Here is a 72,089-nt window from a genome sequence, read left to right on the forward strand (position 1 = left end):
TTGTCCCCCGTATTTCGGGAACCAGCGCCGGACCTTGAGCCTGGTGCTGGTTTCATTAAATCAAGGGGACCCCTATTTGTCGGGGACCCTGATTTTATGTCACCAGCACCGGCTCAATGAGCCCGGGGCTGGTTATGCTCGGGCGGGGGACCCCGCGCTCGTTTTTTTTTATTTTAACTGTTTTTTTTTTGTTTTTTTTATACGAGAAACCTGCACAGAACATTGCGATCTGTGCAGGGTTCTGGCTAATTCGCCCATCAGAACCTGGTCTTATTTTTGGGCGAATTATAGACACACTTTATACAAATCGCATACCATTAAATATGCGATTTGTATACTTTTCCATGTGAAAACATCTGGATGCGATGTGCTGCGAAAAGCAGCCATCGCATTTCCAGTGTGTCCAACTTGTTGGCAAAAATCGCACTTTTTTCACATTTTCGGAGCTCATTAAATATGCGAAAATGAAAAAAATTTGCAAAAGTCTATTTATCTCACCCCATAGACTGTCACCCTAAATGTCCAAACTTGGTCCTGCCTGCCCTGCATCATCCAGCGGGTTGTTTAGGAAATCTCAGTTGTTTCCTGGCAGCCTCAGTTGCAGAAGAAAATGAATGAGAATCTGCTGCAGAATCACTTTCCGCTACAGATGACAATTTTTTCACCAGCAGTTCTTTGCCTTTCTGCAGGCTTGCATCCACCGGAAAGAGTGACACCATGTAGGCTTTAAATTGAGGATAGAGCATGGTGGCCAAAATGTACTCTGATTTCAACTCTCTGACTACACTCGAATCCAGGCAAAGTGAACAAAGGGCTCCATCCGCAAGTCCCACATGCTAAGCGGACTCACTCCATCTTAGCTCCTCCTTTACTTTCTCCAGCTGCTTCTGAAAAAGCCTGATGAGGGTAATGACCTGACTCATGCTGGCAGTGTCTGAACTGACTTCACATGTGGCAAGTCATGTTCGATTCAGGAGCATACTCCCTCCTTTGCCTATGTCATAGGTGGATGTATACTATTGATTGACCTTTTGCTGCTCCTCCATCCTCTGAAGCATATAAAGGGTTGAGTTCCACTGTGTTACAACCTCTTGATTCAGCTGATGGTGGGGCAGGCTCAAGAGTTTTTGCTGGTGCTCCAGTCTTTGGCAAGAAGTCGCCAAATGCCGAAAGTGGCCTGCAATTTTTTAGACCACCGAAAGTGTCTCTTGCATGACCCTGTTGTGTTTTTTTAGAAAATTCTCACCACCAAATTTATGGTGTGTGAAAAACATGGTACGTGCTGTATTTCACCAAGGCTTAATGCCTTAACAATATTGGTGGCATTGTCTGATATCACAAATCCATGGGAGAGTCTAAGTAAGCCATTGGGCGATGATTTCATTCAGTTTCGCTAAGAGGTTCTTACTGGTGTGGCTCTTACGGAAACCGGTGATAAACATTGTAGCCTGCCTTGGAACGAGCTGGCGCTTTCGAGATGCTGCTACTGGTGATGATGCTATTGTTGCTGCGTAAGATGATTCATCTACCCAGTGGGCTATGACCGTTATATAGTCCCTAGTCTCCCTTGTTACACTTGTCCACATGTCCGTGACTGAGTGGACAATGGGTAAAACCACTTTTTTTAGGACATTGAGAACACTTTTTCACACGTCTGTACATTCTCAGTATCACCTACCTAGTGAAGTGAAACCAACATTTGGTCCTGGGGACACAATACCTCCATCTACTGTCTAAATCCCATTCCACTAATGGCGGGTACTGGATGCACATCTAACATCAACATAGCTGTCAAGGCCCCAGTTATCTGATTTTCCATAGGATGGACGCTGTTGTACTTCATCTTCATCGCAAATGACTGTTGGACATTCAATTGCTTAGTATTGGTGTTCCTAATTCTTCTCCTCTGGCAAGATGAATGACTCTCAGCAGCAGCAGCAGGCGTAGCAATGCAGGATCCTCCAGATAAATCCCAGATAGGAGAGGAGTAATCAGTCATGTTGGTGACATGACGGGGGGGGGGGGATTTGTCATTCGCACAAGACTGAAATGATTTTCGGACCCCTTATTTGTCCATTATACTTTGTGACTATCACTTCTAGGAACAGGGGTGTGCTACCTTTGGACACAGCAGGATATGAACAGAATACAAGAAAAGAGAAAGAAGTGTATTTTTGCCAGTGCACCTCTAACAAACAAACAATAAAATATAACCTTTATTGATTCATTTTAAAAGGCTGCGAAAATTTAAAAAACATAAATCGACATACATGGTTGGGATAACACACATAAAACAAAGGTGGCAGGCAGGAATTGCTCTGTGTATTTATCTTTATTAGAAATGTGTTAGTGTTTTACACAGTGTGTAGATACCCGGGTCTGTGCGGTAGGTTGGGATTTAAGTATGATCCAATCTTTACCTGCTTTACAGATCCTCTTATTGGGTGTCTATAGAGACTGGGTTGTCATGCCCCGAATGTCTCTTTATGTCACAGATAACTTCCAAAAATATATCAAGTGTGATTTGTTTTTTCATGGATGCTGCAACCATATATGGTAGGGTGCAGGCTGGTGAATGGACAAAGGTATCTCTGATAGATATTATGTGGGGTGTCACTCTGTCCAATGCCAGAGGTACCTCAACCCCTGGAGTTAGCCCAAATAGAGGCTTCCTCAGGGCCCTGAACTGCGAAGCGCGTGCCGGCTAGCGGTGTGCAGGCAGTTGTGATTGCTCTTTTCTTTATTTTCTATATACTGTATTTTGATTATGTGTTCTAGCAGTGACATGTCACTGAAGCCCTTATAAGGGCTCTAACTTCATGGTGTGCTCCCACGGACTTACTCGGTGCTGAGATAGCCTTTAATTGGGCTGACTCCAGGGGTTGAGGTCCCTCTGGCATTATACAGAGTGACACCCCGCACAATATCTGTTGGAGATATCTTAGTTTATTACACCAATCTGCAGACTTCCATATATGGTTGCAGCATTCGTGACAAACTGAGTCGGTGCCGAGATAGCCTCTATTTGGGCTAACTCCAGAGGTGCACTGACAAAAATACACTTCTTTCTCTGTTCTTGTATTATGTTGGTGACATGGCCTGCAGTACTAATTCCAAATTTCGATCGAGGAGGAAATTAATGAGAGAGTTGCTGGTGTGGTTTTCAGGTGCTTGGATACAACAGGACCAACGGATTTAGGTGTCACTGGACTGCTTACAGTCCTAGCCACAGTTTCTTAACTAAACCCTAGGGTGCCAACGTCCTTTCCCCTGCTTATTTAAGATTAACATAAGCTTCATATGGCAATACAATTGTTGTCCGAATTTGGATAAAAATGATTCCAGACCGAAGAAGTGGATTTATTGGTCTTCTGCCCAGGCATGACAATGGGCGTTTTCATCCAATGGACAACAACTGTCTCCCACTCCCCCCTGGAGCCTGATTTACACTAACCACATCACCATCAGAATCCTTCTCATCAAATTCCTCCTCAGCGCCAGATACACCAAAATCCACATCATCCTGGTGTACCTCAACAACCACATCTTCAATTTCAATATAATCAGAAACTGAAAATGGACCGTGGGTGCTACTTCCAGCACTTGCACAGGGCATTCAAATGGTGGAAGAAGCCAGTGTTGGGAAGGTCAGGCATCTCAACCACAGACACATTTGGACTCTCCTTGGAGATTTGTAATACGATCTTAAAAGAATGCACAGTTCTTTGCTTTACTTTTGCTAGCATAACTTTTTCATTTTTTTAGAGGGAGAATCGCCCATTATAGCACTTTTTTAAATCAAAATTTTTGCAGTGAATTTGCATATTTAATGAGCTGCGTATTCCGGGCAAAAAGATGCGTAGGGGTCTCCCATATTTCTGAAACCAGCCCCGGACTCTTGGATCGGTCTTGGTTTAAAAAATCTGGGGGACAAAAAATCTGGGGGTCCCCCGTATTTTGAAACCAGCACTGGGCTTCAACAGCCCGCTGTGTCACGCCACAACCGGGGGGGCAGCTCCTGTCCTCCACATAAAAAAAATAGGCCCAATATCATGACAGCATGATGATCACCTGTCCGACACCAGTTGGCCACAGGGTTGGCCATAAATCATAAGTATTACATTTGCTTTCCTATGTTACACATTTATGCAATTTTTGTACTTTTATATACTTAAGGAGACATTGGGGCTTACAGTGCATGGGTACTACATGCCTACATGGCATTGGCCTTACCCACATCACTTCTCATGATAGGCCCTTGAACATTTCCAGCTCCAGCACTGATATCAGAGACCCTCCCCAAAAATGACTGGGCATGCTTGTGTTTTTTCTGTCACACCCAGAGAACTGCAGGTTTCTGCCCCTAAATGCCATCTCCTGTCTGTCAAACTGTGGCTACATTGTGCTTATAATCATACACATTTTCAGTTGCTACAGTAATTCTCCTCGTGCATGCACAATGCGAATGATACGCATGCAAAGTTGTTCAATAAGGCACGATATGCAAATTTGCTAATTATCGATCCATGCTAAATAGGGCCCTATATTCATACTGCACTTGCCATTTATGTTTATACTTTTTACCATTTTTCTTATTGTGCATATGGTTACCAATCATTGTTTACATTTGGTAACAGGTCAAATGTCACTTTGTTTTTGATGTGCTGACATCATACACTACATAGCACCGCTGAACGGAGGAAGTTCCGCAACTAGCATGGGATACATATGTGGTGATTCAGGGGGATATAAGTTAAGCTTTTTTTGTATTGCCCATTGAATTCCGTATGACAGTGCAAACATTAAAACATAAGATGATGGAAATAATCGTATCCCTGACTGATTATTAATGCTCTGAGTGCCGCCCCTTCTCCATTGATTTGTTTGTTACATTGTGAAGGTATTGTGCCAAACCATATATTAGTGTATGTATAATTTCATATTTTTGTGTGTGTGTCCATGCGCGTATTAGCTTTTTTTTTTTTAAAGAATGTTTGTGTGAGGAAGAAAAGTTTCCATAGATACAAGAAGCTACAAGTATTATCCCTAGCTGACACTTACGGTAGACCAGCTGCTCCTTCAGGGAGGGATGGAAGACAAAATGCTGGAGCCTAACATAATTAGGAACAGATAATTTAAAAAAAATATATCTGCAATTATTGTTCCTGTGAACCTGGCATAGGTTGTGTGGGGAATTTATTTGTTATTCCCAATATGTATAAATGACCACATTTTTCTCTGACTGCTGCAATTGCAGCACAAAATAGATTGACTAAAATAGTACACTAAAACATGTACAAGAAAGAGTCCCAATGATAATTCTGGCTATTGGTATAGCTTGTTATGCCAGGATTATAGAGAATAAAATAAGATAAGTCGGCAGAAGTACTGCTGGAATAGTTAGAAGCTGATGCAGAGTTGGCCGCAGTTACCCCCCAAATTGCTTATAGTTCAGCATCATTAGCATATGCTACTATACAAAAGTATAAGGCCGAAAAATGCAATAATCCACGGTGCTCTTGCAAACAAATCAGAAGTGCTTTGCTTATACTGACAAACATCATAATCCACTATTTGCACCAGAAAAATACATCTACATATAATGGGTTGGGATCGATAATCGTTAGGTCGACACTGCTAGGTCGACATGGGCAAAGTCGACATGGTTCTAGGTCGGCATGGGGCAAGGTCAACAGGTCAATAGGTCGACACAAGCATTAGGTCGACAGTGTCTAGGTCAACAGTCAAAAGGTCAACAGTCAAAAGGTCAACATGGGGTTTTTCACTGTTTTTCGACCCGGATGTCGACACATTTTCCGGTGAACCGCGTTCCCTCGCAATGCTTTGGGCACAGTGCCTCACTGCGCTCAGCACATTATTTTATTCTCCCACCATGCCTTAGTGGATGGTAGGGCATGAAATACCGCCTGTCGGCATATGTCGGCTCAAAAAACAAGGAAAACCCCATATCGACCTTTTGACTGTCGACCTAGACACTTTCGACCTAATGACCTGTTGACCTAAACCCATGTCGACCTAACGATTGTCGACCAACTTGCTGTAGACCCAATGACCGTATCCCCATATAATATGGCTTTCTCTGGTTTAGAGCATATGAATCTGTGACCCAGTCTGTATGTTTCCTCATTTGAGTTCACATTTGAGTACAGATGCCTTCACCAAAGTCGGCCTGTCTTCCTCTGCTTGCTTCAATCGATAGGCTGGCATAAGTAAGTAAAAGGAGTATATTTATTCGTGGGAGTTTTTTTTTGGAGATGTTTCCCATAGAAACCAATCAGATACCACGTTATAGATTATGTTGCACCTTCTAGAAGATAATAGTTGTTAACTATCTGATTGGTTGCTATGGGCAAAATGTTTACCTGCACTTTAGAAAATATACCACTGAGATTTATGCAAAGCTGCACTTTTCTGAACAAGCACAGAGCAATTATAAAGGGTTTGGTAATACAGTTGACAAATGTAACGCCAACATTGGATGTGTTGATATGTTAATGTTATCGACATCGACCATGTTGACATTAAACATGCCAAAACAGATTGTATGTTGAAATTCACGCTAACAGCTGAAATAGGTCCCTCATGTTCCTAGAAACCTTCTGCTGTCAGAATGCCGACATACTGTAATGACTGCATACAACCAGAAACACTGTGCTAACTGGTAAACTGGTCACTCTGCACTAGCCCCTTCATTTCTATCATCTGAAACTAGACATTGATTATTATGTGGTCCCATTTCAAATCCCCCCAACCCCGACCTCAAAAACACATTTTTTTTTTTTACTTTGATAGTTTGCCTTAGCATTATTTAGTTCCATCTATGTACTCAGGTCAGGCTTTCTTGGTGAACAGCCAAGCTATCTTGAGAATATTTTGGGATGGGAGTGTTTTAATGTCAGTCATTTTTAAGTAGAGGTATGCATGTCCAGAAAACTGTAGCTACTGCAACTGATGCCCCTCTCTGAAAGTATAACTTTAGTAAGATCCACTATGAGGTGCCCATAACTTATTGTGCCATACCCTGACCTTAAATTAAACTAGCTTAAACTAAAATAATTGACACAGACACAAATAACCACACGGACCCAAAATAAAGACACGGACAACCAAGTGTTATTGTTTGGTGACCATGTTAACTAGATTAACTAAATTTGGTGTCTGAAATTTAAACTAGATTTCCCTAACTTTAAACTAAATTTGGGGGATGCCAGAAAAACAAGCTACGAAATGCTAGCCCAGTTAACTTGATCACAAAAATTCACAGACTCCAAGAGGGGATCACCATCGCCTCCTACCTGCATAACATGCATCATGCGAGACTCACCACCCTTTAACTTGACTGAGCAAATAGACGCTCCCGCACAGGAACGCCCCTTGTCCACCCACATGGGAAGGACACACCTGCTGTCCTACGAAAAGTGGGTGCCCCTCAATGAACGCTTGCTGGTAGCGACTTCCCACCACAACAAGGTTACAAACTGCAGCCGCCATCCCAAACTAAGAAACCCCCCCCCCCCCCGGGAAAGTGGCCTTAAACCCATAACTGGATAACATCCTCCAGAAAAATGCAAATACCTGCTGGGGACAAGTACCCAATCATCCCCCTAGTACTACCAAGAACCAACAAGGGGTGTTTTACCACCAAACCCCCCATGGCCCGAACAAATAACCCAACAGCAGAATTGACTTTCTTACGAACTTTCTCAATTGCGGAGACACGCACTCCCCCACCAGTGGAAACGGGTATGATCTCAGACCATACTGCTCGGACCTCTGGCCAGTGAGCATGCAATGCCACCAAATCAGACTTCATACTCAGGATAAGGTCTATGCCCTTAACCCGGCCCATGTCATTCCCGCCCAGGTGAATGTCCAGCCAGGTATGACCACCGTCGCTCATGCCGGAACAGTACCTGCATGAAATCCACCCAACAAAGACCCCTGACTCCTATCCACCTAACTACCCTGTCGCCTATGTAATCATGTGACTGCCCAGCCATTGGTTGCCTTCCCATCCAAAAAATATAAGAATGGCCGATAAGCCATATTTGTCCAGACAATTCCATAGCAATTGAAAAATACTACCATCAGTATATGCACAACAAAACAACATTAACCACTATAACAACCCATGTGATGGAGAAAACTCAAAAAACCTTCCGTGGACTGTAGGTTTGCCAAATGAATTAAGGCCCCCTCAGAGGAAAAAGTAAAAGCTACCTTCACACCCTCAATTTCTGAACGCTGTCCTTCAAAAACCGAAAGTAAACATAGTTTTAGTGTTGGCGCAACAGGCGCAACATATGACTTATAAGCAGACGACGTCCACCATTTAAGCACCTGGATCGCCACGCAAGAAGACCCAGATGCTGCAGCCTGTGTAGCAGACTCAATCCGAAAGGAATGGGTCCCGTAATCCCCGGGCTGCAAGCTCAAAGACTCTAAGCAACGACATAACACCGCTGCAAATTGAAACTTTATGAGGGGCCCACCATCAGCATGCACCAGCAGCTGACTGCCTCCCCTTGGAGGTACGTCTGTGCCAACCTTACCAGGCAAACCTCCGCCTCGGTCTGTGCCGTCATGGACACCCAATCCCCACCTGATCTGTCTTAGAGCGCACAAGTTTGCAGAGCAACCCATCATCCCGCAAGAGAACGTTGCTAAATTTTTTTTTTTTAATTTAAAATTCTTTATTTGGTTTTGTATATAAAAAAGACAAAAAATACAGTAAAAAGACATAAATAATATCACAAACATACACATACAATTCATAATACATACATTGACATAACTAACGTACATTTAGACAATAACAATTACAGGTCATTAATCAATTACAATACACTGTTCCACGGCGCATAATCCCCCCGACATTCTTTATAGATACAGACCACTTTTTATCATTAGTTAATTAAATGTTCTTATTTCCCACTCCCTTTTTTTTTTTTTTTCCTTTTTTTTTTTTTTAATTAGGCATTGATCCATGCAACACTTTATTATCAAGTCGATTTCTAACCCTATATATACCAAATTTAATAGTATACTTTTTCAAGTGCATTTACTTATAAAGAAAACTTTATTTATATATTTAAATTTATACCAGGTTTTATAATGTACTTTCCAAGTGCATTTTACTTGTGAAGAGGACTTTATTTATATATTTAAATTTTATATTTTTTTAGTGTTTTAGTTGTGTATACATTCATTTCTATTAATTTATTTTAATTTATTAATCTGTGCCTTTATTGTGTGAGAGCTTTCTTAAGCCTTTATCATATAGGATTTTTTTTTTTTTTTTTGTGTAACTATATTATTAGTGAGCATATATTATTTTCCCATTTCACACTTCCTCCCCCCTCCCACTTTCTTTACCCCTTTTCTTATGTTGAATGAATCAATGCCCATCATATTGCTGTTCTTCTTCTTCGTCATTTATTTTATGCAGTCTGGAGTTCCGCCATCTATCCCATTTATCATGGAACCTAGTCATCGTGTTTCTTGTATAATGCATATAGTTCTCGTGCCTAATCACCTCTCTCACCAGGGCTCTCCATTTTACTATATCTGGTTGATTTGTTGCGAACCAAGTGCGCGCAATGATCACTTTTGCCAGAGTCGTCAAAGTAATAATATACTGATATAATTGTGTTACATTGCTTCCCCCTAACTCCAGTCCGAAAAGGCATACCCTGGGGCCACACTGTACTATATTTGGGACAGTTAGTCTAATATCATTCCATACCTCCTCCCAGAACTTATGTACTTTAGAGCATTCCCATATCAGGTGCCAGAACCCTGCTCCTTCCATGGTGCATTTTGGGCATCTAGTATCATCCCTTATACCTGCCCTATGCAGCATCATTGGGGTACGATATACCCTATGGAGGACATAAAAATGTATTTGCTGGTATCTAATGCTACATGTGGCATGTTTAATTGACCCCAGTATGCTTTTCCAATTTTCTGTTGACAGATGACCTATATCCATTTCCCATTTATTTTTTAATCTTTCCAATATCTCGGAGTGTTGGTTTGAATTAATATTAGCATATAATTTTGAAACCTGCGATCTCCTGTTCATAGTTTGTAACATTTTCTTAATGGGAGATGTATAGATCTCTAGAGTGTAACCTCCAAATTGCTTATATATGGCATGTCGCAGCTGAAGGTATCTAAAAAATTGTTTATTTGGTATATTAAATTCAATACTTAATTGACTAAATGGCTTGAATTGATCATTGTCATACAATTGTCCCATTTCCACTATACCACTTTTTTTCCATATATTATCTACTGATATTTTTACAAGCTCTTTATATTTCCCATTAAACCATATGGGGCATTGGGCTTCCATTCCCGTCCATTCCCACATCTCATGCACCTGTCTCCAGATCATTACCAGCTGTCGAAACAGTGGATGAATCCCTTTTAAGGGGCATCCAGACAGCAGGAAGTGAACTGGGGATTCCCACTGACCCAGCTGTTCTTCAAAGAGGGCCTGGGTGGTTTGATCTAATTTATTATTAACCCACCCCTGAGCGTATGTTAATTGTGAGGCCATATAATAATTCCTAAAATTTGGCATAGATAATCCTCCTTTTTCTTTTGGTTTATAGAGGGTTCTAATTGCGACACGAGCTTGTTTATCTTTCCAGATAAATGAAAGTATGGTTTTTTCTATATTTGTGAAAACTGCCTTGGGGATATACATAGGTGAGTTTTGACAGACATAAGTATTTTGGCTGCACTGCCATCTTAATCATGTTTATATGCCCAGTAACTGTAATTGGGAGTTTTTTCCATATATGTGCTTTTTCCTTAAACCAAGCTGTAATTGGCTCTAAATTTAACTGAGTAAACATATGCATTTTTGGGGTTATCCAAATGCCCAAATACTTAAATTTAAGGGTCCATTTCAACTGGTACGAGTCGAGGTACTCCTCAGGTATCTTCCCTGATATTGGGAGCATGCTCGACTTGTCCCAGTTAATGCGTAACCCTGATGCTCTCCCAAAGCCTTTTACTTGATCTAACATTGTTTGGAGAGACTTCCCTGGTTCTTGTAAGAAAATTAACATATCATCGGCATAAAGTGCTATAACATCTACCCTTTCGCCTATCGAGATTCCCCTAATGTCTGGGTCTGACCTTATTTTGCATGCCAATGGCTCAATTGCCATGGCAAACAAGGCGGGGGATAGCGGGCATCCCTGCCGAGTTCCTCTCCTAAGTTCAAAGGATTCCGAGACATATCCATTTACCGACATCCTTGCATGTGGGGATGTATACAACATCTGGACATATTTAACGAATCGGGGTCCAAATCCCAGTTTCCGTAGAACTGCCCATAGGTAGTCCCAGTCTACCGTATCGAAGGCCTTGGCTGCGTCCAGAGACACAACCAAGGCCTCCGTCTCCCCGTTCTGCTCCCCTTGTAGGTGACAGTACAGACGACGCAGATTTTGGGTAGTAGTTCTACCAGACAGCAGGAAGTGAACTGGGGATTCCCACTGACCCAGCTGTTCTTCAAAGAGGGCCTGGGTGGTTTGATCTAATTTATTATTAACCCACCCCTGAGCGTATGTTAATTGTGAGGCCATATAATAATTCCTAAAATTTGGCATAGATAATCCTCCTTTTTCTTTTGGTTTATAGAGGGTTCTAATTGCGACACGAGCTTGTTTATCTTTCCAGATAAATGAAAGTATGGTTTTTTCTATATTTGTGAAAACTGCCTTGGGGATATACATAGGTGAGTTTTGACAGACATAAGTATTTTGGCTGCACTGCCATCTTAATCATGTTTATATGCCCAGTAACTGTAATTGGGAGTTTTTTCCATATATGTGCTTTTTCCTTAAACCAAGCTGTAATTGGCTCTAAATTTAACTGAGTAAACATATGCATTTTTGGGGTTATCCAAATGCCCAAATACTTAAATTTAAGGGTCCATTTCAACTGGTACGAGTCGAGGTACTCCTCAGGTATCTTCCCTGATATTGGGAGCATGCTCGACTTGTCCCAGTTAATGCGTAACCCTGATGCTCTCCCAAAGCCTTTTACTTGATCTAACATTGTTTGGAGAGACTTCCCTGGTTCTTGTAAGAAAATTAACATATCATCGGCATAAAGTGCTATAACATCTACCCTTTCGCCTATCGAGATTCCCCTAATGTCTGGGTCTGACCTTATTTTGCATGCCAATGGCTCAATTGCCATGGCAAACAAGGCGGGGGATAGCGGGCATCCCTGCCGAGTTCCTCTCCTAAGTTCAAAGGATTCCGAGACATATCCATTTACCGACATCCTTGCATGTGGGGATGTATACAACATCTGGACATATTTAACGAATCGGGGTCCAAATCCCAGTTTCCGTAGAACTGCCCATAGGTAGTCCCAGTCTACCGTATCGAAGGCCTTGGCTGCGTCCAGAGACACAACCAAGGCCTCCGTCTCCCCGTTCTGCTCCCCTTGTAGGTGACAGTACAGACGACGCAGATTTTGGGTAGTAGTTCTACCTGGCATAAAACCAGCCTGATCCAAATGTATTATGGACTCGATTACCTTATTTAATCGTATAGCTATTATCTTGGTCAGTATCTTTGCATCTGTGTTTAATAGCGATATTGGCCTATATGAATCTGGAGAGGAGGGGTCCTTTTCCTTCTTCAATATCAGAATAATAACTGCTTCCAGCATTGTGGGGGGCAGGGAGCCCCATTCTAGCAGTGAGTTAAATAGATCTGTCAAATATGGGACAAAAAAATCTGCATACTTTTTATATATTTCTGTGGGAATACCATCCCTCCCCGGTGCTTTCGCAGCGGGAAGGGAGGAGATGGCCTCCGCCACTTCCTCTTTAGTATATGGAGCTTCCAGCATATCCGCATCTTCTATCGTTAAAGAAGGCATTGTGATGTACTTTAGATATTCCTGAAGTTCCACATATGTACATTTCTCTCCAGATCCATATAGGTCAGCATAGTACTTGCGGAATACTTCTACTATCTCTTTCCCTGTGTAGCATATGTTACCCTGCTGATTTTTAATGCTAGAGATTACATTACAGTTTTTTTCATCTTTAGCAAGATAGGCTAGTTGACTGCCCCCTATTTCCGATTGGTAATATTGACTATGTCTGCTAAATTGCATTTTCCTCTTGGATTTATTAAACAGGTATTCCACCCACTCCTCTTTTGCATCTATCATTTCTGTCTTATTGCCTAGTGTTCTAAAATTAATATAGATAGCTTCTAATTGCTGGAATTTAGTTTCTAGATCTTTCTCTTTTTTTCTACTGTTTCTCTTAATTTCTGATATTTTTTTAATACAGGATCCTCTTAACACAGCTTTCAGAGTATCATGGCGTATCCCTAGGTTATAATGCATCTTATTGTCTTCCATAAAGTTTTCCCATTCTGACTGCATTTCTTTATTTTTGTCTATTACCTCTAACTAATATGGATTTAATTTCCATGTTGTTTTACCCCGCTCCTGATTCAGATCAATAGTAAGGCATATAGGGGAATGATCCGATATTCCTTTAGATAGATGTTCTACTTTAATTATGGCCGGGGCAAGGGAGGGAGATATCAGAAATAGGTCTATTCTGGAGAAGGTATTATGCGTCGGGGAATAGCATGTGAACTGGAGGACATCTGGATTCCAGACCCTCCATATGTCTACTAGGCCCATTTCTTGTGTTAATTTCGAAAATGCGGTCATTTGGATTTTATCTGGAGGTTTCATTTGACTTCTATTGGCTTTCCACCTATCAAGTTCATTACTCATTATATTGTTATAATCACCCATGCATATCACTGGCGTATCGGGGGATCCTGCGATAAATGACATTATCTGCCTCATTACCTCATTATTATAGGGAGGGGGAATATAAATTGCCAAAATGTATAGAGGTTTAAAATTTATGATAGCTTTTAAGAAAACAAATCTACCCTGGGGATCGATGACACTAGTTTCTATTTGGCATTTTATGGATTTTCTTATCAGCACCGTTACACCTCGAGCATTATTAGTAAATGTAGAATGGAGTGATGTACCCACCCATGATTTATTTAGGGTCTTAATTTTATCCCCGTGTAAGTGTGTTTCTAGGAGGCACACAACATCTGCTTTATATTTCCTGAGCTGAGACATCACTAGATTCCTTTTTATTTTATTGTTCAATCCCCTGACGTACCAGCTCAGGAAACCTATCCCTTTTAACTGCTCAGCCATTTACTAGACACATAATACCTCCCTCCAGACATGGACTGATTTATCCCATTTGTGTCGGTCGCATTATGCGCCGCATTAACAATTTCTTTCAGTTGACCTGTTTTACACAAAAACATTTTTACATACAAATACAATACATATAACAACCCCTCCCCCATCCCTAACCCACCCTGTATAACCTCAACCCTTAAGGTATACCTATCTCCCATTACACTACACATATACCAAACTGTACTTTCCCTCAAGAGTAAAGGAACCTACTAGTTCCCATGGCTATATTAGCACATGGAGGCTCCCACATTTGTATCCATGTCTACCCTAGTATATATATTCTTCTCTATTATTTCCTTTCTTTTCCCTTCTTTCTATCGGCAAAAAAAAAAAAAAAAATTTATAAATTATTAAAAGAAATGAGGGAGGGGAAAGTTCTCAACTTTGAGCTATATTGAATTATATTTTGGCATACAATAATAACCATACTTTCTGGATGCATAATATTTCCTCCCGTACAGTATCACATCACATATACAGAAAGGGACAAAAAAAAAAAAAAAAAAAAAAAACAATAAATAATCTTGCCCCTTTTCTTTTTCCTTTCTTTCTATAGAGAGCACATATAGATTTTTAAAAGGATTAATGAGGGGGAAATTCTCCACTTTAAGCTGTATTAACTTGCATTTTAGGATACAATAATAGCCATACTTGCTGGAGACATGATATTTCCTCCCAAACAGTATCATATCGCATAGGCAAAAGGGGGGTGAAAAAAAAAAAAAAAAAAAAAAGAAAAAAGCCGTTTTTTTCCTATACAAACTTCCTCCCCCATCAGATTTTAATTTCGGGCATCAGACTTTCTTATATTTTTTCTCTCAAGCCAGTCCTCGGCATCTTTTGGATTTAGAAAAAAATGAATTTCATTTTCATAGATTACTCGCAATCTTGCTGGGAATACCATTGAGTATTTTATGTCCAGATCACGCATATGTCGCTTTATCTGTATAAAGCCGGCTCTACTTTTTTGTACGTCTGTAGCAAAGTCTGGGTAGAATGCGACTTTATGATTATCATGCATGATTGTACCCTTCTCTCTTGCCAGTCTCATGATGGTATCCCTGTCTCTATAATGCAATAGTCTGGCTATTAGGGTCCTAGCCGGAGCTCCTGGAGGTAGTGGTCTCAATGGTATCCTATGCGCTCTTTCAATGGCAAATTGCTGTGTAAATGCTTCTTTTGGGAATATTTTCATAAGCCACTGTTCGATAAATTTTTCTGGGTCGGGCCCCTCCGTCCTTTCCGGGAGTCCGACAATGCGGATATTATTCCGCCTGGCTCTCCCCTCCATATCCGACATCTTGGACTGGATGCTCACTATTTGTTGGGCAATGGTCTCTACCTTTTTTATTAAGGGAGCAGTAGTATCTTCTACTTGTGAGATACGGTGTTCTGTTTCTTGCACCCTTTCCCTGATATTTTGCATGTCTTGTCTCAACAAAGAAACATCTACTTGAACCTGGCCGATCTTTTCTGTTACACGTTGCTCTGAGGCATTAATTGCTTGTATGTTTGAGTCTTCCAGCTCTGTTCGAGAGGAAGGTGAGCTGGGGACACTCTGGGACGCCATTTTGGAGGTCTGGGTGTTGCGTGCGTATTTTTCAAGTTTGGCTGCCGCTGCGGCCTCAGCTGCGGTTTTTTTTACCATATTTCAAGAATAGACTAGATGGTTGGTGCAGAGTTTTGTACTTACTCTTTTTAGAGAATGAGGTGGAGGTGGAGATATTTAATTGGCAGTATTCTCTTGGTCTATTTAATGTATTGCACCATACTGCTAGTGGAACTTATATATGGTTCAGAATTTTTCATATACCATTAGATGCTCTGTGCCCTCTGTGACCTAGATATGTCCAGTAAAGAAGTTTCAGCTAATATGTACACAACAGTATACAACAGCTCTTTAAGGGTCAGGGTGCACAAACTTTAAGTTCCACACATCCATGAAGTGTAGTCGGTGTATGGCCAGGGGGCAATACTCCTCCTTATCCTCTATTGCAAGACAGGCAGGTCAAAGGAATACAGCCTAAATATGGGGCCTGGGTATATCGAGAAGAGATGTTTCAAGGCGTATGTACACAGCCGTATATATCAGCTTTTGGAGGTCAGGGTACGCACACTTTGAGTTGCACACATCCACAAGTACAGTCAGTGTATAACCAAGGAGCAGCAGTCCTCCCTATCTTTTACTGCAGTTAGACAAATCAGGGGCATGCAACCTGGGTGAGTAGCCTGGGTATATCAGATAGTGATGTTTTAACCAGTGTGTGCACAGCGGTATACAGCAGCTCTTTAAGGTCGGAATGCGCACACTTTAGGTTCCATATATCCACAAAAAATGCAGTCACTGTGTAGCCGGGGAGCAATAGTCCTCCTTATCCTCTGCTGCAGATAAATAAATCAGAGGTATGCCCATCAGTATCCTTATAAGCAGAGACCCATGTAAAATGCACAATGTGCTCTTCTCACCTCTGCAGCACGTCCACTGCACTGACCGTCAGAGGATCCAGTCCCCACTCGTACCTCCTCTCCTACTCCTGCCCTCCACCTCGTGCGGCTAACGGCAGGGATCACAGGCAGCGTTCTACTACCTCAGCGGCTGCTCTGTCCCTCCGTCACCGCCGCGTGTATTCGTCCGGCCGGAAGTACAATTGCGTCGCCGGATACTCGGGTCCGTCTCTCTCTTTATTCCCCGCACTCAGGGCTGGATCGCTGGTTCCCAGCGTCTTCCCCGCCCGCCAGCCTCCTCTCAAACGGCCGCCGTACCGCTCCACACAACAACGCCAGCAACACTCTAGCAGGTACCCGCACTTTCTGGTTTCTCCGGTGGGGGAATCGTCTTTGTTTTCTAGGGCTCAGGATATCATCCTAGGATGGGCTGTGGGAGCTGCAGCTTCGCGTGTGCAGCTGCTACTCCATGTTCCTCCAGGCCACGCCTCGAGAACGTTGCTAAATTAGATCCCCGAGTCCACCGAGGCCTTGCTACTAGCCTCCAACTCACTCACCCGGAACGCTCCGAAGAAGGGCAAGGAGAACACTCACCCGGAACAGAGCGGACTCAAATGGCGACTCCGCCAAGCTCCCCAGAGCTCCAACCAAACTAACCATTAACTTCAAATCTATGGGCCGATGGGAATCCGCTGGTACTGGGTTCCCCCTGGCCCACCCCTTCATTGCCTTGGACAGCACAAAGGCCTGTCCCCGTAGCTGCGCATGAAACGTAATCTCGGCAAGGGCAGCAGACATAGCCCCTTTAGACCTACCAGCTGTATAATGCTCCCAAACAAAAGCCAACAACCACTTCTCAAGGGACTCGCCTTCCTGACCATATCTACCCAATAAGGACAGCCAATCCTTCCAATCTGCCTCATAAGCCCGATGCGTCGAAGGAGCCAATGCGTTCCTGGCCAAAGCCACTATACCACCTCGATAATCTGCCAAATTTAAGGCCGACAGTGTAAGCCCTCGGTCTCCGCCCCCGGCACCAACTCTCGGAACCTCTCCCACTTAAAGCGGGACAACTCATCAGCAATTCTGTTATCAATGCTGGGAACATGGCGGGCTGAGAAATTCACATTGAACCTCAAACACCTAAGCACCAAATGTCTAAGCAGCCGCAAGGCCTGCGGAGAGGAAGCATGCTGATTATTGATAGCATGCACCACTCCCATATTGTCACATTGGAAAACCACTTATTTATTTGGTAAACAGGGAGCCCACAATTCCAAGGTCACTATGATTGGAAAAAAATTGGTGAAACCTCACGAAACCCACGACTGAGGCCATGATCCCGCACACCACTCGTTCCTAAAAAAAAGCACCAAAACCAACACTAACAGACACATCAGCGTACAGCTGAAGAGAACTGTTATAACACGGGGCGGACACAGCCACACCTCCCTGTTAAATGAAACCAGGAATGAGGACCAGACCCGCAAATCATCCCTAATCTCCCGGGAAAGGTAAACTGTGTGGTGCTGCCTACCCATCCCCGCCATCGCTCGATCAAGCTTGCGGCAAAAAAACCCTCCCAAGGGGATAATTCTGTACGAAAAATTGAAGGACCCAACAATGACTGGACCTGCTTAAGGCGCACTTTACGCTTACCCACACTGTCCTTGATTAGGCCCAAAAGCTTCTGGACTTTGACACTAGGAAGGATGCAACAACCCGCCTCTTTGTCAATCACAATCCCCAAATAGCTCAGACAACAAGTAGCTCAGACAACAATCCCCGACAAGTCCCCACAGGTTGACCTGTCTCTGGGGCCCACCAACAGGAAGTCATACAAATAATGGGAAACCCCCCATTGACCCGCTGCTGTCTGTATGCTTTACCCTCTCACGTGCTGTCTAACCCTAACCACCCCAGTCTAAATGCTAACCACCAGTATAAAGGCTGGATCCGCCCTGTACTGCTTGATGTGAACGGTCTCTGCCTGTGTTAGCGCATACACTGTAACCATAGAAAGGGTGTTTGTGTGTTCCAGTTCCCCAGAAATCCCCTTTCCAGCATCATATTTGTCAATTCAGTGGTATCTATTTTACACAATTACTAGTACTTCGACCCCAACCAACCCCTGGGGTACCAGTACGAGCTCCAGTTTTTCCTGGGCTACTTGGAGGAATAATTTATTTTTTGCAGCCAACCTTAAAGAAGCTGTAACTTCATGCTGAATGGACTGTGAGGGTTCCCCTGTTATATAGTAGTCCCAGCCTGTAAACCCTAATGATGGTTGCCTCTAAAGCAATGGAACGCTAAAAGACTTAGGGCCTGATGCAGACCTGTTCTCTAGGCTGCATATACGCGCAGCCCAGCAAACGGGTCAGCTCCGCGCCACCGAGCGCCTGTCCCTCCCACCGCCCGCATCCCCTCGCTAGAATGCAAGGGGATTGTATGATAACACATCCCCTCGCATGCAGCCGAAGGGGAATAACCAGTGTTTTCATGGGGATGGCCATAAAACTCTGTCCATCTCATGATGCCACCCCCTTCTGCCCATGCAAATGCCTCAGCAACGTGATACTCGCCGAAGGCATTCGCACAGGGGATCTGCATATGTGCGTATAAGCGCATGCGCAGACCTCCTACCATCGAATACGGGGCTGATTTTGGACCCGTATGAAGAAGTCTGAATCGGCCCCTTAGTTACAAGATCATATGTTTTTTAATTGCAAATACCAACATTTTCAGTGTTTCTGGTTCTCTTTTTCTCTACATTAAATCTACAGGATTTATTTCTTTGCAGTGAAAAACAAAATGTTAGAACTTGTCTCTGAGCCCAGGGCTTTTCTCACCAATGTACAATACTGTATTGAATGTTGATCTTTAATGTAGTTGCATTAGACAGAAAGAAACAGCCTAAAGGTTGGCTATAATTCCTTAGACATTGCTCAGACTGCAGACAGAAAGCTAGCGCTCCCAAATGCCTTCCCCACTACCGGTGTCTCATAGGCCAACAAATGCTAGTAGAGTGGGAAAGATATATCTGGCATACAAATGTTGCTGCAGATTTAAGAAGATCAATGGAATTACTTATGTATACAGATTATATTTGCTGTATGTAATCTTAGATTTACCTCTGTGGATTATTTAAATAAATAAATAAAGCATATTGTACTTATACTTAAGAAAAAAACATATGTGCTGAAGCAAAGTGTGCTGATACTTTATTCTGGCACTAGTAAGAAATACACATTTTCCATAGTTAAAGGAGTATCCCCTACCAGTGGCAGCTCCAGAGGTGGGGCTGCAGCACAGTCCAAAATTCAAACAGGGGAGCAACCCCAACTGCCAGTGAGTCAGTTTGGAATGGCTGTTGGTGCCAGATGCTTTGCCTCCACTATTTGAATTTTGAACTGCACTGCAGGCGATGGTACTGCGCATGCGCATACCCCCAGCTTTTATGGGCTGCATTGGCTGCAGCCCATAGAAGCCGGCTAGGGCTGCAGGATGATTGTGGCTAGTACCACTTCTGCCTTTTGACTTTTCCCATCAGCCATGTATACCTGGAGGGGAATATAAATGTGTGGCGAGTGAAGTGAGCCACCGTGCCTGAAGCGTGGCGAGGGAAGCCTCCAGCTGCTATAAAAAAAATAACCTACACCTACATAAATTACAAATAAAATATAAACCGCTGTGAGGGCGTCTCACAATGCTGCATGATGAGGCAGGGAGTGGCTGCCTACAGGAAGCCAGCTCTCTGCCTATAGCAGCCCAGGCTGGCAGTCCCAGAGGGAGGGAACACCTCCCAATGGGACTGCATTACTGCAGGTGACTGGCAGGTAGGACTTCCAATAGGAAGTCACTGCCAGTCACAGTGAAGCCAGTGCAGTCTCACAGACTCCATCTGGCTTCACTAAGGCAAGGTGGCAAATTTTACTAAGAAGGGCTGCAGTTGTGTAGCCCATATACAAAAACCACCAGTGATGAGTACATAAAGGAATACTGGCTGAGACTGATGCATTTAATATCTTTGTCAAAGGGGCAGATTAAAAGAGGAAGGGCTCCTTGTGGGCTACCTCTTCTCTGTCAGTGGCTGCAGCACTGTTGGCAACTGCGCATGTGCAGGTCTCCAGGAAAATGGTGCTCATGCTACATTCCCAGGGATATACCTACTGTGAATGCACAAATTACCTGGAAATTTTACTTTTTTCCTGTGTTTTATGTCACCAGTGCTGGCTGCCATAGGAATCATAAGGGCTTAGTATAATTTCAGATGGAACTATCCTCATCTAGCCCTTTAATAGGATAAAGTAAACCAGAGCTGTCGGACTTAATCCTATTGCTCTGTGTATTGTATTGCAGCTGAGAACAATAGGCGTTGGCTCACCATGGCTATTCAGAGAAGGCTAACTGAAGAAGATTTCATCTCTATATAGATGCAGAGTGTTTGGTTTGGGCCCCTCTGGACCCACGGCCTGTGTACACTGCAAACCCTGCACCCATTATAGATACACCAATGCTTTGTTGTAATTATCTACTGTTCCGAATAGATCTACTTGACATATGGGAAATGGGCAGTTGGTAAACTTTTTGTGCGGCCAAATATGCAATATGACCATTTTCATTGTCTGCAATTGCTGCGATCAGGTCTAGTGCCATTTCAGATGCCACCATCAGTTGCACTATTGAAACTGTCCCCAGCCCTATGCCAGTTGCAGATCATCCGCCTGAGTATGGCACCCAGTGTGAGCAATTCCACATCTTAACTCAACCACTTTCAGCAACACATCCGTACTACATCTGCATCTGATTAGCCAAACCCACATATCCACCTAGGAATGTCCAACATGTTTCTAATACATTTCTTGTGGCCTGCAATAGTTGTAGCATGGCCACATAGCAAAACTGTAACAAGGCATGCTGGGATGTGTAGTTCCACAACAGCTGGAGGGCCGAAGATTCCCCATCCCTGAACTAGATGCATGGAAGTGCCCATGAATAAGACAAACACTTGTCCGCCGCATCCATTTCTATGGGCACCAGCCTTGCTGTGACCAATGTATAGTGAAGCTTTCTGCAATGCATATACCAATCCGGGTTACTCTGGGCAGTAGGAAATGATTGCTTGCCATAAATGGTTTGGCAAAGAGGACCATTTTACAAGAGCATCTTATGAAATGAAGTAGTGTTGAAGACATTGAGATACAGAAGAATAACTATGAAAGCCATTCTGAGCCGGTAGGTTGGACATGGAAGAGAGTGAAAGTGGAGGGGGAGAATAAAATGAGGGAAAAGGAAATGCTGAGGTGTTAGTAAGGGAAAGAAGAAGATAGGGGTGGGGCACTGTTGGCATGAGATGTGTGCAGTAGAAAACTATAAAGGTACTTGTGTATTATCACGGTGCCCATCGCATTGCATCGCATACCACTAATTAAGGTATGCGATGGGATTCGATGGGACCCGATTTCAGGGTTTTCAAGGGCTGACTGTACAATTTTAATATCGCATCGCATGCCATTATAATGGCATGCGATGCAACGCGATCAAGGCCGATTTTACATTGTACAGCCACCCTGATGGCTGATTCCTGTGTTAAATGCACCCCCAGATCCAATTTTTCATTGTACAGCCACTCTGATGGGTGATTACTATGGTAAATGCCCCCTATTGTTAATGCCACCCCACTATCAACGCCAACCCGAAGCGTGGTGAGCGCAGCGAGCCCATGAGGGGCGGCAGTACACATCCTATGACCTTTTCATACCCTCACTATCCACGTCGGTGTGGAGTTGATTTTATATAGTGTGGTGAGCCACCGAGCCCGAAGCGTGGCGAGCGCATGCGGAATACATGTAAAGTAATCCGCGTCCGCTCGCCACGCTTCGGGCTCGCCACACTATATATAATCAACTCGAAGCCGACATAGATAGTGGGGGTATGAAAAGGTTGGAGGACGCATACCGCCGCCCCTAGCGGGCTCGCTGCGCTCGCCACGCTTCGGGTTGGCGTTGATAGTGGGGGTGGTGTTAAAAATGGGGGTGCATTTAACATACTAATCACCCATCAGGGTGGCTGTACAATTAAAAATCGGGTCGCATCGCATGGGATGGGATCGGATCGCATGCGATGTGATGCAACCCCATACACTGCCCTACGATGGAAATCGGGGACGCCGTGATAATACACAAGTACCACTATAAAATAAAGACATTTTTTAAGTGATGTACCATATTCCAAAAACACCTAATTTTAAGGCAGTGCCATCAAATATGAGCATAGGTGCCAATTTCTCCACAACCCCTCCAACATCCATCTAATTGCCTTGTAAAATACAGCTCGAACATGGGTAGGTACAAAATACCATTGGTATAAGCATTGGTATAGCTCATGCTGTTCCTTGGGAGGTCGATTGTGGTTGGTCGGGAGACCATATAAAGTAGGTATGAAACATTTTTAATCAATTTGAGAAGATAAAATGTCTCTAAGGGAGAATAAGTTCACAAGACTAAGTCCAGTAAACAAAATATTTAGGATCAAGACTGGGTAAGAACTCTTTATTGTTCCATAGAGGGGTTATAGGCAGATGATTTAAGACCATTGAGAAAACCCTACTACAATACTCCAAACTGACAGGGCTATAGTCTTGCGCTACATCAATGTATAATACCAAGTAAGATTTCCAATTTATTAGCAATATCGGATATGACCCTGACAACCTTCTGGAGATGGGAACACAGAATAATAACAACAAATATAAAAATTTGGCTACTGACAGCCAGCCTGATCCCTTAACAGCAATGAGCTTCATATGGCCAATTCATATTGTGACATGTAGTTTGCAGCCTCCTAAACTTTATGACACCAATCCAGTAACCGTGTTTGATCTACTAGCTAAGTGTGGTCTAATGAAATTTGGTCTTGTACATTTTAACATGCACAACATTCAATATTTAAAAATAATTGCTTTTGTTTACTTTTTTTGCATAGAAAGTTTTGAACAGTTTTATCATTTACGATGTCTGCAAATACAGATTGAGTATCCCTTATCCAAAATGCTTGGGACCAGGGTAATTTTGGATAACGGATTATTCCGTATTTCGGAATATTTTAATATTTCAATGATGTATCTTGAGGAATCTGGCATTTATGTTGTACATATACATCAAACACATGAAATAAACACAAATATATTTTATTTATGCATAAAACAAGGTTTCAAAACATGAAACAAAGTGTGTGTACAATCTCAGGCACTGAATTTGAATGCCAAGGAATCATTGTCTTGCACATATATAGTGCCAGTAACATATCACTCCCTCAGTAGTTCTGTTACAGATGTCCCCAGTAAGTTTTTAGCACTGGAATGTATGGTTTTCGGAATAATTCGGATAACAGATATTCGGATACGGGAGACTCAACCTGTATCCGCATAATTCTTGCTTACTCTTGCAGAATGACTACTGCTCAGATGGAAGAAGAGGGCGGGGCGATGACGTGTGCTTATTCGCATCATCATAGCTCCCACCATACTTTACAATGTCGGTAATATGGACATTCAAAAATGGGGACAGAGCTACCACACTCCCAGACAACCTCCTCTGCACCCACTCTTGAGGAACATGGCTATCTGTAAGTAGGGAAGCATGATCTATATAGTATCAAAGAGCTTATAACTGTTAATATTATCAATTACTTCAATGTTTAAGCTAACAAAAGACTTTCTGTTGCACCATAACTTTCATCATTGTTATAATCATTTTGTTTTTTAAAGCTTTATTAAAAAGCTTGTTTTGTTTACAAAATGCAATAAAAACACATTAACTGTGGTGTGCGCTGTCTCTTTCTGCAGATCTCCCGTGTAGCCATGGGAAGACAGAGAGGGTCAAAGCCAATGGAGAATCACAGATCCGCCAGAGACCAGCAGCGTGGATGTATTTCATGTAAATAAAGTGTTTAAAAACAATTATGTTGCCATTTTACTTAGCACACATTCTCTGCAGGGAGACTAGCTTAGCGGGCGAACTTTTTGAACTCACTGTAATTGCCATAACTGAAAACAATAAGACAAATTAGATTTGATTACAAAGATGATAATAATAACTTTATGTAATTAAGACAGCATCAATTGAGTTGTTTATGTATTTTATAACATAACATCTGTCAATTTGGGCTTCAAGTCCGCATTGAGGCAAGCTTACAGCTATCTCACCCTCTTGAAACCTCCCAACCACAATGGCAAGTGATCAGAATTACAGTAGGTCACTTTAAATCTGTAAATGGCACCCACTGGTGGTCCAAGCTGGAACCAGCAGCAGGCATCCTATTTTGCGGGAGTGTTTCATTCTATTCCCTGCTCCCAAGGATTTAATCATGTATATCCTCATCAGAAAAGATTAATAATGTCTGTCAGCACCTTGAGCACTACCTGCCATTGGATCCCTTTGGGGAGGGATCTGGGGGGGGGGGGGGGGTGATAGGTTGCTGAAATCATAAGCCCATGTGCATGCATGTGCCAAATGCCAGGCCCGAATTGGAGGCCCAGTCCACCACTGGCCCCAACAATGGGCAAACAAATATCCTTCAGAAACCATAGAATAAAAATTTATTCTCATACTGATCAACATTTTATTTTGCACCCATACTGCTCAGACATGTTAAGGAATCTCGTTTACAGTATCTTAGGCTACATTCAGCAATTTCCAAGGGCATAACTACCATATGTGCTGGGAGTGCAGCTGGTATGGGGCCCAGACTTGAGCAAGGCCCACTTTCCCTGTTAAAGGGGGTTACAGTATTTTGGTTCACTCTTTCTGACAAGTTCCTTCGTAGATGGACAAAACCATGTGCACTGCAGGTGGGGCAGATGTAACTTGTGCAGAGAGAATTAGATTTGGGTGGGGTTTTATTTCAAAGTGAGATCTATATTGCAGTGTAAAAATAAAGCATTCAGTATTTACCCTGCACAGAAACAAAATAACTCACCCAAATCAAATTGCAGTGCACATGGTTTTGTCCATCTAAGAAGGAATTTGTCAGAAAGAGTGACCCAAAATAACCCCCAAAATTACATGTGTTATACACTAGGGTGTAGCTACCATAGGTCTAGGGAGAGCAGCTGCGATGGGGCTCAGAGCCGAGCGGGGCCCACTTTCCCTGTTAAAGTTACATGTGTTATATACAGTTTTCACAAATGCATGGTATATAGGGGCCCTTCTTCATATTATTATTATTGTCCTTTATTTATATAGCACCACATGGGATCTGCAGCGCACTATTACATAAGCACATAACAAATAAGCAAAACCGTGACTTACAGTTGAGTATAATAAAGGACAAGTTTAAATCCTTAAAAATATAGGAATGCAGGATATTTAAGCCATCAAAGATGGTTTAACTAGAGATGCACACACACTGTACATTTTTTTGACCAATTTCCAAGACATTTCCCTTGAACCCAGTGTCTTGGACGAAAGATGTTGACGACAGATGAAAGATCTAGCTTCAGTTTATAGGCTCTTTTTGAAAGATATCCAAATCGAGCTGCATGCACATTGACGAACAACCTTGATGAACAACTGGCGGGTATGCGCATTATCATTCGTCATTCATCGCAGTCACACTGAAAGATATTTTGACCAATTTCGTTCAGAATGGCCGAAATTGGTCAAATAAATTTTACAGTGTGTATGCACCTTAAGAGAAAAAAATGCACACGAGAGGATCCTGCTCATGAGAGCTTAAATTCTAAAGAGGAGTTGCAGACAGATAGGGGTGACACAGAATGGGTAGACAGTGAGCATGGAACAGAGGGGTTAAGGTGAGATTTAGCTGGGTTTGGTGAAGAAGTGGGTCTTGAGAGCACAGAGTCTGAGGGAGGGAGGGAGGGAGGGAGGGAGGGAGGGAGGGAGGTAGAGAAATCCATAGAAATGGAGCAGCATATGAAAAGTCTTGGAATTAGGAGTGGGAGGAAGAAATCAGTAGGCAGGAGAGGTGGTGTGCATTAGCTGAGCAAAGAGGATGGGCAGGAGTGTAAAGGGAGATAAGGCCAGAGATGTAAATGGGAGGGAAGTGGGTGAGGGCATGTAGAATATAGGAGGTGGATGTAGTGTGTTTTGTTAGGAAGATGAGCCGTGCTGCAGCACTGAGGATAGATTGTAGTGGAGAGAGACATTTTCCAGGGATTCCACATAGGAGATACAGTAGTCCACAGATACAGTAGTAGTTTGAGACGGTGTTTGGATCAAAGGTAGGCTTTTTAAGGATAGAGGAGACAAGAGCATGCTTGAAGGCAGAGGAGACAGTTAAACCAAAGAAATAGCTGCACTCAAAGCATACCAAATAATACGTACAAGAAAGGGATGTCATAAAATGTCAACAATTTAATAAACACAATTTAAGCTCATTAAAAACAACCGTTATTAGCCAATTGTATACAGAAGAATAAAAGTTGATGGGCTCGTGCGCTCAAGCAGCCTATGGAGAGTTCAAACTAAAATGGTGACCCAAACACCATCAAACACGTAGGAAACAAAAGAAGGCAGATTGTCCTCTCCACTGGCGCTCTGACAGGATGGTACCTCCCTTAAATTTGAGGTACGGTCCTCTTCTCCCAAAAAAAGTGATAGCAAGGTGTATTAATAAATACCATACATCCCTCAAAGTATAGTGACGCTCCTCTTCTCCGCCTCTGTAAATAGCAATCTGTGTCACCCGGATTATGGTCCCCTCTGATAGATGGGTGGTCAATTAAGCTCTCCCAAAAAGGAATACAGAAAATGGCAAAAATAGTGTAATACTATTTAATGTACAATACAACAAATACACAGGTGAGACAAATAAAATAAGACAAATGAATGGTAGGATGGCCTGTTACCCGATGTAGTGGAGAACGTGGATAACGATCCAGTCCTCAAAGATGGCAAATAGGAATGGCAGTGAACCCGGGATTTTCACTGTCAAACGTCCACAACAGCAGGCACAGGATCCACCCAGTCCAGACAGGATGTCCACACACAATGAAGTCCCAGCTCCAAGCGCTTTCGGCCTCCTCTGAGGCCTTTTTCAAGGAGAATGCTGGGAATCAAAAAAATCCAATTATTTATGCGATGATCCTCCAATCGGGACATAGTGGCATATTGAGTGACTCTCTAAAGAGCCAATCCGGAAACAGCCCTCAATCATGTGGAGGCGGATAATGATTTCTATCTTAGACGTGAATCCGGAAATGCACGGCAAAAGCCGCGACTTCCGGTCCGCGATGCCGCACTTCTGGTCCGGCATCTCAAGCACGCGGCTTAGCGTGTTGAGTCACATCCGGCCAGATGCACATGATGTCTGGTTTCAAGTCCCGGCGGCCATATTAGTACACCTTTCTAATGTCCGGTCTCAAGTTACGGTGGCCATATTGGTACACCCTCCGCATTCAAGTAGAAGAATAGTCCATAAATGTCAATAATCGGTGCATTGGAAAGTATTATAGAGTCCAGGTTTTCTACAGGATAAAAAGGATTGTATAAGTAAAACCGTGGTTATAAATATAACATGAATAAAAATAGATGACATACATACTATTTATAAAATATAGAATGGGACAATAAAATTAAGGCAATAAAAGAGGATGAGAGTGTACAATAAATAAAGGACAGAAAATTTGGTTAAGATTATAAAAACCATTTCACTTCGAAGTCCTGATTAAGACCCTTTGGTTTAAGAGTATTAAAATTATATATACACTTCATTTCCTCCTGTGCCAATAGAGTGGGTAGATTTCTGTTCCTAATGTTGGAAGAGACTTGTTTAATGCACAGGAAACGAATAATGGCATCTGTTGAGGAATCATGTTTTATCTTAAAGTGGTGGGACAGAGAATGCGACTCTAATCCTTTTCTGATGTTATTAAGATGCTCATTTAAACGTACTTTGAACGGTCTACTAGTCCGACCTACATAAAAAAGTCCACAAGAACACTCTATGGCGTATATAACGTTTTTGCTATTGCAGGTTAAAAATTGGTCCAGATCATGATAATAGCCATTGATCTCGATTCTATCATATTTTGTGGTCCCCCTGTTCTTGACTGTTTTACAGCCTTTGCACCCACCACACCTGTGGAACCCCTTTGTTGCAATGGTCCCTCTAGGTTTGTTAAATATCAGAGCACTCCGCACAATTTTGTTCCTAATATTTGGTGCCTTTCTGTAAATGAAATTGGGTCGATCTGGTAGATCCCAAGATTGGATCTTTCTTTAAAATCCCCCAATTCCGTTTAAAAGACTTTTCTATGTTCTTGTGTTGCGCATTAAAACCCGTAATAAAAGCCCATTTAAAGTTGTTATTATTAGATGGAGCATCCTCTTTGTCTTTTAAAAGATCATTCCTCTCAATCAAATTTGTGTTTTCCATTTTTGAATTGATGAATTGGGGATCATATCCACTTTTAATGAATCTTTGAGCCATATTAGTTGCTTGTTCTTGGTATACAGTATTGTCTGTGCAATTGCGTCTTACTCTTTTAAATTGGCCACCAGGAATGGCATTCAACCATTGTAGGTGGTGACAACTGTCATGCTGAATATAAGCCAGGCAATCTGTTGGCTTGGTAAAAGTCTTTGTTTTTAAAATTCCACCCTCAATAAAAACTGTTATATCTAAAAAGTCAATTGATGTTCTACTTATATTAAAAGTGAGCTCGATATTGATTGAGTTGGAATTTAAATATTGACAAAAAGAATTAAGATCATCCTCATTTCCTCTCCAGAAAAAAATTATGTCATCTATATATCGTTTCCATGACACCAGGTTCGCCCCATATGGATTGTTAGACCATACTTTGTCGTCTTCCCATGCCCCCATGAAAATGTTGGCATAGCTAGGGGCGAACCTGGTGCCCATGGCTGTTCCTGTTTTCTGGACATAAAAACAATCTTGAAATAAAAAATAATTATTGTTCAGGATAAAACTTACTCCTTCTTCAATAAAATTTTGTAGGTCTTGATCTAGATCACTGGTTTGTAAGGATCGTTTAATGGCTGCTAAACCGTGGTGATGTTCGATTATGGTGTATAATGATTTCACATCAGCGGTGACCATTATGATATCTTCATTAAAATGTATACCAGATAAAACATTTAAAAGACTTTTTGTGTCTCTAAGGTGCGAAAGATTCTTAATAACAAGCGGTTGCAAATAAATGTCAATATACTCAGATAAATTTGCGGTCAGGGAATTGATCCCTGATACAATAGGGCGTCCAGGCGGATGCGTAAAATTTTTGTGGACTTTGGGAAGTAAATAAATAATGAGTATGGAGGGTTCATTATTAAGGAGAAATTTATAAGTGCTATCTTCTAAAACCTCTAGATGTTTAAATTTATCTAAAAGGACAATTAATTTTTTTAGCATGTTTTCTGTAGGGTCACCTCTAAGTTTGTGATACGTGGTTTTATCCTCCACCTGAGAGAGGACCTCATTAACATACCATGATTTATCCATGAGCACTATCCCCCCGCCTTTGTCGGCGGGTTTTATAATAAGATCTTGGTTCTCACTTAGGTTTCTTAATGCCTCCCTTTCTTTTTTAGACAGGTTATATTTTACTTCTCCCGGTTTTATGTTTTTTATGTCTTCTTGTACTAAAGTGCAAAAAGTGACTATAAAGTTCCCTTTGACATGGGCCAGGAAAAAAATGGATTTAGGTTTAAATCTATTTATTCTCTCAGGCTCTAGGTCAGTGAGAGTGGGGGCAGGATTTTCCAATTCCTTCTGGATAAAAAAAATTTTTATGCAAAGCTTACGTATATATTTGTGTATGTCAACGAAGGTCGCAAATTTGTTAATATTGGCTGTAGGGGCATATTTTAAGCCTTTTTCCAGGACAGAGGTTTCGTATGGATCAAGTACATGGGAGCTTATATTGAAAATTTTAATGGTGCTTCGTGGTGTACCACCTTCCAGTGGATCGCCAGATTCACTAATCAATAATTTCTTCTTTTTCGTTTTTTTCCTCATCCGCTTTCTTTTTAATAGTGGTTTCTTTTTTCCAGCTCTTTTTCCTCTATGTGTTGGTATTTTATTGTAATTATCTCCATGACTGTTTTTTGTCTCTTGCCCCTAAAAAATGAACACGGTTCTGTTCTCGTGCTAATGGTTGGAATCTATTCCGGAAGTGGAGTGGTGAAAAGTTGTCTGATCTTTCACCTTGTTCCTCAGATCCGTTATTGTCCTCATTAGAAGATGGTCTTCCTCTCTCATCAGTGTCCTGAAATCTTGAGTGATGATGTGATGATGAGGTAAATCTTTTACTTCTTGCTGGGTATGGTTGCCAAGAGCTATTTCTTGTATTCTCCTGGTTCCTGAATCTTTTTTGGATTCGGTAAGGCGATCGGGGGTCAGGTGAGTGTGGTTGCCAGGAGCTATTTCTTCTATTCTCCTGGTTCCTGAATCTTTTTTGGATTCGGTAAGGTGATCGGGAATTAGGATGGTCTTCCTGCATTCTACTATCTAGATGTTTACTTGTCCTATATATTCTTTCTGGTGACCTTGACCTCCATCTTGGATGATCCCTATTATAAGTTTTGGATGAATCTTTCCTCATCCTAACGGGGGATTTGTAATTACGTTTCCTTCTGTTGTTGTTGGGTTTTTCTTAATTATGATTAAGTTTCGGGATTTTATCCTCGTCTAAATCCTCATCTAATTCGTCATTAGGTTCCATAGTAGCCTCTCGTTTGTCTCTCATAAATTTCCTGACCTTTCTGTCTACTAAGGTTTTTTCTGTTTTTTTTTTTTAAATTGGCATTAATTCTTTCTTCTAGCTCAGTGAATTCCGGCAGGGCTGATAGAGGTTTTAGTAGTTCCTTATATTTGGAGATTTCTTCGTCAAGGATTTTTAGTTCCCTTTTCCTTTCTGTTATGATGAGATCCATCAACCTGAATGAACACTCATCGATAATTTTTTCCCAACCGTCTATGAATATATCTGAGCACGATTCAAAAGAAGCTTTTTTATTCATTTTTAGCCCCCTTGGGATTAGTTGGTGGGACAGGTACTTCTCGAGTGTCACTACTTCCCACCAAATGCGATTCTCTTTAATTAAAATTCCCTCAAGTTTTTTCATCACATTTTCCAAGGTTTCATCTAATAGTTCTATTTGATCTTCATTGACTCTGAATATATTTTCTAAAAGAGATTTTCTTTGATCTCTATGGGAGAACATGATAGCAGCACAAATCCAAATAAATTTAGCAGGGTAGAAATAATCAAATGTATACAGAAGAATAAAAGTTGATAGGCTCGTGCGCTCAAGCAGCCTATGGAGAATTCAAACTAAAATGGTGACCCAAACACCATCAAACACGTAGGAAACAAAAGAAGGCAGATTGTCCTCTCCACTGGCGCTCTGACAGGATGGTACCTCCCTTAAATTTGAGGTACGGTCCTCTTCTCCCAAAAAAAGTGATAGCAAGGTGTATTAATAAATACCATACATCCCTCAAAGTATAGTGACGCTCCTCTTCTCCGCCTCTGTAAATAGCAATCTGTGTCACCCGGATTATGGTCCCCTCTGATAGATGGGTGGTCAATTAAGCTCTCCCAAAAAGGAATACAGAAAATGGCAAAAATAGTGTAATACCATTTAATGTACAATACAACAAATACACAGGTGAGACAAATAAAATAAGACAAATGAATGGTAGGATGGCCTGTTACCCGATGTAGTGGAGAACGTGGATAACGATCCAGTCCTCAAAGATGGCAAATAGGAATGGCAGTGAACCCGGGATTTTCACTGTCAAACGTCCACAACAGCAGGCACAGGATCCACCCAGTCCAGACAGGATGTCCACACACAATGAAGTCCCAGCTCCAAGCGCTTTCGGCCTCCTCTGAGGCCTTTTTCAAGGAGAATGCTGGGAATCACAAAACTCCAATTATTTATGCGATGATCCTCCAATCGGGACATAGTGGCATATTGAGTGACTCTCTAAAGAGCCAATCCGGAAACAGCCCTCAATCATGTGGAGGCGGATAATGATTTCTATCTTAGACGTGAATCCGGAAATGCACGGCAAAAGCCGCGACTTCCGGTCCGCGATGCCGCACTTCCGGTCCGGCATCTCAAGCACGCGGCTTAGCGTGTTGCGTCACATCCGGCCAGATGCACCTGATGTCCGGTTTCAAGTCCCGGCGGCCATATTAGTACACCTTTCTAATGTCTGGTCTCAAGTTACGGTGGCCATATTGGTACACCCTCCACATTCAAATAGAAGAATAGTCCATAAATGTCAATAATCGGTGCATTGGAAAGTATTATAGAGTCCAGGTTTTCTACAGGATAAAAAGGATTGTATAAGTAAAACCGTGGATCTCATCATAACAGAAAGGAAAAGGGAACTAAAAATCCTTGACGAAGAAATCTCCAAATATAAGGAACTACTAAAACCTCTATCAGCCCTGCCGGAATTCACTGAGCTAGAAGAAAGAATTAATGCCAATTTAAAAAAAAAAAAACAGAAAAAACCTTAGTAGACAGAAAGGTCAGGAAATTTATGAGAGACAAACGAGAGGCTACTATGGAACCTAATGACGAATTAGATGAGGATTTAGACGAGGATAAAATCCCGAAACTTAATCATAATTTAGAAAAACCCAACAACAACAGAAGGAAACGTAATTACAAATCCCCCGTTAGGATGAGGAAAGATTCATCCAAAACTTAAAATAGGGATCATCCAAGATGGAGGTCAAGGTCACCAGAAAGAATATATAGGACAAGTAAACATCTAGATAGTAGAATGCAGGAAGACCATCCTAATTCCCGATCACCTTACCGAATCCAAAAAAGATTCAGGAACCAGGAGAATAGAAGAAATAGCTCCTGGAAACCACACTCACCTGACCCCCGATCGCCTTACCGAATCCAAAAAGATTCAGGAACCAGGAGAATACAAGAAATAGCTCTTGGCAACCATACCCAGCAAGAAGTAAAAGATTTACCTCATCATCACATCATCACTCAAGATTTCAGGACACTGATGAGAGAGGAAGACCATCTTCTAATGAGGACAATAACGGATCTGAGGAACAAGGTGAAAGATCAGACAACTTTTCACCACTCCACTTCCGGAATAGATTCCAACCATTAGCACGAGAACAGAACCGTGTTCATTTTTTAGGGGCAAGAGACAAAAAAAAACAGTCATGGAGATAATTACCCACAATAAAATACCAACACATAGAGGAAAAAGAGCTGGAAAAAAGAAACCACTATTAAAAAGAAAGCGGATGAGGAAAAAAACGAAAAAGAAGAAATTATTGATTAGTGAATCTGGCGATCCACTGGAAGGTGGTACACCACGAAGCACCATTAAAATTTTCAATATAAGCTCCCATGTACTTGATCCATACGAAACCTCTGTCCTGGAAAAAGGCTTAAAATATGCCCCTACAGCCAATATTAACAAATTTGCGACCTTCGTTGACATACACAAATATATACGTAAGCTTTGCATAAAAATTTTTTTTATCCAGAAGGAATTGGAAAATCCTGCCCCCACTCTCACTGACCTAGAGCCTGAGAGCATAAATAGATTTAAACCTAAATCCATTTTTTTCCCTGCCCATGTCAAAGGGAACTTTATAGACACTTTTTGCACTTTAGTACAAGAAGACATAAAAAACATAAAACCGGGAGAAGTAAAATATAACCTGTCTAAAAAAGAAAGGGAGGCATTAAGAAACCTAAGTGAGAACCAAGATCTTATTATAAAACCCGCCGACAAAGGCGGGGGGATAGTGCTCATGGATAAATCATGGTATGTTAATGAGGTCCTCTCTCAGGTGGAGGATAAAACCACGTATCACAAACTTAGAGGTGACCCTACAGAAAACATGCTAAAAAAATTTATTGTCCTTTTAGATAAATTTAAACATCTAGAGGTTTTAGAAGATAGCACTTATAAATTTCTCCTTAATAATGAACCCTCCATACCCGTTATTTATTTACTTCCCAAAGTCCACAAAAATGTTACGCATCCGCCTGGACGCCCTATTGTATCAGGGATCAATTCCCTGACCGCAAATTTATCTGAGTATATTGACTTTTATTTGCAACCGCTTGTTATTAAGAATCTTTCGCACCTTAGAGACACAAAAAGTCTTTTAAATGTTTTATCTGGTATACATTTTAATGAAGATATCATAATGGTCACCGCTGATGTGAAATCATTATACACCATAATCGAACATCACCACGGTTTAGCAGCCATTAAACGATCCTTACAAACCAGTGATCTAGATCAAGACCTACAAAATTTTATTGAAGAAGGAGTAAGTTTTATCCTGAACAATAATTATTTTTTATTTCAAGATTGTTTTTATGTCCAGAAAACAGGAACAGCCATGGGCACCAGGTTCGCCCCTAGCTATGCCAACATTTTCATGGGGGCATGGGAAGACGACAAAGTATGGTCTAACAATCCATATGGGGCGAACCTGGTGTCATGGAAACGATATATAGATGACATAATTTTTTCTGGAGAGGAAATGAGGATGATCTTAATTCTTTTTGTCAATATTTAAATTCCAACTCCATCAATATCGAGCTCACTTTTAATATAAGTAGAACATCAATTGACTTTTTAGATATAACAGTTTTTATTGAGGGTGGAATTTTAAAAACAAAGACTTTTACCAAGCCAACAGATTGCCTGGCTTATATTCAGCACGACAGTTGTCACCACCTACAATGGTTGAATGCCATTCCTGGTGGCCAATTTAAAAGAGTAAGACGCAATTGCACAGACAATACTGTATACCAAGAACAAGCAACTAATATGGCTCAAAGATTCATTAAAAGTGGATATGATCCCCAATTCATCAATTCAAAAATGGAAAACACAAATTTGATTGAGAGGAAGGATCTTTTAAAAGACAAAGAGGATGCTCCATCTAATAATAACAACTTTAAATGGGCTTTTATTACGGGTTTTAATGCGCAACACAAGAACATAGAAAAGTCTTTTAAACGGAATTGGGGGATTTTAAAGAAAGATCCAATCTTGGGATCTACCAGATCGTCCCAATTTCATTTACAGAAAGGCACCAAATATTAGGAACAAAATTGTGCGGAGTGCTCTGATATTTAACAAACCTAGAGGGACCATTGCAACAAAGGGGTTCCACAGGTGTGGTGGGTGCAAAGGCTGTAAAACAGTCAAGAACAGGGGGACCACAAAATATGATAGAATCTAAATCAATGGCTATTATCATGATCTGGACCAATTTTTAACCTGCAATAGCAAAAACGTTATATACGCCATAGAGTGTTCTTGTGGACTTTTTTATGTAGGTCGGACTAGTAGACCGTTCAAAGTACGTTTAAATGAGCATCTTAATAACATCAGAAAAGGATTAGAGTCGCATTCTCTGTCCCACCACTTTAAGATAAAACATGATTCCTCAACAGATGCCATTATTCGTTTCCTGTGCATTAAACAAGTCTCTTCCAACATTAGGAACAGAAATCTACCCACTCTATTGGCACAGGAGGAAATGAAGTGTATATATAATTTTAATACTCTTAAACCAAAGGGTCTTAATCAGGACTTCGAAGTGAAATGGTTTTTATAATCTTAACCAAATTTTCTGTCCTTTATTTATTGTACACTCTCATCCTCTTTTATTGCCTTAATTTTATTGTCCCATTCTATATTTTATAAATAGTATGTATGTCATCTATTTTTATTCATGTTATATTTATTACCACGGTTTTACTTATACAATCCTTTTTATCCTGTAGAAAACCTGGACTCTATAATACTTTCCAATGCACCGATTATTGACAATTATGGACTATTCTTCTACTTGAATGCGGAGGGTGTACCAATATGGCCACCGTAACTTGAGACCGGACATTAGAAAGGTGTACTAATATGGGCGCCGGGACTTGAAACCGGACATCAGGTGCATCTGGCCGGATGTGACGCAACACGCTAAGCCGCGTGCTTGAGATGCCGGACCGGAAGTGCGGCATCGCGGACCGGAAGTCGCGGCTTTTGCCGTGCATTTCCGGATTCACGTCTAAGATAGAAATCATTATCCGCCTCCACATGATTGAGGGCTGTTTCCGGATTGGCTCTTTAGAGAGTCACTCAATATGCCACTATGTCCCGATTGGAGGATCATCGCATAAATAATTGGAGTTTTGTGATTCCCAGCATTCTCCTTGAAAAAGGCCTCAGAGGAGGCCGAAAGCGCTTGGAGCTGGGACTTCATTGTGTGTGGACATCCTGTCTGGACTGGGTGGATCCTGTGCCTGCTGTTGTGGACGTTTGACAGTGAAAATCCCGGGTTCACTGCCATTCCTATTTGCCATATTTGAGGACTGGATCGTTATCCACGTTCTCCACTACATCGGGTAACAGGCCATCCTACCATTCATTTGTCTTATTTTATTTGTCTCACCTGTGTATTTGTTGTATTGTACATTAAATGGTATTGCACTATTTTTGCCATTTTCTGTATTCCTTTTTGGGAGAGCATAATTGACCACCCATCTATCAGAGGGGACCATAATCCGGGTGACACAGATTGCTATTTACAGAGGCGGAGAAGAGGAGCGTCACTATACTTTGAGGGATGTATGGTATTTATTAATACACCTTGCTATCACTTTTTTTGGGAGAAGAGGACCGTACCTCAAATTTAAGGGAGGTACCATCCTGTCAGAGCACCAGTGGAGAGGACAATCTGCCTTCTTTTGTTTCCAACCGTTATTAGCCAACTGGATCAAAATAAAGTACTGTTGGAATTTAACCAGATTGGACTTGGGTGTAATGAATGTAAGGTTCCTCATAGACAGTCTGTATTGTGATACAGAGAAAAATTACCAACAACCTGACCCACTGGAGGGTGCTTGGTGTCAGTAAATCCCCTCTATAATGCAGTGGTCCAGATCGATAGGCAATGTAGGGGTAAAATGACCAAAATAATCAAGAAGAATAACCAGTAATCCAGATGGAGTGCAAAATTGGAAGTGGATTGTATTAAATGGTCTGGGCTGATGCATTTTGCTGCTCAAATGCAGCTTTATCAAAGGTGGTCTTGAGGGTACTACACCAGGGTATATATACATGGTGGTATTGGGACAATTGTTCACACCTGTTTCTGATCATCTCAATGATCTTACATAGAGGGGACAGTGCCTTATGGACAGGCAGAGGGAGAGAAGCAGGGGAGGATGCGGGAAGGGATAGGGTCAGGATAGGGAGCTGTCCTTTCAATCTTCTCCTGGTTTGAGCAAGGGGGTGCCCCTTCTTTTTCACGCATCAGGAGAGAGATATAACCAAGGGGTTTTTTTTACATTTACAAAGGGCATTTGGATAGTCTTTATAAAATTGTTTAGTTTGTTCTTAAAGGTTACTTTCTACACAAAGTACAACATAGAGTCACAAAACAGGCCCCATTAAAAGATAGCTCTAACTCCAAACTCTGGCAAATATAAATAGGTGAAAGGTTCATTTATTTTTCTGAAGTGGAAATACAGTAGCTACAGTGTTCAGCATTGTGCATATCAAGTAAAGGCCCTAACATTATCTACCACTTTTCTTCATCTACAAACCGAATTCTCATTTCTTCACTGCTCCAGAAAAGGAAGTTTCTCCTACTTCTTACTCTAGAATGCTCTAACTCTGTCTGTCGTCTCTCCTATACCAATACAAATATATTGTTACATACTCTGAGAAGCACTTGAAGTCCAAAAGCCATTTTCTTTGCATAAAGGCCATCATGGGTTTCAGGTACTTGTAATGACAGCATACTCTTCCAAGGGCACCATTAATGTATGCTCATGTGATGAATTGCAATTATGTTGAGTATACAATAAGTACATTCAGAACTCAAATGCATTTACAATGAACCCTGCCATCAGCATTTCAACATATTATCATATAGTACAGTACATTATTTTTTTTCAAATTTTACTGAGAAAAAGCATATTTGTTAATTTACATATATATATATAGCAGCATTTTGATTTTTACCGATGGGAAAATAGAATTCTAAAGAAAAGACTCAATGTAAGTAAGTACAACTTGGGAGTGAGTGGATAAATCCATGGTTGCTTTAATTTGAAGCTTAATGAATTGTCTTGTTGTTATGGTGATATACATGGTAGTTTAATGCTCTGAGCAAGAATTCCACAGTGTTCCGTACTGTTCTAACTGCTATATAATTAAATCTGCTAAAATATGTCAATGTGTCTCACTAGTCATAACATGGCATAGCTTCAGTTTTAAAGTTGGTTGGTCATGAATAAACCGAAGACAAGTAGGATTTGTAATGCGTATATGCAATTAAACCGTGGACATTGGGCTTGATTCGTACCTGGAGTGAAATGTAATAGGGGTCTTTTTTTAGACATGTGCGATTTTTGGTATAAAACGGCCGTAAATAGCAAGTTTTCCAAATATTGCACATGTAATAGGCGATTTGCGGTAAAAAAAAAATCACACTTTTTGCCGCGAAATCACACATTGTGAAGTGGTGATTTTTAGTCACACTTCAATTTGCGTCCAGATGTTTTCCCATTATAAAGTATCTAACTCACACATGTAATAAGGTGTGATTTTTGGCAATCGCCAAAAAATTTGACCAGGTTCTCACTGGCGAATTTGACAGAACCATGCACAGATCATTGTGATCTGTGCATAGTTCTGTCCAAAAAAGGGTTAAATACAAAAAAAACTGGGAAAAAATGGCGTGGGGGTCCCCCCTCCTGAGCATAACCAGTCCCGGGCTCAAAGAGCCGGTCCTGGTTTCATAAAATCACAGGGACAAACAAGTTAGGGTTCCCTTGATTTTACAAAACCAGAAACAGGCTCAATGGCCGGTCCTGGTTCCCAAAATACGGGGGACAAAATTACTAGGGGTCCCCCGTATTTCAAGAACCAGCACCGGGCCCAAACAGCCAGCAGGGTAATGCCACAGCCGGATGTGCCACACACGGATCCCATTTATCCAATACTCACCTACATGTATGTTGTCACGAGGCATCAGTGTTCTTGTCCAGTAGTATCCACTCGGGTACCTGCAGGGGGCCCTTATTCTAGTTCACTCTTTTTGACAAAATATTTCTTAGATGGACAAAACCATGTGCACTGCAGGTGAGGCAGGTGTAAAACCCCACCCAAATCTAATTATCTCTGCACAAGTAACACCTGCCTCACCTGCAGTGCACATGGTTTTGTCCATCTAAGAAGAATTTTGACAGAAAGAGTGAACTAGATTAAGGGCCACAGTTCCTGCTGGAGCCTACTGAAAAATAGCCCTGGGTACCTGTGTATAGAAAACCTACTCACCAGTTGTCTTCAGCACTTCTCCGGGACCCCTGCACCACTCTAAGCACTCTCCAGTCTTCTGTTTAGTTCTGGGGCTCCACCCCCCAACTGAGACTAAGGTCCGCCCACCAGCCAATCATGGTCCGGCTTCTGGAAATCCCAGACCATGATTAACTGGTGGGCCATAGCTCCCTGGGGAGCCGCAGCACAGAGAGAGAGGTGCCGCTTCACCAGTGTCCCTAGAGGCAGCCCACTTTGTAATTAGCACCGTGCAGGGGGCCTGGAGTGAGCACCCAGAGGGGGGCGGGGAGTGAACGCTTGGAGCATGGCGAAGAGTGAGCGCCAAGAGGGTGTGCATGGAGTGAGCGCCGGGATTGGGGCAGGGAGTGAGCACTGGGAAAGGAGGTGGGTAGTGAACGCTGGGCTGGTGTGAGGAGTGAGTGCCTGGAGGGGCGGAGTGTACATGCAGGATGAGTCAAGTCATCCATCCACAGTGGGGGGAGGGATGAGCAGGTGGCTTGCTTCACTTACCTGTGTCTGGGGTTAGATGGTGGTGGCTGCGGCAGTGTACACAGCAGGAATGTGTCTCTTCACAGGGAGACCCTGTTGCATAGTAGGGAGCTATTCGGGGGGGGGGGGAAATGAGATGGTGCTATAAGTGATTTTTACATGGTGGACAGTGCTGCATAATAGGGGGTCATAGGGAAGGAGGGGGGGGTAAAAAGCCAGAGAGAGCCCCCTCCTGCTGTGGATTGAATCTCTGTCAGCAATATGTTCGGCAGCACTGCTCCCCATCACTCCATATGATATGCTGAGGCAATCTAGACATTATGTACATTTGATTGTGTTTTTTGCTAAGAATCAGTATAAAAAGTAAAAAAAATACATTATAGTGATATGCTAAGGCAATCGAGATAAGAATTACTAAGTGATTGACGATCTACCTAAAAAAGCATTGATAATGCTCTCTGTATTTTATATGAAGAGTCTATTAAAAGTTATGTTTTAAATTAATAATCATATCAAGTAATTAATACACAAAAGAGTGCACCCAAAAAGGTACATTTGTCTTTCCGTTTGCACCTCTGCGAACAAAACCCCCTTGTATCCAGTCACAATTACTGAATGTGTTGGGCGCACCACCAATCAACAACTACAAAAATTGATTGTTAGTAGTCTATTATATTGGTCCTTATGATGGTCTAGGTAAAATGTTTCAACAAATGCCCTAAGTCTGTGCGGATCCACACCCCTCCACTTGCATTGCTCCCCATCTCTGTCAGCCAGCCATTGCAGCCAACAGTGCTGCAGAGCCAGCACAGGCTGTGACAGCTGGCTTCTGTGATATGGGAGTGCCTGGTGTGCAGGCTGCAGGGAAGGAGACAGGACCCAGTTGCCAGCCCGGCCATGGCCCTAACTTCGCCCAGCCACCCGCCTGGTGATCGCCCTGCCACCCACCCTGGCTATCGCCCTGCCGTCCGACCATCGACTGCTGCTTGCCCTGCCCAACACCTTGCCACCCACACACCTGACCATCTTTTTTAATGCTTTATATTTTAATATTATGGGGAATAGTGAGGTGTAGCTGGGGATGGAGAGGTGTAGGGATGACGGGACAGAGAGATGCAGCGGTGACAAAGGAATGGAGATGTGCAGGGGTAGGGACAGAGAGATGCAAGGGTGGGGACATCGCTACATGTGTAGGGGCAATAGCGATGCATTGCTTCATGCGTTGCTATCATCCCTTAAGTAATATCCATCATGCTGGATATTAATTAGTTCTTCTTTCATCCTACTACAAACCACCAAACTCACTATAAAATCAATTATATCTAATTTGCCTGTGAAATTTTCACATAGGCCACCTAGTCACCCATATTAATTATTTTGGCCTAAGGGTGCCTTGAAAAAGTCATGTAGACCCAAAGGGTGCCTTGGCCTGAAAAAGTTTGGGAACCACTGCCTTAGATGAACCTTATATACCACAGGTTCTCACAGGACCAAGTTTGAGAACCCCTGGTAAATACCATTTACATTTTTTCTAGAAACAAACAAGCCAAATGTAAAAAAATGTTCTGCAGAATTTTCTTATTCTAGCGTTACATATATATTTCTGCTAGTTTCTATGGCCTATAGCTGGGGTAGCCAACCCTAGTCCTCGAGAGCTACCAACAGTGCATGTTTTGCAGGTCTCCTCACAGAATCACAAGTGAGCTAATTAGCTCCATCTGTGTATCTTTTAAAATGTGTCAGTGATTAATGAGTGCAGCTGTGCAGCAGCTAGATTGTCTGGAAAATGTGCACTGTTGGTAGCTCTTGAGGGCTAGGGTTTGCTACCACTGGCCTACAGTGATGCAGGTAATTGGATACCTCCCACAGTTTGATTATCAATACAATATGTCACATTACAGTAGTTAAAAATTGTTTACATTTTCCAACAGATTAAAAAGTAAAATTATAACAGGTCCAACATTGTGCAAGGCAATTTTCACTGTTGGGCAGGTGTGAGTTGAATTTAGACAAATTAACTCTTGTTTTAGTAAACCATGAATATGAATAGCAATCAGCAAATCTAAAGGCCCCCATACATTAGTCCGACTTGTCCTAAGGATTTCCCCCTGCAGCTCCCCGGGAGGGGGACACACGATTTGGCACTTGATGTGCCAAGTTTTGCAAATGAGACATCGCATGCAATGTCTCATTTGCAACTCCCGGGGAGCTGCAATGTGGAGCGAGCAGGGGGGCCGGGGACATCGAGGTGGCGGGCGGGGGATGCTGCAAGGCGGCTGGGGGGACGGACGCACGCTGCTAGTAGTGCGGACGCTCCGGGGGACACAGGCGGCAGTAACATAGACCCGGGGGGAGCCGGGAGCTGTCAGTACTGAAAAAAAAAGCCCATACAATGAATGGGCAGCCTGTGATTGGCTGAGCGCTCTCTCAGCCAATTGCTGACAGGCTGAGAGAGCGCTCAGCCAATCACAGGATGCCCATTCATTGTATGGGCTTTTTTTTTTTTCAGTGCTGACAGCTCCCGGCTCCACCCGCCCGGCTCTATGTCACTGCCGCCTGTGTCCCCTGCAGCGTCCGCACTACTAGCGGCGTGTCGTCCCCCCCCCTACCCGGACAGAGCATGACAGCTCCCTGCTCCGGCTCCCCCTGCCGCCCCCCTCCCTCGCCGGCGTCTCCCGCCCCCCTCCCTTGCCGGTGTCCTCAGAGTCCCCACGGCTGCACATAAGATTTATCTTATGTGCAGCCGGTCCGACGTCCCGACTCTGACCCGATGCGCACGGGACCGCGCATCGGGTCGGACCGGGTGTCAAAACCTGCGATTTGGTCCGATTACACTGCCCGATCCATCTGGATCGGGTGAAATCGGGGCCAAATCGCATAGTGTATGGCGGCCTTAAGATTATAAATAATGTAGGCAGCACATTTAGAATGCTATTTTCCAGGATAGGTCATATACAGTAGATATACTGTAGAAGCATAAGTAAATAGCTTAAAGATGGAATAATCAAATATAATATGTGCAGAGAGAGATAGATTTGGGTGGGGTGTGTTCAAAGGGAAAATTTAAATTGCAGTGTAAAAATAAAGCAACCAGTATTTTACCCTGGAAACAAAATAGCTCACCCAAATCTAACGTTCTCTGCACATATTACATTTGCCCCACCTGCAGTGCACATGGTTTTGCCCATTTTGAGAACAAATTTGTCTTAGGAATTTAGCCTTACAGTTTGCTTATGATGACATTTGTACTACTGTAATATTCAGCAAATTTTAAACTCGAAAGAAAAAAGTATATATAAAGTATATGCCTATCAATGTCATACTGTATATAAAACAGTGGTCATTTAAAATGAACAAAGAAAACATTATTTTATATGTATATTTTAAATTTGAAATTCTGGTTGAAAGTATGCCTGGGCACACATAGGTGCCTCTGACCTAGAAAGACTCAATTTGCAGCTAATTTATTTAATGCACAGGGAACACTGAGCCAGATCTGATACAAAAAAGCATAATGCACAGCATGACACAAGCAAGATCGCAATAATTAAATTAAAACATGTCTGTATGAAGCTGTCATTTAAATTATAATTTTATCTTAGGAAATCTCCGTCAAATACTAAAATATATTTTAATATTGTTTGTCATTTTATTACTTAGCAAAGTCATATTTTTATTCTCTTGGCTGGATCATTTTGATATATGATGTACATCAAATACTAAAATGTATTTTAATAGTGTTTGTCCTTTTTTACTTAGCAAAGTCATATTTTTATTCTCTTGGCTGGATCATTTTGATATATAATGTACAGCAAGGTAAAGTCTCAAACGTCCTTTTTGTAGCACCTCAAACACCATTTACGTATTCAACAGGAAAAAGTGGTTGTCTACTACAGTGGTTCTCAACCTCAGTCCTCAAGGACCCCCAACAGTGCACGTTTTCCAGGTCTCCAAACACAATCAAAGGTGAAATAATTTGCTCCAGCTATGATCTTTTAAAATGTGTCAGTGACTAATGAGTGCACCTGGGCACCTGCCGGGTGACCTGGAAAACGTGCACTGTTGGGGGTCCTTGAGGACCGAGGTTGATAACCACTGGTCTACTAAACTGGTTCCCAACCCTGGTCCTCAAGTACCCTCAACAGTGCACATTTTCCAGGTCACCCAACGGGTACAATCATTATTCAGACACATTTTAAAAGATCCACAGGTGGAGCCAATTATTTCACTTGAGAATTTGTGAGGAGACCTAGAAAAAGTTGGAATTCCAGTGCTGATCTCCTGGTGGTAGTCTGGAAGTACATAAAGAGAAGAAGGAAAAGTATGTCCCGGCGTGGTGCACCTAAATTGACTCACACAAGTAAAAGTTAACTTTTATTAACGTAAATTAAGATAGCAAAATATAAAAAAACACAAACAAGACAACATGATTACAGTTTTTTTTTAAATAAATCTTGTTACTGAGACTGGTCATCCCTTTATTTTTGGGTACACTTGCTGCCACGTGGGGACCTCACCAGTGGAAACCCGCCACCCACCAGTCCCCCAACAAGATACCTTTATGTGTTTATGGTACCAGTACTTCTTGTGAGTATGGTACGAAGTGCCTTCATTGTTACATAACTATGTGAATGGGATTTTTGGTACAAAAGAAACCTTTATATGTTTCAAACTCCTGTTTAATCAGTTGAGTACGGTATGCACCTGTGATTTCACCTTTCTTTTGGTATTACCTCTCTGTTTAACACGTTGGTGGACCTTAAAGAAACCGTTATACACCTGTAACCGCACACAAAGTGTGAGTCGTGGTACGACTTCATTTTTTGGGTCAACCCTACCCCACCCATTTGTTATATTTAAATTGTGTTATTTATACAAATTTTTTTCTCTTGTCTCCATATTCACATGAGAAAATTATCGGTATTTGAACATACAAGTCCAGCGCCAGGAATTCCTATTTGTTTTGGAACATGAATAGTGTGTTTAAAAACGGTGGCTCACTGACTTCACACAAATTTTGACTATCTCGGTATAGCTGTGTACAGGTATTAATTGCCGACACTTATATGGTAATATATATAATATTTTGTATATTGGTGTCTGCTTGGCTGGATCCCTCAGTGTAAAAGGTACATGGGATTGTATATAATGCGGTATCAGAATATCCGCTAGTTTTTCAGGTGTGATGGTGCAGTGGGAAATGCCCACTGATCATTTATTGGATTGGTGTAGCACAATACTTGTTAGCTGCAGTTGTGTCACTGCACGAATTTCTGCTTGTTTTTGCAGAGAAAAAGAGTGTTTTTTTAGAAAAAGTCAACACAAGTGTTGACCAATGTCAATTGTTTCATGCAGTGTGAAAATAAACTGCCCCTTTAAATCACTTTCAGAAGTCACAAAGAGTCAGTAGGTTGCTCAAATAATTTCCATAGTAAGAATGTGACAGTAAAGTTTTGCAACAGTGTATGTGACTTCTCTATATCTAAAAGTATCAAAGGATATACTGTGTTGTGCATTGTGAATCCCCACCCCAGGTTTCTGAATGGTCCTCACGGACTCTTGCACCCATTATAGAAATAAAAGTTCTTCCAGAAATTGGAGACTAGAAAAAAAAGTTAAGATGAAATAAACTACAGATCTAAATTCCAGACACAACAGGGACATCTATCTATCTATCTATCTATCTATCTATCTATCTATCTATCTATCTATCTATCTATCTATCTATCTATCCAAGACATTGTTTATTGAAATACAGCATTGAGCCTTCTGAATGCTGCGTGTCTATTTGAATGTGACAATTTAGGATTGTTGTTTCTCCTTGACTTGTCACCCAGTCATCTACATCTATGCAACTGTGAATTTCTGCTGTATGGTGAAGATATTTATATTTTCAGTTTACTATGTGATAGGCCTTGAACTTAGAGAAACAATCAACAGAGAAACAATGGCTGCTTCCTTTCCTGAGCTATTGTATCTTTATTTAAAATTTCTCATAGTATAAAAGCTTCATTAAATAAATTCCCATGGGCTGAGAAAATCTACCCCAGGATTGACAATCTTCAAATGTTGGTTTATTATCACAGCCTTGTATCCGCACCCCTTCTCACAGCAAAAGCATGTAAGAGCTCCGAGGGCTTTCCGATGACAAAAGAGCTCATTTAAAAAAAGATATGTAATTATAATAAAGAAAACTGAATATCGCAATCAAAAGACTAACGGTTTTGTTAAGTACTTGAAAACTCACAAGAGATACAAAAAATCTGCCCTGTTGGCAATTTCTCTCTCTTCAATTTTCATGTGTACTTTTTTTTACATTCTTAACATTTTTAAATACAAAACAAAAAACAGGTCCAAGTTTTGCATCTTTTACTAAAAGCGTCTTTTACTATTACAATTCTGAATTTTTTTGCAGTTTTTTTAATTAATTTTAGTTTACTTGATGATCATTTGTTTGTGCACCTATTTGTTATTTACAGTGTTAAAGTAATTCATTTTGCTTAGTTAATTTTGCATGGTTAATTCTAGATACCAGAGAAACGTTCAAATGGCTCTTGGCTACGATAAGCATTCTGAGAAATTGAAGTGCTAGTCCTACATTAGGGAGTTTACAGTATCTATCAAGTTCCAGGTTCTAATACACAATGGGTCTAATGGCGTTTATGCTCAAAAAGGGCAATGTTTTACTACAGTAGCTGTGTTTTTGCTTGTAATAGCATCACACTTTTACTTTGGGCGTAAATGAAATCGGAAAGTGCAGGGTTTTAAAAACCAGTTGCCTTGTAAATAAGCATAAATGACAAGTTGCTTAAATCAATTTATTAGTTCATGACAGGTGCTTCCAAGAGAGCGGCTACTCTAGACAGGAATAACATGGAATTAGTACTAATGCAAAGAAGTTGTAATGCAAAGAAGTCCTCTAGGCAGCTACACAGGACTTAACAATTGTGATGGCCCTCAAGCAGGGGTGGTAAGTGATTTTTGTTTTATTTTTAGTCCACATTTTAGTCCACATTCAGTCCCCCGGAAGTGGGTCACAGTGGAACGCACCACCTGACCTCCCACCCCTCCAGTTAGCCAATATCGGAAGTGGTCATCTGGAACGCATGCACTGGAGTTCCAAAAGTGCCACTTAGGCCCGGTTTTTGCTTTTTGTCATTCTTCATACTCTATGCACACAGCGCACTTTATTTATATATGAAAAATGCCACCTTCACTATAGGATAGGGCATGACAGCACCTTCCAAGTGCCCTATATTAGCTTTTATAGTTCATACCCCCATTCATCACCACAGGAAGTGAGGTCATACAGAAAGGGATATATAAAGGAGCCCCATAGAGCAGTCAGCACACTGGTTCCCTGAGAACCTGTGATTCACTGCGTAACTCACTTAGGGGGGGATGCTCTAACATCCACACCCCAGCTCCGCCCCCTATCGCCGCACTTCGCATTCATAATTATCGCGTATGCACTAACATATGCGATAATTATGGCAAAGGACAGCTCTTGCATTAAGAGCTGTCCTTTGCGATAGAGACAGCGGGTCCCATGGGGACCCGGCAGCTCTCTCCTCCTCCCTGCACCCGGAAGAGGATCAGTGCAGGGAGGCGGAGGTCACAGGTCCGGGCAGCATAGCTCTGTGCTGCCTGGACACAGGTGCGGGGCGGCGGGGGTCCGTGCGGGGCGGCAGTGGGTCGGTTTGGGGCGGCAGAGGGTTGCGGTAGAAGCCCATAGGCTTCTATGGGGCATTGCCAGATTTGGTACTTGTGTATTATCACGGCGCCCGATTTCATCTAAATCGCATACAATATCGCATCCGATTTATCATCCGATTTTCGTCCGATTTGATCTGCGATGCGATTTTGCGTCCGATTTTTGGCCGATTTTTTGGCCGATTTTTGGTAATTTCCTGCTGATTTGCATGTTATTCCATCCTTGCACACCCCCAGGTACTATGCGATGGTATGCGATGGTATGCGTTGATTGTACAATTAAATATCGCATAGCAATGCATGCCAGCAAGTGGCATGCGATGCGATGTGATTCGCAATGTTAAATGCACCCCCATTGTTAACGCCACCCCCACTATCAACGCCAACCTGAAGCGTGGCGAGCGCAGCGAGCGCACGAGGGGCGGCGGTACTCGTCCTCCGACCTTTTCATACCCCCACTATCCACGTCGGCTTGCAGTTGATTTTAGATAGTGTGGCGAGCGCAGCGAGCCACAGAGCCCGAAGTGTGGCGAGCGGACGTGGATTACTTTACATGTATTCCGTGTCCCCTCGCCACGCTTCGGGCTCGGTGGCTTGCTGCGCTCGCCACACTATCTAAAATCAACTCCACGCCGACGTGGATAGTGGGGGTATGAAAAGGTCGAAAGGACGCGTACCGCCGCCCCTCGCGGGTTCGCTGCGCTCGCCGCGCTTCGGGTTGGCGTTGATAGTGGGGGTGGTGTTGACAATGGGGGGGATTTTTCTGGCGATGCCCCCCGCCGCGGTAACCCGGTGGGGGATGCTTACAGCATCCCAAAATGCGGTAAAACCCCAGATAACAGGGTTTTTACCGCATTTTTAGCTTAGAGAATCTCCCCCATAGAGGTAAGGTTGCACCTTTTAGACTCCATATTTGGGTACTTATGTAATATCTGGGCTCTCATTTTTCTTATGAAACCGCGTCCGCTCGTCACGCTTCGGGCACGGTGGCTCGCTGCGCTCGCCACACTATATAAGATCAACTCCATGCGTAGTTGGATAGTAGGGGTATGAAAAAATTGGGTGCATTTAACATGGGAGCCCAGATAATACATAAGTACCCATATTTGTAATGCATCCTGTGGGTGCATATCTGTAATTTGTTTTTGATGTGAGTTCCTTCTTTACTTCAGAGGCTATATCTACTTATTGTGGATAGGAGAAAGTTATATCCAGCCACTGTCATTAGCATGTCATTGTGTATTCCTTCTGAAGTTTTTTTGATCGTTTGTTAAATAGTTATGTGAAATTTTCATGGAATGGCTATATATGCTATATATAAATAATTTTTTTTTTCTTCATAAATCACTATTCTTGTGTTATTTTATAGCTTAATTGCATGTGGATATTTCCATTATGTTATATATTAATATGACTCTCTCTCTCTCTCTCTCTCTCTCTCTCTCTCTCTCTCTCTCTCTCTCTCTCTCTCTCTCTATATATATATATGTCTCTATAGCCCAAAATTATGGAGATATTTCCATTTAAGGCATAAAAGCCATATTAATAGATAACTAAATTATCCAGTAATTCATTGGAAATTTTATTTAAACAAACCTTATTTCACTCTCAGGTGGTCCAAACAACTACCAACAATTATAGCAATAGATCACTGCATTAATTACTACCAGTTGATTACTGTATTAAACTAAAGGATACACCTTCATTCATGCATTACCTCTGGGTATGTAGAAATTACATTTATCTCATCTCTTTGGCCATCATTTTCTCCTCCTTGACTAGTTTTTCCTTTTTTTTTTCCTCCTTTTCTATTCTGATTGTTTTTCTATTTAAGTATTTTATGTGATTTGTGTACATATTCCTTTTTAAATGTATTATAATTGCAATATATGTGTTTAACGGCTGACCTTTTTCACCACTAGATGGATTTATTGCCCCTGATGAAGTCCTGAAGGAGGAAACGCGCCGGGCCACGGATTTATACTATATGTGGCATATAAGAACATGAAAATGCTGATGAATTCCTATATGCTGGAAAACTCTCAATACATGCTACTTTGTTCTTAACTACTATTTGATTTATTGAATGTACATAGCCACCTAGTGGTGTAATAATATAGCGCACCTTATTTTCTTCTTTCTTTTTTTCTAGAATAGCACCAATAATATATAGTACATATTATATAATACGTAGTACATTATATGGTACTTGTTTCCTAGCACGGCGCCCACGATTTTTATCTTATGGCATCTTATGGATCTCATGGATCTTATGCATCTTATGGATGCATAAGATCCATGAGATCCATAAGATGAGATCCATAAGATGCATCTTATTGATCTCATCGCATTTTAAATCAAGTATATAAGATTTTGGTTGTTTTTATTGTATGTACAATATCGCATCGCATCTGATATATCGGATGCGATGCAATTTTTTATTGTATATGATTCATATAAGATTTTTAATTGTAAAAGTACCCTTATGGGTACTTAAAAAGTAAAATGAGCCCCCAAAAACCATTGTTAATGCCACTGGAACTATCAAGGTGCGGCGGTATGCATCCTCCGACCTTTTCATACCCCCACTATCCACGTCGGCGTGGAGTTGAATTTATATAGTGAGCGCAGCGAGCCACCGAGCCCGAAGTGTGGCGAGCGGACGCGGAATACATGTGAAGTAGTCCGCGTCCCCTCGCGGGGCTTGCTGAGCTCGCCACGCTTTGGGCTCTGTGGCTCACTGCGCTTGCCAAACTATATAAAATCAACTCCACACCGATGTGGATAGTGGGGGTATGAAAAGGTCGGAGGACGCGTACCGCCGCACCTCGCGGGCTCGCTATGCTTCGGGTTGGTGGTGAAAGTGCCGGTGGTGTTAACAATGGTTATTGGGGGTTTAACGATTTTTATCTTATGGCATCTTATGGATCTCATGGATCTTTTATCTTATGGCATCTTATGGATCTCATGGATCTTATGCATCTTATGGATGCATAAAATCCATGAGATCCATAAGATGAGATCCATAAGATGCGATATTGTACATACAATTAAAAATCTTTTCAATTGTATGTGATCGCATAAGATTGTATGCCTTAATTAAGGCATACAATCTTATGCGATGGGCGCCATGCTAGGAAACAAGTACCCATTATATTATATTTTCCTAAATCTAAAAAAAATAAAAATAATAATAATTCCCTTGTGCTGAAATGCTGTGAAAGGTTATGTATTTCTCAAGATTAATTTCAAGCTACAAGTACAGGAATAATTTTTCCAATACCTTTCTTGTAGCTGTAACTGAAAATTTAAAAATAAAGGTCACCTACTGTAAGTATAAGTAAAGCACAGACACTAGTACACATAGGGCCTGATGTATAAAGCTTCAAAAAGTGATCAAATGGAGAGTGATAAACAGCCAGCCAATCAGCTCCTACCTGCCATGTTACAGGCTGGGTTTGAAAAATGACAGGTAGGAGCTGATTGGCTGTTTGTTTGTCACTCTCCGTTTTATCACTTTTGAAGCTTGATACATCTGGCCCTTGATGTGCTCTCTTTTATTTAAATAATACATTTTAGGAAGTTTGGTACATTATTCCCAAACCTTACATCATAAATACTTCTAGGAGTACTCTTTTGCAAAACCAATTTCTGTGTTCTACTTTAGCCATTACATGTAATTACTAGTGTCTTCCTAATCCTTTATGTTGACTTGTAAACACTGTCCATTCCCTGCAAATCAGCTTCAAAGAAAACCCTGAAGGTTATTTTTATTTTTTGCTACTGTAATGACAAGTAATCTGTTCCTGCAAATGCTGGGTAAACACTAGATGATTCCTGCAACTGCCTACATAGGTAACTATACCAATGGTGTGGTGGAAGAACAACATTGACCATACACATTTTGTACCTGATATCAATCAGTGATGTCACACACCCCTACACGCTCCGTACATGTAGATGATATTATCAGATTGAGCTGAATGTATAGCAGAGGCAGATTTAGACCTCATGGGGCCCTAGGAAAGATACTGTTTTTGGGGCCCTCCTTCCTCCAACATTCCTTACCACTATATTTTTGCTGCTGATCAAAGCTGGTTGCTCTAAAGTACCTTGGCGCATGCACAGTACCATAAAATGCTCAGCTGATGAATATCTGGATTGCGTACAAATCTGAATCAGATTTCAGTTATCATTAGGTAAAATAACCAGGTCTATGCTAAATGTAAGAGGACTGCAATTAATTTATTTCTTAGACATGAAAAATGCATTGCTCCACGAGATGAGAGGATACATGTAATCAGTGCCAGATTAAGCCTTCGGGGGGCCCGGGGCACTTTAGACAGGGGGGCCCCCTTGCGCTTGTCATTACTGGCCGCAAACTGCATGGGGGAATATTACACTGTCAAAACACAGAGTAAAGGCAGTATAAACTTGGTCAATGGGTAACTTCAGGGGATATATATATATATATATATATATATATACACACACACACACACACACACACACACACACACATACATACATATACACATACATACATACCATATGAAAAGTCTGTGTTTGTCCCTTTGCACCTTACTCTGTAGGAGACCTCACAGTCCCAGTGCTGCCTCTGATTAAAAACCCTCCCATGACTTGGCTGCTGCTGCTGCTGTTATCCATGGGCCTTAGAAGCATGTAATGAGCTCCACCAATCAGAGCTCAGCACAAACATCTCAGCCTCTGCCCTCTGGTGCAAAGTGTCATGGGACTTAGTCAACTCCCAGTAATGCACTGCACACTTGGCTCCCAATGCTCAGCACCATTCATCATTGTCACATTGGCAGATAAGTGATGCTGCACCACTACCCCACTCCCATGCACAAAACCTTTAGCTAAAAAAAAAAAAAAAAAAACTTTTTCTTTTTTTAAAAATACATGCCAACCACAGGGGGCCCCTAGCTAGAGGGGGGCCCAGGGGCACTGACCCCTTGTGCCCCCATTATAATCCGGCCCTGCATGTAATGAGTAAAGGCTGGATTAGTTTGCAAGAATTATTGCCATAAAGCAAACTCATGAGAAGTAAGTGAATAATATACCAGGCGTTCGAAATGTTTTATGGATTAAACATGATGTATTTTATGTTATAGTGCTAGGGACCTGCTCTAATGAGGATACCTTAACGTGGTGAGCAGGTAGATATATTTGGCCAAATGTATGCTAACATCCTCAGAAATTAATTACAAAAGGAATACATGTTAGCAGTAATGATTGCATAGTGCACCTGCCACTCCCCCCCCCCCCCCCTCTGTTTTATTACCTAATTAGCCTAGTCTGATTGCTGGTGGGGAATAGCCCATTAAATGTTCCAATTCACCCTATAATTCATCCATATATAAGTGCAGTAATTACTGTATATTTCCCTGTCTTATCTACAGGAGTCTGTCTCCTCCATATGAAATTGAATTATTTACCAACAGTTTTTGTGCGTGTCTGTCTATCTATTGATCAATCGATTGATCAATTAATCTGCAGTTGTGCCCTTATATAAGGGCTGAATCAGAAAAATGAGATTACATTTGTAAGGGGTGTGTAGAACTAAAGCTGGCCATACATCTACAGATCGATTGTCAGATTGGGCTGGTTGGAACAAAATACTTTTAATGGATGAGAGCAAATGACAGTTGACCATTTGCTTTGAAATGCTGTAAAACTGCCAAAAACTGTCATTCAGATATTACCAGGTGTTTGTTCCAATCTGTAGATGTATGGCCACCTTAAGGCTTGGTGCCAAATTTCAGAGCAAAAGAAAAAGAAAATTTAAAAAATAAGCAATTGGAAACAATCTGAAATTGAAACTGTCAATTTTCTCGCCACTTTCTGTTTGGTCCAAACTGCCACTTTCCTGCTTTTGTTATGGCATAACTCAGGGTACAGGATGAACTAAGACTTGGGGTTTGTGTTTGTTTTGTTTGATATATTTGTTCTAGTGTATGGCCACTCTCGTGGCATCTCCAGTGCTGTTCTCTGCTGTTTTACCTTACTCTAACATTCTTTTACTTTCAATTCTTTGCCCAATTTAACATAGATCTCTTATACTACTGTCCTCAGCTCTTGGGTTCCCTTGTTTTTGGGATTCAGTCTTTGGGGTGACATGCATTAGATTTTAAGTCAGTAAGTTGACTACTATTGGTTGTCATGCATTAGGTCAAAATGGACAATAGATGAACATAAACAAAAGGTGACACTGTAATGGATTTTTTTTGTTTTGTTTTTTAAAGTAGAACTTTTCCATATCCCCACTTACATTTCTATGCAGACAAATATCACACTAAAAATGACACCCAAATTTACCTGTCTTTACGACCTTTTCCTACTGTGTGACTGTCTCTCTGCCATAGTAATATAGGAATCTTTATTTATATGTTAGTCATAATATCAGGATTTCAATAGACTATTTTCTATAGACTGACTGGAGCTTGTAACTGACAGCAAACCCTCGACCTCGCCAGATTGCTCTTAGTGCCACCCTCAATTCCAGACTCCATTTCTCTTTCCTCTTCTGGCTCACTAAATGGAGGTTCTAAGTACAGTGGAATATGGTATAAACAATGCAAATCCATTTACAGTATATAGGCAGCTTGAGGATCACTATGTCAATATGGCCAATATGGTTTCCACTCAATGGGGGCAATTACATTTTATAATGGGTGCCTTCCACTAGCAATTCAATTGTGCTGGCGTATTGGTGCGCATGGCAGCATAGAAGGTGTAATAGTTAGCCTTACTACCTCATAGCACTTGAGATCATGGGTTCTGTTCCTATTCTAGGAGTGTGTGTTCTTTAAACCACTTTGCGCTGCTAGATGGATTTAAATAGTTGAATATACCACTGGACAGATGGACACTGGACACACTGTTTATGAAATTATAAAAAATATTTTATACATAAAGCAAGAATATACACAAGCATAGAAAAATATATAAATCAATATTAGAATATAAAAACAAGTAGCAAATAATCATGTAGCATAAATGGCCATCAAGAGAAAAGGGGGGTCACGTTTGCAAACTTTAGGTGGAAGCTCCTGGGATGATTAATGGTTAGTAACAGTCATGAAAACGTTGATGATGAGGTTATGGAATGAGATGGGGGATGGAATGAATGGAAGTGAACAGCCAATATTAACGTCAGTTAGCTGGTTAGTATAGTAATCAGATGCCGTGAATAGGCACTAGGTGCAGAACATAAGTTGAGATACTTCACCCTCCGCAGATGTATTGAGATTGGGGAGCTCCTGATGAAATACAGGCTCACCCGATTGTAGATTGGTGCTGGGACGGGGAGCAGGTGGCAAGCTCAACCCGATTGCAGAGTCCTGGTGATGCGGGGAGCAAAGCTCTACCCGTGATGTTGGAGATAGAAGTGGGAGATGCGACATCCACTGAGTAGTCGGCTTGTATGTAACGCCGCACAGCGGGAGAAGGAGCTCAACCGCTGACTTGTGCACAGCGGCTGCTGCCAGATGACGGTGGATCAGCGTGTTGAAGACCGCGGCAGACCAGCCCGTATAGAACTCAGTTGGAGGAGGAGGACCACGTGGGTTAGCAGACGTGACGTAGCCTGTGACGTCGACGCGTTTCGTCTCAAAGGCGGAGACTTTTTCAAGACGGATAGATGTGCTGGCTTGGTGAATGGTATTTAAGAGATATGTGACACTCGTTCTGGCCAATCAAAACATCCACTACAGCAACAGGCTCATCAGTAATCATATAATACATGTGTGTCCAGTATCGGTATACAGACTCTATATAACAATATAAGTAACAAATAAGAAAAAATAGGAAACATAGAGATATATATTCTCATTTCAATATGAGAGGTAGTGTTGCCAGATAAAATATCTTAATGGACTTTGCGCTGCATGATTATAATGGGATAACAGCATTTAAAGAGATATGTACGCTTTTATTTTATTTGAGATAGAGTAGAGAGAGATAAGCAATCCAAAGGTAGCATTGACACAAATTATCGTTAAAAATACAGAATAATGGTTCTTATTATTTTCTGCATATATTTGTTATTAATTCATTAAGGAGGAGGGAGTATAGAGCATAAGAGAGACTTCAGTATAGTTTTTATATATTTATATAAAAAAACGCTAATTTCATTTTCCAATAATACATAGAATAGTATTAGGTATTATAAATTAATAAATTCATCCATATGTATTTCTAATCCTATCTGTAAACAGATAGTGTCTTGACATAAGAATATGATAATAATTAGGGAAAATAAAAATAAGAATAAAAAATATATAAAATGTAATGAAAAATAGTGAATAGGAAATATTGAATAAAAAATAATAATAATAACAGTAGCAGTGAAAAAATTATAATAATGATGGTGGATAATACAGAAAGACATATAGTAGAAGGTATATGAAAAATTGCGCTTTTTGAGGTTATTCCTATCATCACCATTAAATTTCACTCTTTATCTTTTTACTGTCATTATTATATTTTAGTTTAAGAGGTAAATGTATGGTAAACATATATGAAAATATAGTAATGCCTATATTTTCATGTAGCTACGGATAGCTCATTATTACCTGAGTCCGATTTAATCACCAAATATATTTATTTATTTAATTTCCATGGAGGCCGGGGAAATTTCATCTGCAAACCCACGGTGTCATGGAGAGATTAAACTCGTCCAAGCATCGTGAGTAGATGTCCTTCTCCCCGGTCTGCATGGAATAAGAGATGTCAAAAAATAGAAACAGAAGAATGGGTAATGAGTTGAAATAATATAAAAAATTAGTCCATGCAAGTTAAATCTAAGGCTTCATTCAGACCTTGTGGGTAAAGTGTGTCTAGTTTGAATATCCAGGAGGTTTCGGCTAGACATAGTTTGGTGAACCTATCACCTCCTCTCTTGGTGATAGGGATATGTTCTATGGCTGTAACAGAGACACTTCGTTAAAATATGTGCAAAGACCAACATACCATCAAAGGAAACCCTCTTATTCTAGAGGGAGAGATAGATACAATTCTTATAGAGAGAGACCCAGTCCCAATCATAGAGACCAAAGGCCCACCAATAACCAAAACAGTTACAGAGGGGATAACAGGCCCTCGCACCAACAGCCAGCTGAACCTACCTATAACTATAAAAACAAAAAAGATCAGGTTTTTCAAGTAGGCATGTGGAAAGATTACAATCCATACGAGACTCTAACCAACCATACCCCAAAACGTTCCCGAGAAGGAGAGGGAGAAGAGGGGGCCGAAAGAGATCCCAGAAAACCCAGACTCAATTAGATACAGCGGGGATATTTAATTTGAGTAAACAAACTCTAAATGATACCCAAAAATCATTATTGTGTAAAGGCCTCAATTTCGCCCCTAATCAAGATCCAAACATTTTCGATCTCTTTGTGGATCTCAATCGATTCACTAGAGATCTCTGTAGAAAAAGATATTTTGCTAATAAGACCTTGCCACCTATGGACCCAGACACAATTAATGTTCCTGTGATTCTGGACGCTAATGATATACCATCCCTTCAAACCCTTGAATCCCTTCTCAGGGAAAATAATATAGAGGAAATTGAAACCTTTAATATAAACACAACATTGGACTCTAAATCGGTACCTCATTTTAAAAAGAAGTCAAACTTTTTCCCACTAGAACAGAAGAGTGCGGCCATAACTATTTTCTATAATAAGACCCTAGAAGATTTTAAACATTTATGTACCCAAACTTCTAAAAAGAAAAAGAAAAATCCATATGTGTCAAAAAAAGACAACTTAACCAGAGCTGAACGCCAAGCATTGAATACTCTTACAAAAGATCTTTCTATAGTAGTGAAACAAGCAGATAAGGGGGGTGGGGTAGTAGTAATGGACAGAGAGGCCTATATCACCGAGGCCCTCAGACAACTCAATGATAGACATTACTACACATTGCTTCCATCCAACCCCACCCCCCACTATCAATCCCTTCTCAAAAATCTGCTTACAGAGGCAGAATTACAGAACGCAATATCCAGGGAGGAATCACTATTTCTTTTTCCCTTTCACCCCATCACTCCCACATTTTATTTTCTACCCAAAATTCACAAAGACCTCACTGCACCCCCCGGTAGACCTATTATTTCGGGTATGGGATCCCTCACATCTAATTTATCACATTTTGTTGATTCCCATCTACAACCATTCGTCACTTCACTCCCCTCGCACATCAAAGACACTACCCACATCCTCAACCTCACACACGAGTTGTCCTGGACTGAAGGGTGGGCATTCCTCACACTGGACGTCCAGGCACTCTACACCAATATCCCACACATCCAAGGAATTGAAGCCACTAATCACTATCTTGATCAGGATAACTCTATCTCTCCATCACGTAAACAATTTATTTTAGATTCCATTTCCTTTATCCTTCACCATAATCACTTTATTTTTGAAGATCACCATTACCTACAGTTACTTGGAACGGCCATGGGGACCAGATTTGCACCTAGTTTTGCCAACCTCTATATGGGCCGCCTTGAGGAACAACTTATATGGGGCGGTCCATATAGAGAGAATCTGGTCCTCTATGGCCGTTTCATTGACGACCTCTTCATTATATGGAGAGGGGGTCAAGAAATGGCTCACGAATTTGTTAACTATCTTAATCACAACACTTTCAACCTCACCTTCACTCACACGTTTAGTTACACCTCCATCAACTTCCTGGATATTGCGTTCTCAATTCATGAAGGATTACTCATCTCAACTAACTACCTAAAACCTGTAGGTACAAACAACTATCTTCACTACAATAGCGGGCACTATAAACCTTGGATTCGCAACATTCCCAAAAATCAACTGTTGCGTCTCCGCCGAAATTGCACTAAGGACACTGATTTTCAGTCCCAGTCAGAAACAATGCTTGGCCACTTTAAAAGAAGAGGTTACCCTGATACACTCCTTACAGAAGCAGTTAAAACAGTATCTCTAGTAAAACAAGAAAGTCTACTTAAGAACAAAAACGAAAATAAATCCATGGAAAATAAAGAAAATGAGTACCAAACATTAACATTCATTTCAAAATTCAATAATGAGTCCCACAACATAAGGAAAATAATTTTTAAAAAATTTTGAGATCCTTACCTACGACAAAACTCTGAAAGGTATCCTAAAAACGCCAAAAATAGTCTTTAGAAGGAATAGGAACATAAAAGATAAGATATCACCTAGTTTATTACCCTCATTACCATCAACATCCAAAAATATGTGGCTTCCAAATAGACCTCCAGGGAACTTCAGATGTAACAAAAACATTTGTTTGACATGCAAACATATGGTTAACAAGGCTAACAACATAATATCATCCTCTAACAACAAAAGTTTTGAGCTAAAACAATTTATGAACTGTGATACGATTTATTGTGTTTATACCCTAGAATGCCCCTGCAGACTGCAATATGTGGGGAGGACATCACGTAGCATTAAAACCAGATTCAGGGAACATAGGACTAATATTTTGAAGAAATTCTTAAATCACAGTATCCCACGCCATTTCTCTCAATTTCATGACAGTGACCCCTCTGGTCTGACCATTACAGCCATAGAACATATCCCTATCACCAAGAGAGGAGGTGATAGGTTCACCAAACTATGTCTAGCCGAAACCTCCTGGATATTCAAACTAGACACACTTTACCCACAAGGTCTGAATGAAGCCTTAGATTTAACTTGCATGGACTAATTTTTTATATTATTTCAACTCATTACCCATTCTTCTGTTTCTATTTTTTGACATCTCTTATTCCATGCAGACCGGGGAGAAGGACATCTACTCACGATGCTTGGACGAGTTTAATCTCTCCATGACACCGTGGGTTTGCAGATGAAATTTCCCCGGCCTCCATGGAAATTAAATAAATAAATATATTTGGTGATTAAATCGGACTCAGGTAATAATGAGCTATCCGTAGCTACATGAAAATATAGGCATTACTATATTTTCATATATGTTTACCATACATTTACCTCTTAAACTAAAATATAATAATGACAGTAAAAAGATAAAGAGTGAAATTTAATGGTGATGATAGGAATAACCTCAAAAAGCGCAATTTTTCATATACCTTCTACTATATGTCTTTCTGTATTATCCACCATCATTATTATAATTTTTTCACTGCTACTGTTATTATTATTATTTTTTATTCAATATTTCCTATTCACTATTTTTCATTACATTTTATATATTTTTTATTCTTATTTTTATTTTCCCTAATTATTATCATATTCTTATGTCAAGACACTATCTGTTTACAGATAGGATTAGAAATACATATGGATGAATTTATTAATTTATAATACCTAATACTATTCTATGTATTATTGGAAAATGAAATTAGCGTTTTTTTATATAAATATATAAAAACTATACTGAAGTCTCTCTTATGCTCTATACTCCCTCCTCCTTAATGAATTAATAACAAATATATGCAGAAAATAATAAGAACCATTATTCTGTATTTTTAACGATAATTTGTGTCAATGCTACCTTTGGATTGCTTATCTCTCTCTACTCTATCTCAAATAAAATAAAAGCGTACATATCTCTTTAAATGCTGTTATCCCATTATAATCATGCAGCGCAAAGTCCATTAAGATATTTTATCTGGCAACACTACCTCTCATATTGAAATGAGAATATATATCTCTATGTTTCCTATTTTTTCTTATTTGTTACTTATATTGTTATATAGAGTCTGTATACCGATACTGGACACACATGTATTATATGATTACTGATGAGCCTGTTGCTGTAGTGGATGTTTTGATTGGCCAGAACGAGTGTCACATATCTCTTAAATACCATTCACTAAGCCAGCACATCTATCCGTCTTGAAAAAGTCTCCGCCTTTGAGACGAAACGCGTCGACGTCACAGGCTACGTCACGTCTGCTAACCCACGTGGTCCTCCTCCTCCAACTGAGTTCTATACGGGCTGGTCTGCCGCGGTCTTCAACACGCTGATCCACCGTCATCTGGCAGCAGCCGCTGTGCACAAGTCAGCGGTTGAGCTCCTTCTCCCGCTGTGCGGCGTTACATACAAGCCGACTACTCAGTGGATGTCGCATCTCCCACTTCTATCTCCAACATCACGGGTAGAGCTTTGCTCCCCGCATCACCAGGACTCTGCAATCGGGTTGAGCTTGCCACCTGCTCCCCGTCCCAGCACCAATCTACAATCGGGTGAGCCTGTATTTCATCAGGAGCTCCCCAATCTCAATACATCTGCGGAGGGTGAAGTATCTCAACTTATGTTCTGCACCTAGTGCCTATTCACGGCATCTGATTACTATACTAACCAGCTAACTGACGTTAATATTGGCTGTTCACTTCCATTCATTCCATCCCCCATCTCATTCCATAACCTCATCATCAACGTTTTCATGACTGTTACTAACCATTAATCATCCCAGGAGCTTCCACCTAAAGTTTGCAAACGTGACCCCCCTTTTCTCTTGATGGCCATTTATGCTACATGATTATTTGCTACTTGTTTTTATATTCTAATATTGATTTATATATTTTTCTATGCTTGTGTATATTCTTGCTTTATGTATAAAATATTTTTTATAATTTCATAAACAGTGTGTCCAGTGTCCATCTGTCCAGTGGTATATTCAACTATTTAAATCCATCTAGCAGCGCAAAGTGGTTTAAAGAACACACACTCCTTTGTACTTTATGAGTTTTAGCCAACTCATATAAACCATCTGCAAGCAGCAGTGGATTAACTATATATTGCCCATTATATCTTAAACGTATTTTTTCCAACAGCGCCAGATAACTGTGCAGTACGGTGTAGGCTTTGCCCCCACCCACCTGCATAATCCACCCCCCTTTCTGTTCCTATTCTAGCCATAACTGCAAAAGGTTTCTCCAGCTTGTCTGGTTCCTCACAGAGGTAGTGGAGAAAGCTTAATTCTGCACAATGGCAGCAGCCTCACTGGCCTGACTGCAGTCGAGCACACAGCAGCTTTTGCTGTGCTGTTAAGAGGCTACTGCTGATAGCTGAAGGTGGAAGGGGGTGCAGGGGGGACATTCTCTTTGAGGGTGGACTCCTTTTTCTTTCTGTTAACATAAGTTGGTAGGTCTCAAAGGCTATAGTGTATTATGTTAGAATTGAATGTTTAATGCATGTAATATAATGATAGGCTGAATTCCAAAATGGATGCAGTTTAGATCAAGTCAAAAATAACTTATACATGTTACATCCCAGTAGAGCCACTTATACATATTATGCCAAATATAGCCTCTGATACAAATTATGCCAGATAAGCATGTATAGACTTATGACAGTGAGTGTATGCAATCAGTACGCACATAGGGCAAATGTGCTGTGTGCTGTGTCTAAACCGCACCACCATAGTTATAGCCATAGATGCCAGCGCCTGTATCTTAGATGTAGTTTCACTGGCTCTGGCAGCCTAATTGTAGCAAATTGCTGAGATGTACTGTATGAGGGTCTTTGGACGCATACATCTCAGTGGCTTTAAGAAACCAGCTATAGAAGTCTCAATAGCCCAATAGATTGCACCTGCATCATTGCATATCTTCTCAGATCCACTATGAATAAAGATGCCACACCAAACCAACTTGCATCCACCTCTGAATTAGGCATTATACTTGTACTTTTCCAAGTATGGCTGCAAATATGCAGCAGTTAAGCCGCCGCCCGGCTAGAGTCAAATCCCGCCTTGTGAATGAATGCTCTTACTGTGCGAATGAATGTGTATGGCTTCAAATATTTTTGCAGTCATGCAAATGTATCCAAAATCTATCATAACAGGCTCACCATCTACTGATTTCTACACTGGGTACAAGTCATCGCAGGCTCAGAGTAGCCAGTGAAAAGGCCTGAAGCTGACGTCACACACCCTACCCTAAAATGCTCAAGCATGCCAAGCTTTTTCGCATCACACTCCCAACTATTTCCTAGGCAAACCTGCATTTTCCTCACTCCCAGTAAATGGCCAGTTTCCACCCCCAGATGCCTACTTCCTATCAATAACCTTGTGAACAGCATATGAATAGAAAAAGTAGTGGGGTTTCATCACAGGACGGCCTTGCACATGTGTACTATGGACCATACGCATGCGTAGTGTCAGGGGCGTAACTATAGCACCGCAGCCCCTGCCACCGCGGGGGGGCGCTGTGCATGTGGGGGCGTCGGGGGCTGCGGTGCTATAGTTAAACCCCCCCTCAATCCCCCGCAGACTTACCTATCGCGCTGGTCCCGGCGGCTCCGTTCTTCTGCTGAGGACCACCACAAAATGGCCGCCCCCATATAGCACTCAGTTCTCTGAAACTGTCTGCTGTATGGGGGCGGCTATTTTCTGGTGGTCCTCAGCAGAAGAACGGAGCCGCCGGGACCAGCGCGATAGGTAAGGCTGTGGGGGATTGAGGGGGGGTTTGCATGGGCGGCGGGGTAGGGGTGCTCGGCGGGGCGGCGGGGTAGGGGTGCCCGGCGGGGCGGCGACGGGGGGGGCGGGGGGCGCCCAAAACATAGCTACGCCACTGCGTAGTGTATCAATAACCGGCCCGCGTGTGTATTCTCGGCTGTGAGATCAGGTCTAAATTACCCCCAACAGTATGTATCTTTACAAACCCCTGGAACTGACCTTTTACACAGGTTTTGCAGTTCATAACCAACCTTGTGCGGCTGTGAGCATCATGTTGATGTAAAAAATTATGTTTTATGTTCAGAGTAAAAATTAGGGAGCTTGGAAAACAACAGTTTGAAAATTGTCAGCTATTCAAGGTTCTCACAAAAGAAAATGTCAGCTATTGAGTTGCCATTCAAAAGGCATATAGAATCCGCAGTTCAGGTATCAAAAAAAGGACTTTTGTGAATTCATGGTATTAGCATCTCCTGTCATTTTGAATATACTGTATGCCTAATGAGTGACTAGGATATATCTATGTCACCAAGATAAAGCTGAATCATCCTCACACCCACCCGTGTGTACAAGCTGCATTATGTAAGGGTTTGTGAATCAGCAACTTGACACTGAGTAACCCTTCCAGTCCTTTTGTATTTCCTATTTTGAATATCTGTTGTGCAGCTTTCTCTGTAGTTACTATAGGTGCATACCCTCAAACATGAACCATTGCATTCGGTACACAATGCTCTGTTCCTGGACGTCCCTGGTAATGTAGGATTGTCATCACCTGTGTTGAAACACCCCTCTCGTCACTTACCTCATTCTACACAGTGCTGGCAATCATACATTACCAGGGAATTACAGGAGCAGAGCATTGTGTACCGAATGCAATGGGTCATGTCGGAGGGTATGTAGGTGATGTTAGGGCAGGGCTGGGCAACACCGGCCCTCCAGATGTTAGTGAACTACACATCCCAGCATGCCTTGCATCAGTTTCAGCATGGCCACATAGCAAAACTAATGCAAAGCATCCTGGGATGTGTAGTTTACTAACATCTGGAGGGCCGGTGTTGCCCAGCCCTGAGTTAGGAGGTGGTGCCCTGGTGAGCTCTTAAAAACACAGAGAGTTTGGAATATTAAAGAAATCAACAGGAAGTGGGGAACATGAAAATAATAATAATAATAATAATAATAATAATAATAATAATAATATGCCAAGGTTTCATCAACAAAAAAAGGATTTGATAGCAATGAAAGAATTTAGAGTTATTGGTTACATATATTTGCACTTATTAACACTTTAATTATTTGTTTTCACTAGTGTGCTTTGGGCTTTCTGGCTTATGCTGATTTTTTGGGGATGCCACACCACGCACATAGATATTGCAATAGGGACTCCCAATTTACAGAGAAGCCTTGACAATGGCTTGGGGGCTGGAATCATTCATTTTCTCAAATATATGTAACCAATATTGTTTACGAATGAATACTAATGCCATTCAGTGTGCTGGAGGGAAACAATGTGTTTTTTTCTTACCCAGTTTTACCCCAGCCTTTCATGCACCAGAGTGGTATTACTAAACTAATTGAGCATATGTCAGTATTTAAATCTGCATACACATTGTTACTATGCAACAGGGCTGTTGCTAGGGGGGCCAGCGCACTGCTGAAAACTATAGTTTTGTGCCCACCCTCCAAAGCGGTGCAGTGGAGAGAGGGCAAGGTACAGAGAGAAAGGGCCAGATGTACTAAGCTTTAAAAAGTGATAAAATGGAAAGTGATAAACTACCAGCCAATCAGCTCCTAACTGTTATGTTCAAACCCAGCCTGTAACATGACATTGAGCAGCTGATTGGCTGGTGGTTTATTACTCTCCATTTTATCACTTTTTTTTTTTTTTTTCAAATATTTTTATTAAGGAGTTTTTCAAAATAACAAAATTACATCCGGTATAAATAGATCAATAGTATATATCGAGTATGAATACAGAAACATTTAGAAATCACATATCCATTTCCTATATAATCAAATGAATTATGTCTATAGTCAATATTTGTATATTTCAAGACTCTGGTGAACCTTACCAGGGTGATTTGAAAGGATTTAAATAAGAGATATTATTGTATACCATCCTACTAACTTGGTTGTCCTTTCTGAGAATTCCAGTTATTAAATCGTGTCCTGTACTCTTCCTTTCTCTAAGAATAAGACAATAACCTAATATACCAGACATGGGGGGAGACAAAAAAACAGACACAAGACGAAAGACTAGACACATAAGGGTAGATTTAGCTAGAGTTTTCTTTGTCTTTTATTCAGAGGGGAATGGGGAGGGAGGAATGAGTTCCTTGTAAACCAGTAACAAGGAAGGAGGGGGGGGGGGAGGGTGAGCATATATTACGAATATATTGAGTCAATCTGCTAGACATTTCTGTTCTCTAAAAGATAATATTTGGATTGGGATTTATATAGTCGCATTCCAATATCACAGTGATCAATTATATAATTTTATTTGCGGATCTGGTCAGGGGTTCTACATGTGTTTCAGTTCAAGATTAAAAGAATTGGGGTGAAATATCTACTAAGGTTAGCATCTTACAAGAAATTGTACAACTGTCCCAAAATTTTGCATAGAGTTAACTGAATCTGTGGGCTTAGAGCATATAATTCCAATGATTACGCGCCTGAATTGTGCTAAAGACTAAGTTAGAGTAACAAAAACACATATTATTTAGACATTTACAAACAGAGAGGTAATACTTGATTTTACATTGTCCTCAAGGGATTCGATGTATAGAGACCATTTTGCAAAGAATTTGTCTGATCCTCGTTTTAAGTCCAATTTCGCATATTTCCAGTCGAAGAACAGAATTTGTGAAAGTTTTTGTTGTAGGTGTGATAGCTGGGGAGACGTTTTTTTAGTCCAATGAACCAAGATGCATTTTTTAGCAACTGTAAGGATAACAAAAAGCAGTGACAAAGCGTTTTTATCTATTTTCTCCATCGGCCATCCTTTGAATGATAGTCCCATCAGTGCTAGGGGTTCCATCGAGAATTTAACTCTGAATATTTTATATAAAAAGTCCAGAACCTTCCACCAAAAATGCCTGATCTTGAAGCATGACCACATACAGTGTGCGAAATCTGCCTTCCCGTATCCACATTTAATACAATTTCCTTGTTTTTCCAGTACCATAAATTTGCGCCTGCTAGGTGTGATGTAGGCCCTGTGCAGAGTCCGAACCGCAACCTCTTGGAGGTATGCGGAGTTGAGAGCTTTCAAGGATCGAGATTGTAAAGCAATTATGTCGTCTAAGTGTACTATACTGGGAATGTCCGAGGACCACTTGTTTAGCAACACTTGCCATTGCTCTGCGACTCTGGTAGAATTGTTAATAAGGATTTTGTATAAATATTTCACCTTATATGGTTTATTAACCAAGAATCTTAGAAGAGGATCAATAGCAGTTATCTGAGAAAGAATTGGGATGGTATTATCTATCATCTGGTGTACTTTTATGCTTTTAAGAAAATGCCTTAGCTGGTAATATGAAAATAAATGCGTCTGTGGTAAATTATAAGTTTGCGCCAGATGCGTAAACGTATATACATTGCCTCCTGGATCGAATACCTTGCTGGACAGGTCCAAACCCCTGTCCCGCCAGTCAACATAGACTGAACTTAGTAAAGAAGGGGTAAAAGAAGGATTCCCCCACAAATGGATATATTGGGAGAGGTAAGGATTTCTGGAAGATTTTCTATTGATTGACATCCACACAGCATAGGTATCCTTAAACAATATATGTGACCTTATCTTTAAGGGAATTTCTCTGATTTTAGATTGGATGAGAGCACCTGGGGAAAACGGGTAGAAAGCGGCTCTATCTAATTCCATGTTCGTATATGTAGATTTGTTTAACATCCATTCCGATACATATCTGAAAAATATAGCTTTAGAGTAGCTATGTAGGTCGGGAAGACCTAGTCCTCCATTATCCCTGTGGGTAATCAGTTTAATTTTAGCTATTCTAGGTCTCTTACCTTGCCAAATGAATCTAGAGAACATGGCTTCTAATTTGGAAATATCCGAGTCTAGTATTTTTATAGGTAGCATCTGCATAGGATAAAAATTTTTTGGAAATATGATGGATTTAATTATTGCTATGCGTCCCAGTAGGGATATAGGTAACTCTTTCCAAGCAGTTAGATTTGTTGCTATATTACTTATAATTTGTGAAAAATGTAAATGATATAACTTAGATAAATCTGCGCTAATTTGTATGCCCAAATATTTGAAGTGAGATTTGGTAAAGCTGAAAGGAATATGGATATGACCTAAAGACGATGACTTCGCCCCCTCCAGCAGCATGACCTCTGATTTTGACAGATTCACCTTATATCCAGAGATTTCTCCAAATGAGTCAATCATGTGCAGTAATGCCGGGATAGAATGGGATGGTTTTGCTATAAAAATCAGGGTGTCATCGGCAAATAGCGCGACCTTCAGTTCCTCTGATTTGATTTTTATTCCATGAATTAGAGGGGATGATCTTATTGCTATCGCCAATGGTTCTATCGCCAGCGCGAAAAGCAGTGGCGATAGGGGGCAGCCTTGACGGGTGCCTCTACCGAGTTGGAAATAGTCTGATAGCAAACCATTACAGGCTATTGCAGACCTAGGAGAGGCATTGATCACTTTAATTATCGAGATAAATTGATGGGGAAAGCCAAAATGCTCCAAAGTTTTATTTATGTGATTCCATAACACTAAATCGAATGATTTTTCAGCATCGACTGTCAGTACCATATAGGGTTAGTCATCGTCTATAGTTACATTACTAGAGTGGTAAATAGCTGCTAAGACTCTGCAAACATTAGATGTGGAATGACGGCCTGTGATAAACCCCGTCTGGTCTCTGTGTACAATAGTGGGGATGATCGGCTTCAACCTCTCTGCCAATACTTTTGTAAATATTTTGTATTCTGCATTTAGCAGAGAGATCGGCCGATAAGATCCTGCCAGTTTCAAGTCTCTGCCAGCCTTCGGTAGGACTTTAATGATTGCATCAGAGAAATATAAAGGTAATTTCCCTGAAGACCTTATTTGATTGAAACAGTCCGTTAAGGGTTGTGCTATTAAGGGTTCCATCACTTTATAGAATTCATTAGAGTATCCGTCTGGACCTGGGGCTTTGGCTAATTTTAAATTTTTTATAACTCCCGATACTTCTACTCTAATTGGAGCTTCCAACTCGATTCTGTGTTGCTCCGAAATTTTTGGAAAAGGCAGAGAGTCCCAGTAGGCTTCTCTCCCGTTCGGTGATTCTAGAGGTCCCCGTATAGCACCTTCTATTGAGGAGTGCTGGTAAGACTCTGGAGGTGAATAGAGCTTCAAATAGAACTGTCTTAAAACCTCTGCTATTTTTTCTGCTATAGTTCATCTGAAGTGGAAACAGAGCCATCCTCCTTCATTAATGGGTGTACCACCGTTTTCTGTCTAGAGCTTCTCAGCAAATTTGTAAGCATGGGGCCTACTTTATTCCCGAATTTGTAAAATTTTGCATGGACATTAAAGAGATATTTATCCCCCTGTAAACCTAGGTGTTCTTCAAACTGTGATTTAGCTGTCTGATAAGCCTGTCTGCTACTAGGATCCGGATGGGATTTAAAAGCCTGAAAGGTCTCTGTAAGGGTTTTTTGTAAATTTAAATACCTGGATTTACTGTATGCTGTTTTCTCATACCTGAAATATAAGCTATGATTGCTCCCCTTATGACCGCTTTGGCCGCTTGCCAGTAATTAGTCGGGTTGAAATTCTCCTTGTCATCAGGGGAGTTATCTTCAACAAATCTATGTCATGTGGATGTCAACCTTTCTTGCAAACCCCTTGTTTGGGATAAGTGGGATGGGAACCTCCAAAATGATTTATTTATATGTGGCTTAGGTAAATCCAACTCAGTTACCACTAGGCCATGGTCTGAAAGTACCGGTGGGTATATTTCTGAAAGCTTAACATAGGGAAAGAAAGGTTCGGCCAGAAAGATAAAATCTATTCTGGACCAGGTCCCGTGGGTCAGAGACATACACGTGAATTCTTTATCAATAGGATGGAGAGAGCACCAAACATCAATCACATTTAGGGCCTTCATAAAATATGGGATCCCTATTTTAGGCGGAGTCGGGATACGTTTAAGGGGCGGGGACCTGTCCAGCAAGGGAGAGGCCATAAGGTTGAAATCACCACAAATTATCAAAGAAGATGGGTCCAGTGCATGCAAAATAGCCATAATTTTTACAAAAAAGACCTTTTTGTATTGGTTCGGGGTATAGATATTACATATATGTAAACTTCGACCACCAATTTCTAGTTTGTTTATCACATAACGACCCTCAGGGTCGGCAATTGTCGACTCTACCTGGACTCCCAGAGCTCTTTTGGCCAATGTTACCACACCCCTTGATTTTGAATTAAAATGGGCTGAGCCTATCACGGTCCAGTCCATCATTTGTAATTTTTTAACCTCCTCAGCCAATAGGTGGGATTCCTGTAAACAAATTAGATTTACTCTCTGTAAACCACCACCTCCATTAGCATAAAGCTCCTGTAGTAAAATTTGTACATGTTATTGAAGTGAGAAAAGAACAATAACAGGCACAACTTAATCTAGCTAGAAAAACCTTAGTTTCACAGACTTTTTGAAACCACCAAGTGTTTGTAGCTGTAAATCATCCTGGCTTTTTCCCTGCTAGATCAGGGAGGTCTTCTTGGCGCTTGATAAGTTTCTGTTTCAACAGAAACGTTTTAGCGTTTCCAGCATCCAAGAAGTCCTGCGGGCCTGATTCAGTGATTATGCGCAGTCTCGCCGGGAAGAGCATATAAAACCTTATATTGGCTTTAATCATTGCTGAGCACACTGGAGTAACTAACCTTCTGGCCTTAGCCACTTCACTCGAGAAGTCCTGGAAAAGTCTGATTGTGTTCCCCTCCCATTTTATTGGGTTTATTTTCCTATATGCAGTCCATACTGCTTGCTTATGAAGGAAATTTAATATTTTCAGAATTACTATTCTTGGTCTTGTGGGGGTCTGGGATGATATACTTCCCATCCTGTGAATCCTTTCTACAATTATATCAGTAGATAGTGATTCAAGCTGCAAGAGGGGGAGAAGTGTAGCACGGAAGAATTGCTCTAGTTGGGGACCCTTAACAGATTCAGGGATCCCAGAGATCCTAAGATTTTTCCTTCTCATGCGGTTCTCTATATTTTCCAGTCTCTCCTCTATCTGGGTGTTTGTCAGTGTCAGAGATTTGACCGTCTTCTGCAGAGAACGGATATCATCCATGTTAGTGCTGATTTGCTCTTCAGCGTCATTAAGTCTATCAGTGATGCGGTCAATCTGAGCTGTTATGTCGGATACCACTTTTTGCAACATCGGTGCCATTGAAGCCTGGATCACCGCTATGAGATCCCCTTGACTAAGGTTAGTGGTTGCCAGTGTATTAAGGGGGTCAGGTGTACCTGAATGCTGCCTAGAAGCGTCCAGAATCGGCTTCTTGGAGGCCGGGGATCCCTGGGCGTTGTCCGCGACGGCCGCCATGTTCCCTTCTGCCCGGCGCTTGTCTTGGCGTTGTGGCAGAGATGCAGGGGGCTGTTTCGGGGATGTTTGCGGCTCCAGGGAATGCTCCATGCTCACCTCAGGTCTCCGTGGGGAGCGGGAGCGTGATCTCGGTGCTGCCGACAGATTTAGGGTGGTGTAGAGCTAGGCTGGCGACGGAGCTGCAAGGAGACGCTGCCTACTCCTTCATGCCGCACCCAGAAGTCCACCCATTTTATCACTTTTTAAAGCTTAGTACATCTGGCCCAAAGAGAGAGAGAGAGAGACATGGGACAGGATGTTCCAAACCAGAATTTGCTGTAAAAAAAACCATAATCTGAGTTTTTACCACATTTCTGTATTCTCTAACCCCCCTCCGCAGTGTCAGCGCTGTGGAGGGAATCGCCAGCATACGCTGGCAATTCCTTGCAGAAACCTATGGGCTTCTTACCACAGCACTGTGTGATGGATCTGTCATGCAGACAGACTCCCGGGTCTCAGACCCGGACGTCCAGCGCCGTGGCTCTTATCGGAAGAGCTGTCCCTTGTGCTAATAATCGCAGATGTTAGAGCATATGCGATTATTAACAATGCGGCACCCAGTAAAGGAGGGCATTAGAGGGCTGCGGATGTTAGAACATCCCGCTCATGGAGAGAGACACACATGGAGAGACACATAGGGGAAGAAAGATACATGGGGGAAAAGGAGACATGGTAAAAGCCCCGTTTT

This window comes from Crinia signifera, chromosome 6, assembly GCF_055691185.1.
Source record: "Crinia signifera chromosome 6, ASM5569118v1, whole genome shotgun sequence".
Taxonomy (NCBI): domain Eukaryota; kingdom Metazoa; phylum Chordata; class Amphibia; order Anura; family Myobatrachidae; genus Crinia; species Crinia signifera.